Raw genomic sequence first — 72,089 nt, 5'->3', positions numbered from 1 at the left:
CCCAACTATAAATTTTGGAAATAAAAGAACACACAGTGGGATAATCCTCACAAAATTTTTCAGATATAGATACTTTATTTCAATCCACACCTCTTGAACTGACATAGTTGGAACACTTTTATTGTATTTGAATTTTTTTATTTTTTATCTTAATTTATATTAAAATTAATGTAATATTCTTATATTTAAATAAATAATTATGAGTAATTTTTATATATAAATTTTAATGATATGAGAAAAAGATAAGTAATTAATTATGAGTACTTTTTATATAATATATTAAATAAAATTAAAATTTATAATTAAATTTCTAAATTATAAATTATATTAAAATGAAAGGTATTATATGGATTGTTGTTAAATTAAAATGTAGGCATATTATACAATATAACATAAAATTGATGTTTAAATTTTTCAAAAGAAGCATATTTATAGATATAAACTTATAAGCAATTTAAAACATTGAAGAAGCATTTGTTTAATAATAATAATAATAATAATAATAATAATAGTAATAATAATAATAATTATTATTATAATAATAATAATAATATCAATAACAATAATAATAAAAATATTAATAATATTAACTTTACTAAAACTACAAATATTAATAATAATACTATTACTATGATTAATTGAAATAATATTCTAATACAAATAGTGCTAAGACTAATAATCTATAACAATATATAAAGGGGATTCTCCTTTTTGTGTCCACCTTTAAAAATACTAATTTTACCCTTTAAATATAATAATTTATTAAATTTTTAAAAATTGACTGTTATTTTTACAAATATTTTATAAAATCAGCTATTTCTGCTTCTTCTCCACTTCTTTATTTATTAATGGTTATTCTTTCATCTGTTTTGATATATTTCATTTTATTTTTAATAAATATAATTTTAGGTTATTTATTAACTTAATAATATTATAATATTATCACCTACTAATATAATTTCATATTTATTTACACAAACACAGTAACGTTGTGTTTACGCTGGTTAAAAGAGAATTACGTTATGTTATTTTAATAAGTAATATATTTATGGCTGTTTTATTTTTATGAAAAACACTAATCTGTATAGTTAATAAAATATTATAATAAAATTTAACAAAATATTATATTATCACGCTTTATCTATTAAATGCATAATTTATAATATCTTACATAGTATATATCCAGTACCAGATTCTGTTGTATGATTCCATTTATTAGAAGCCAAAAGTACATATTTTAATAATTAATTATAAAATTTAAAATATCTCAAAGTTGGACAATAAAAATATAAATATAAAACGTAGTACATTTAAATCATAAAACTGTTTTACTAAACTTTAATACGAAATATTTGAAAAAAAAGATTTGTTGAAGATTCTTACACTCCATCAAATACTTGATAATGCAATAAGTTGCACCACGTCTTTATCTATGGACATCTCTATCTTCAAAATAAGTTTTTCTACCAATGTTTATCTGTAACTGTAGAAGACTTTTCCTAACACTTAATGGAAAATTCAACTTCACATAATAAGGATAACATGCAGTTGAATTAAATATTCTTATGCGGATAAAATCTCAATAACTAATTTTAATTGTGGTCATTTAAATATTAAATAGTGACATCAAAATAAATATAAAATAATAAATTATTATATATATATATATATATATATATTATTAATATTGAAATAAAAATAAACTATTATCTAAAATAAAAAAGAAAACGGTAACAACAACAAATACTCCTATCTAAAATATGGCTTCTAGTAAGATAGATGTGAGTATGGTATTCAACTTTGGAACCTCCTCCTCAGCAACATGTACTTCTATCTTTTCTCATGGGATTGCATCAGCAAATTGCAAAACAATGTCATCTACAATAATAACAGGTATGCAACTAAATATCATAGCCTCTACCAATCTTAGGCTCCAACGGGTCCATCCAAGTGGGTATACGCAAAACACAACTACTGCATGTCCTTAAAGTACGTGGTTGGATGCTTAGTGGAGACATCAAATAGAGGATTGTCCTTAAAAGTTCTCCCACACTGCTACTCTTGCACCTCTGCAAGATTACACAACATGGCCCGTTTATAGTTAGTCCAAATTACAATAGTTATATGAATCAAAGTCCCTAGTCATTGCATCTTTTATAAGAAAATGTAAATCAGATTTCTTATGCAGCTATGATATAGAAGAAATAAAAGGCTACACACTCGGACATTCTTGTTTAAACTTGTAATAAGGCCTACCTTGCATAATAACCACCTTCAGAGTCATTGCCAACATCATAAAAGTCATCGAAAATACACAAAAATGACCTAGGAGTCTTATTAGGAATTAGGTGGGTGTGGATTTTCTTGGTGAAAAGTATGGAGAAATGGTATTTGAGCCCTCTTTCGGGCATATGTGATTCCTCTGTCCAAAGGTTTGAACCAATGTAGCACGCTTTAGCAGTTAAAGAATCCCCTCTTTCAATTGCCTTCTCTTCCATATACAAATTAATATAAATATATAATAAAAGTGGTATAAATAATGAATGTTGAAAATAATGCACAAAATTTGTACCTCGTAATGAAAACATGCCCCAAAATTTTGAGGAACCACAAAGAAGTGATGTGCCCCCTATGTGAGCCTTCAATAAGGTCAGTTGGAAGAAATAAGCTTTATGGCACTTCTTATCATTTGTGGTCATTGTATACAGGGGTATAAAACCTCTTCTAGATTAAAGTTTCAACTGGGCCAGATAAGAGAAGCCGGTGATTAAAGATTTTAGTTGCAAACATATGGTTGAGGCATCTTGGATCTTTTTGCAGAATTTTCTTATTATACTCACTTGGAAGTTCATATACAAAAACCTTCAATCTCACCACGGGATTATCTTCCAATACATCATCAGCACTACCTGCAGTTGGTTTGACCACAACATGCTTATAACCTCACAAATTTAAAAAGTGTATTAGATTTCAATATATCTCTAGAAATATAATTGTTTAATATAATTAATTGAGAAAGTACAAATAAAACTCTGACCGTGTATAATTGCATATATGAAGCAGCATAAATCTAGATACTGAATAAGAGCTTAGTTTATAAGTTTCATTAAACCATGTGGTTTCAAACTATTTTAATCCAATACACATAAAACATGAGAAAATATGACCAAATCAATTGAAAAGCCTCACATTCAACTACCACATATTTCCAGCTTATTTATTCAAAGAAAATAGTTTGTTGCATTTTATGGCCAACCCTTTTATTTTAATCCCATTTCTGGATGAAATCCACTATGGTTTACCATGCTAAATTCTCTCTCCCTATAGCAATTATCTAAGATTTAAATAGACATCGTTAACCTGCTTCACATTTTATTTATTTCTTATTATTGGTGTAGGATATTCATTAAATAGTAAATATTCACAGTTTTGAAATATTCTCATTTAAAACACAACACTTTTAGTTTCAAGTATACTGCATAATTGCCCATTGATATTTATTTATACCTCTCTTCTCTTATTTGATCTCCTTCCCAAACCCCAAACCCAAACAAATCCTTCCTTAAGAGTTACACATGCATTGAAATGAGGAAATGTTCTAGCCACGTAATCTAAAAAGTAAGCTTTTTGCCACAAATGCAGACAACAATATCCAAGAGGCCTTTCTACTTCAAGTGGTATTTTTTGATTCCAATGTATTTTATTGAAGTAAATATTAATAAAAATAAATGTTTAGCACAAATTTTGGCAGCAAGTAGAAGAAAGTTTTCCTGCTCTCTCCAAGCACGAAAAAAAAAATTGAAGCCTTGTCTACCAATTTTACAAAAAGTTTCCATACTACATTTCAAAAACTAAAAAAGTAAGGACCAGTGTTGTACCTCTGAAAAAAATTGTCAGCGAGAATTATTTCCTCTGTCTCCTTGAACTTCTTTCTAACATCCAAATTTAGGTCCTCGAGCTTTGAGCAGGGCTCAAACTCATTTGCAATATCCCTCACCGTACTAATGATAATAAAATAAGCAGTACATTATAAAGATACATAATGGATATTTTAAGTCATACATTACGAAGACAGAATTGATAATATAAATCATATGCAATATCCCTCATCTTCCTAAAAAATGTTTGTGCAAATATAATGACTATTTCACTCTTCACCGAATACAATACAATACCTTTTTCTCAGATGGTATAGCTACCCCATTTGTTGCATTAGATGACCCCGTCCTATAATGAGTACTTGAAATATCAGATCCATCAAACAGAAAGAAGAAAAGAAGAACAACCAAGAAGCAACTAAAAAGTTAATAAATTAAATAAATAGAAAGAAAAGTACATTCATCAAATGAAACAATAAATCGTAACATGTACCTTCTATGTGCTATTTTAACAACAAACACCATCTCCCCAGCATTTCAAACGGCTACAGAAAAAGAAGCACACAGATAAATGAAACGCCTTTTCTTGAAGAGACATAAAAAAAAGGTTTTCTGCAAAGATCAAACATTTGAAAGCAAAATACATAAAACCCAAACCAAGATATGATATAGTTGTAAAATTGTAAAATGGTAAAGACAGAATTGGGAGACATGAAGCATAGAGAACAACACCATCAAGAAAAACATGTACAAAAATCAAGACAGAAACATAGACATCTTCATTTCAGTCATACTTTTTCTTCAATCCACAACCATACACATTACAAAAAATCTTACCCTTTATTCAATCTACAACCATAGACATCGAAAAAGCAACTAAACACACAATAATGATATTAAAAACAAAAAATAGTAAATATACTTCATGAAAACAAAAGGTTTAGGTTTTTCTTCAAAACAATGAAAAAACAAAAGGTTTAGGCTTTTCTTCAAAACAATGAAAAAAGAAGAAGTAGAAAACAAAAGTAGAAGAAGACCATGAAGGACGAGAAAGAAAACTCAAGCTACTGACTTTAACCAACTATTAAAACGTACTAATCCAGAGGACACCATCTTCATCACAAAAAACCTAAAAAAAAAAATAAACCTTTCATGAAAAAAAGAAGAAGGAACACATAAGAATTAAAAGAAAAATAAATAACACCATAAAAAATAACAGAGAAATCTGAACATAGCTTTCAATAAATACTAACCCACTGCTACAACATATTTAACAGAAAAAAAATTACAGAAACATAACCTTTTATAAAGAAGAAGGACCACAAAAGAAGTAAAAAAATAGCACAATGAAGAACAACAAACAAATCTCAACAACAAACCACAAATAGACGAAAAAAAGACCACCAACAATAACATCATCATCCTCAGTCATTCTATTTGTTCAAAAATACTTTCTAAAAACGAAAACTTGAACCTTTTCTTCAACCCACAATAATAGATGTATCAAGTATAAAAAAAATAAATACAACAACACCATCAACAACAACAAAACATGTTCAAGATTTTGTTAAAAATACCTTCTAAAAATAAAAACATCAGTGTTTTCTTCAAAACGAAACACATTGCAAAAATTAAATCTTTCACGAAGTAAAAAAAAAAAACAGAACAACAACAACAACAAACACAACAACAAACAGAACAAAAAAAAAACTTAAGTTGGTATGAGGAAAAAGAAAGAAGAAGGATTGAAGAAGAAGGAATACGGAAGAAGAAAAAAAGAAATTACCTCGACGAAGTTGATTGCCTTGGAGAAGAAGATCCTACCGATTGCCTTGCAAAAATTAAATCTTTCACAAAGTAAAAAAAAATAACAGAGTAAGAAGAAGAAAGAAAAAAGATCCTTGAAGAAAAAAGAATAAATTAAGAAATAGAAAAAAAAATTACCTACACCAATCAAAACTTCTGTCAACCTTCAACAAAAATAAATAGAAAAAAAAACTTAAGTTGGTATGAGGAAGAAGGAAGAAGAAGGATTGAAGAAGAAGAAGAAGAAGAAGAAGGAAAATGAAAGAAGAAAAAAAAATTACCTCAACGAAGTTGATTGCTTGGGAGAAGAAAACCCTACCGTCAACATTCAACAACAACAAACTGGAAATTGAAAACAAAACGAAAACCTAACTTGATATGAAGAAGAAGAAAGAAGACGGATTGAAGAAGAAGAAAAAAAGCTAACCTCGAGTAAGCTGATTGTTTTGGAGAAGAATGATGCTGCTGCCTGACAACGTCAATCAATATTTAAAAAAGACGTTCGAACCGCGAAAACACAACAACATCAAAAAGACAAAAATACCCTCAATTTTAACCATGTGTCAATAAATTAAAATGTCTATTTCAGTAATTTACCTACACTAAGAATTTCTTAGATATATAGTAGATAATCCCTTTGCAAATTTGCAACAAGTTTCTTCTGAAATTTTGAGCAATTTTTTTGAAAAAAACATGATTTATTTAAATTGTAAATAGTAGAAAGTAGTAAAAAACAATTGAAAAATTGTTACCTAGAGATTGAATTTTTTAAATTTAGAAACAAATTGCATTTGAGTATCCACGAACCTGATTGTTATGAAATTTTGAGAACTTTTTGTACATAAAAGATCAATTATTTGAATTGTAAATAGTTAAAAATAGTAAAAAGAATTAAAAAAAGGGTTACCTGGAGATGGAATTTGTCAAATTTAAGAACACAAATCCTATCCTAGTATTAGCCAACTCGTTACTTGCGAAATCTTTAGCAATTTTTATATATAAAATATCAATTATTTAAATTGTAAAGAATTAAAATTAGTAAAAAATTAAAAAAGTGTCACGAAAAGAAGAAAATTTTCAAATTTCATAACATCAATAATCCCTTTGACAATTTGCAACAACTTTCTTCTGAAATTTTGAGCAATTTTTATGAAAAAAACATGACTTATTTAAATTGTAAATAGTAGAAAGTAGTAAAAAACAATTGAAAAATTGTTACCTAGAGATTGAATTTTTTAAATTTAGAAACAAATTGCATTTCAGTATCCACGAACCTGTTTGTTATGAAATTTTGAGAACTTTTTGTACATAAAAGATCAATTATTTGAATTGTAAATAGTTAAAAATAGTAAAGAGAATTAAAAAAGGGTTACCAGGAGATGAAATTTGCCAAATTTAAGAACACAAATCCTATCCTAGTATTGGCCAACTCGTTACTTGCGAAATTTTTAGCAATATTTATATATAAAATATCAATTATTTAAATTGTAAAGAGTTAAAATTAGTAAAAAATTAAAAAAGTGTCACAAAAAGAAGAAAATTTTCAAATTTCATAACACCAATAATCCCTTTGACAATTTGCAACAAGTTTCTTCTTAAATTTTGAGCAATTTTTATGAAAAAAACATGATTTATTTAAATTGTAAATAGTAGAAAGTAGTAAAAAGCAATTGAAAAATTGCTACCTAGAGATTGAATTTTTTAAATTTAGAAACAAATTGCATTTGAGTATCACGAACCTGTTTGTTATGAAATTTTGAGATCTTTTTGTACATAAAAGTTCAATTATTTGAATTGTAAATAATTAAACATAGTAAAAAGAATTAAAAAAGGGTTACCAGGAGATGGAATTTGTCAAATTTAAGAACACCAATCCTATCCTAGTAATGGCCAACTTGTTAGTTGTGAAATTTTTTACAATTTTAATATATAAAATATCAATTATTTAATTTCTATATAGTAAAAATTAGTAAAAAATTAAAGAAGTGTGAGAAAAAGAAGAAAATTTTCAAATTTCATAACACCAATAATCCTCTTTGACTATTTGCAACAAGTTTCTCATGAAATTTTGAGCAATATTTATGTAGAAAACATGAATTATTTAAATTGTAAATAGTAGAAAGTAGTAAAAAACCATTGAAAATTTGTTACCTAGAGATTGAATTTTATAAATTTCAGAAACTAATCCCATTTGAGTATCTGCCAACCTGTTTGTTATGAAATTTTGACATCTTTTTGTACATATAAGTTCATTTATTTGAATTGTAGATAGTTAAAAATAGTAAAAAGAATTAAAAAATTGCTACCAGGTGATGGAATTTGTCAAATTTAAGAACACAAATCCTATCCTAGTATTGGCCAACTCGTTACTTGCGAAATTTTTAGCAATATTTATATATAAAATATCAATTATTTAAATTGTAAAGAGTTAAAATTAGTAAAAAATTAAAAAAGTGTCACAAAAAGAAGAAAATTTTCAAATTTCATAACATCAATAATCCCTTTGACAATTTGCAACAACTTTCTTATGAAATTTTGAGCAATTTTTATGAAAAAACATGATTTACTTAAATTGTAAATAGTAGAAAGTAGTAAAAAACAATTGAAAAATTGTTACCTAGAGATTGAATTTTTTAAATTTAGAAACAAATTGCATTTTAGTATCCACGAACCTGTTTGTTATGAAATTTTGAGAACTTTCTGTACATAAAAGATCAATTATTTGAATTGTAAATAGTTAAAAATAGTAAAAAGAATTAAAAAAGGGTTACCAGGAGATGGAATTTGTGAAATTTAAGAACACAAATCCTATCCTAGTATTGGTTAACTTGTTTCTTATTAAACTTTTTGCAATTTTTTTATATAAAATATCAATTATTTAATTTGTATATAGTAAAAATTAGTAAAAACCTCTTAAAGAACTGTGACAAAAAGAAGAAAATTTTCAAATTGCACTAGTGTTATACCCGTGCGTACGCACGGGTGATGTGTTTTTTTTTTTCTTTTAATTTTGTTTTTGTAAAGTAAAAAATATTAATTATTTTTTGTAATTAATCATTTTTTTCATATATATCATTGTACAATATTATTGTTTATACAAATAATAATAATAATAAATATTGTAGTTAAATATTATTAGAATTAGTATAGATGAATATTATTTTAGCTTTTGTAGTTATATTTTTGAATGGAGTAATTCAAATTTGGTTACATACAAATTTAGATATTTTTTTAATATAAATAAATTTATATTATATTTTTTAGTGGATTGTTTTAAAATTGTTTAGAAATAATCATAAATATTTGATTAGTTGAATAAGAAAATATTATGTTTTTCGATTACTTACTAATAAATAAATTGGTTACAGTTATGATTATTTTGATTATGTTATTTATATATTAAAATGTTATATGATTATTGGTTATTATAATCTTTGGACGGATATATTAATTAAAAGTTTAAATATAGTTGCAAATGTGAGGAATTGTTTTTTTTTTAATATTTTGAGTGTAAAATTACAAATATTGAAAGTAATAGATGGAAAATGATGTTTAAAGAGGGAAAAAACTCTTGGGTAGATTTATTTGTATTCTAAGAGAAAGTTTCACCCTAGGAAAACAAAAAGAACTTCATGACTATATCAAGAAAATTGTGCACTAAAGAATACCAAAATTTGTAACCTTGTTTTAATCCTAAAAAAATAAGTTTTAATTATTCACATGTATCTTTTGCAACAAAATAATTAAAAATAATAATGTTATTTTATACTAAAATTTTAAATAAAAATAATACAAGTGTAATAAATATTTCTAATTTTCAATAAATATAAATTCAACTTCTAATTAATAATAAAATATTAACATTAATAAATCAATAAATAAAGAAATAGAATATAAAAATTGATTACATTTATAATAACAAATAGTAGTAAAAATAACACTAATAATCAAATAAAAGTATTAAAATAAAAGATAATTATTGAATAAAATTATAATATCAATGATAAATATATTACAAATTAGGGAAGACAATGTGAATTGAATTCTTGATTTTTTGATTTTTTATATATGCATGTCATTTTTAAAATCAAATATAGACATATTATATATTATATTATGTATTATGAATCCTTTACAAAATGAACAACACCAACAATAATAATAATAATAATAATAATAATAATAATAATAATAATAATAATAATAATAATAGAATCACAATAACATTAAAATAATATTAAATATTTGTTAATCCTAATAATATTAATAATATTACAAATAATAATAATAATAATAATAATAATTCGAAAAGATTAAATTATTAATCACTCGTATTTTTTTTGTTACGAATTAACTAAAAATAAAAAATATTATTTTACACTCATTCTGATTTGAATACCAATACTTATAATAATAACACTAATATATTGTGTTATACCATACTAATAATAATAATAATAATAATAATAATAATAATAATAATAATAATAATAATAATAATAGAACAGTATATGTATATTGTGGTTGACATCAATGTAATAGTGTAAACATATTGTGTAGTTTATGAATCCGTACAAAATAATAATAATATTATTATGAAATAATTAAATAATTAATCACATGTATTTTTTGTAATAAATTAAATAAAAAATAATAATAATATTTTACACTAATAATAATTTCAATACCAATCCTAATAATAATATTAATATTGATATATCGTGTGTTATACCAATACTGATAATAAAATAATAGTAATAATAATGTAAGGATATTGTGCATTATAGATCTCATAAAACATAAATACAAGACGATTGAAATTGAGCTTAAAATTTATCGATAGAAACACATAAAGTATATATCCATTGCTAAACTAAAATGTAAACATAATAATAACAACAATAATAATATAGTAATGATAATAGTGTAGAAATAATAATAATAATAATAATAATAATAATAATAATAATAATACAAAGTAATATCAATATTAATAATAATAGTGATAGTAGTAGTAGAATAATATCAATACTAATAACAATAATAAATATTCATTAATACTAATAATAGTAATATATTATTAGTTACGTGAAGAAAAAAATATTATTGTATGATTAAAATTTATAATTAAATTTTTGAGTTATACATTACATATGTTGTATTAAAATGAGATGCATATTCACTTTTGTTGTTAAAGTAAAATGTATATATTTTATATTATGGATCCCTAACAAAGTAAAGTCGAGGTTGATCTTAAAGTAACACTCGTAAATAAAAATAACTTTAAACAATATTTAAAAATAATTAGCCATATAAAATTATAAAAAATAAGTTAAATTTAAAATATTTTAAACAAAAGTGAGAGATCCATTCATAATTAGAAAACTAAAAGCAATTAATAAAATTAATTGGTCAAATATTAAAAAAATTAGAAAAAATCATATAATTATTGATTGTAAAAATAAGATGTAAACGTAGAATGTATTATGGATCCCGTACAAAACAATAATAATGATAATAATGAAATAATAGTAACATTATTCCTAATAATACTAATTTTTTATTAAATCAAATCATATTAATATTAATAGTAGTAATGTAACATTAGTTAAGTGAAGTAAAACAATATTCTTGTATAATTAAAACTTGAACCATATAAATGAAATGTCTACACACAGTCATTGTTAAGGTAAGATGTACGTAGGTTGTGGGTTACAAATATGTATAAAATAAATACAAACAGAAAACAAAGTTGAAGTTGAGCTTAAAATTTATCAATAGAAACACGCATAGATACAAACAACTTAAAACAATATTTAAAAAAATAGCCATATAAAATTACAAAAATAGTTAAACTTGAAATATGATAAACAAAAGTAACATATATTAAAAAAGTTAGAGTAATGTGAAATGCATATGTACATGTGATTTATAGAATGAATGCATTAGGAATGTGTACAAAACTATAATAATAAAATAATAATAATAATAATAAATATTTTATTTATTGATTCAAATAATAATAACAAAAATACTAATAATTACGATAGTATTAGTAATTACCAATTAAAACTCCATTTATAATTAAATAAATTTAAAACAATTAATGAAATCAATTAATTGATAATAAATCTTTTGAAACTAATCATATAATTATTAGTTACAAATGTATAAGTTTAACAGATTTCAAAATATATGGAATAAAAAAAAATCCATTCATAATTAAAACATTAAAAACAATGAATGAAATTAATTGGTCAACTAATGAAAAATTTTTAGAAACAAATCATATAATTCTTGATAGCATAAATCCATTCGAATTTGTACATACTATTTAAGTCATTACTAAATTAAATTTTTCATTTATTTAGGTGTGAATCATTACCTCTAAAGAAAGTTTCTTTATAAACCTCTTTATTAAAATATTATCTAAAGTAATATTATTTTATATATTTATCTATATTATTTTAAGAATAACTATGTTATTTTGTTGTGAGACATAGATCGTTAAATTATGGTAACATGAATCTTATTTAATAATATAAATGTAAACTTTAGATTTAATAGTTAAACATACAAATTTTAACCGATTATTATAATATAAACTTATGGTAGGTATGTTTTAGATTTGTTATATATATATATATATATATATATATATATATATATATATATATATATGTATATTAGTATAAGATATTTAGTTATTGTGCAAGAGAATTAAGTAGGTTGATTGTTCACTTTTTATAATTATTTGTTAAGTTGTTGAAAAATTAATCAGACGTTTGTAACATAATTGGTGTTAGAAAAATTAACAAATATAGAAAATTTAAAATGATAAATAATTATGTAAAGAGGAATTTAAAAAAATATAAAATAATTAATGAAATTAAAATAAAATATAATTATTGAATAAAAGTATAATATAAACAATAGTAGTGATTTATGATGCACCGATACTTCAACTTTGATCACGTATTCGTGTCGGACACGTATCGTATCTGATACTTTAGAATACTTTAACAATAATTATCAATGAAGTATTTAATTTATAAAATCGCATTACCCTACAATAAAACTTTTGAATAATGACCAATTTTAGTAACAAAAAATAATTAGTCATTATACAGTGACCAATTTGATAGCAAAAAATAATTCCAAAAAATTATAATTGGTTTCTAATTGATAATTAAAATAGTTTCAATTATGAATTGGTTTTTTAAATTTGTCACTAAAATAAGCTATCAGGATTTGGCTACCAAAATAATTGGTCTCTAATTAGGAAATTTGGATTTACACATTAACAATCGTATATTTATTATGTTTGTATGAATTATTGTGAAATTTTCAATATTCATATATTACGTATCTATCACGTATTGTATCCTATTATGTTATAAATAAACGTACCGACGTATCGAATACGTGTCGTATCCGATACAGGTATCTTATCTGTGCATCATAGGTACTGATAAATATATTACAAATTAAGGAAAGGATGTGAATTAATTATTGATTTTTTTTAAAATCAAATATAATCACTACGATTAAAACAATGTGTCTCCACTCTAATTAAAAAAATAAATTAATATTAAAATTGACTTTTGTAACGGAAAATAATAAAATGTAATAAATATTTTTAATAAATATTAATTCAAAACTTGTTGAATAATAAATGAAATAATAATTTAAAAATATATATTTATTGATTCAAATAATAATAACAAAATTAATAATAATTATAATAATATTATCGATTATCAATCCAAAACTTCATCCATAATTAAAAGAATTTAAAATAATTAATAAAATCATCTAATTAATAAAAAATTTCTAAAAATGAATCATATAATTATTAATTTTAAATGTATAAATTGAAAAGATTTCAAAATGTATGAAACAAAAAAACAATCCTTTCATAGTTAAAAAGTTAAAAACAATTAATGAGATTAATTAGTAATTAATAAAAAATATTTAAAGACAAATAATATCATCATTGATTGTATAAATCATTTTCGATTTGTGTACAAATCATTACTAAATTGAATCTTTTATTTATAACAACATTTTATTTTGTATATTTATCTTAAATTATTTTAAAAGAAACAATGATATTTTTTGTGAGATTAAAGATTTAATTTTAAGTTATATAAATTTGATTATTGTTTAAATAAATAATTGTGATACTATTACACTTATTTTTTTTCTTCAGTATGATTTAAATTGCTATAAAAAGCTATACATAGTTCCATATTCTCTTTTTGTACAGTAAAAATGCAATCAGAATATGTCATCCTCCTTAGTCCTCCTATTTTATCTTTCTCTCTTTTTGTTAAACCACATATGATTCCACTTATGTACACAAAATACATAAAGTTTTACAACATCACTATAATTCTTTTCCATATTGGAGAATAACTGAAATTATAATTGTGTGATCAGAAGTTTGAATATATCAAGTACCCAACAAAGGTTGAATAGCTTTGACTACAACACTCATGTTTGGTCTGTAATCAACTTCGTATTGAACACAAGTTGCAGCAACAACAACCATCTGAAACTAAGTATCATGTTATCCATGAATATTTTTCTTTTTTAAAATTGATCTTTTATTGTCCTAGTATATGTAGTTCCTTTTAATATTCTTAGGAAAAAATATAGGTACGATTCCTACACTAAAATTTGTCAAATTTTCTCAGCCTTAATTAATACCTTTATATGTACTGAAATTGAGATCATAAACAACATACAAATATTGTCTTCAAATTGCTAAACTAAAACTAATGAATACATCCAAAAGGTATACAACATTTTAGATTCAAATTTTGGTCTTTTGCATATCTAGAATTTACTACCTAAACAAAATATAGAATTATAATGCTACCTCTACTGAGTTACATTGCATAGTTTTCCAATTCATATACATATCGTTTCAAAGATATAAGCAATATAATATTTTCAAGGACATTTAGCAAGAAAAAGGAAAAATAAAGTAAATTGTGAAAGGTGGATATTCTCCTCCCAATCTTGTATGAACACACTGTCTGACTTTATCTTCCCTGAGTTTTGGTGAAGCCTGAAACAACATGTATGAATTGTTAGCATCTGTGTCATTATCTATAATAAAAGGAGTTACACTACTGGCTCCAAGTTCCTATCGCATTTAAACATGAATAAAAAAACAAAACCATAACACATTTAAGAGAACCATAAAAGAAGAGTTACATTACTTGCTCCATGTTATTATAGAAACCTTCAAAACAATTCCTTAACAACCAACACAATTCATCAAAGCCTCAGACTTAGATCCCTTGCTGTAAATACAAGTATCACAGTACAAAAAGTTTAATTCAAAGGAAATATAAAAATCATGAATCAAAGTCTAAGACAGAAAGCATTCAAAAGTTCAGGACCTGCAATTTTGACTACAACAATAACATTGGATAATATATGAGAAAAAATGGACAGTAGCACTTGATTGAGCATTCATTTCTTCTTGGATTCCGAATCGACAATCCATAATTCATAGAGCGCATTGGATAATCCTTCATAAACCAATATTAGCCACAAAATAAATATTTAACTAAACCACACAATCACGATGACAATAATTTAATAAAACAACAGTAGATATCAATAGATCCAACATTGATCCCAATCCACCCATTTAACAATTTGGAATGTAAAGCCATAACAACTTTTGAGAAATCACAAAATAAGAATTTCTCTTTAAAAACAAAAAAACAATTGACAAAGACAATGACAAACGATATGTAGAAATTGCCAAAAGAAACACTTCAAAATTAAAACCCGCAGAAGATAGTTGAATGAAAAAAATAAGAGAAATTGGCAAAGGAATAATTGAAAGTGGACAACTTTTCGAGGGAAACGGAAGGAAGAAGTAATAATAGGGATCTTTGGACAAAGGAAGTGATTGTACTTCCTATTTACCATCCCGATAACCTCTAACTTTCTCACAATATTGAACTGCAACTCCATAATCTTTCCACTGGGGTTCTCCAACTAAATTTCAAAAAATCAAACCAAAAACATAAAAGTTAGCAACTTGAAACCCCAAAAAATCACAAAAAAAAAAAAAAACTTAACCACGGTAAAACAAAAAAATATGAAAACAAAGGACATCAATTAAGTATTTAACACAGAAAACAAAAATTTAAATTCAAGTGCAGATTCAGAATGTCTTAAAGGCCATCCTACAGAACAAATTTTATCTAATATCCAAGTAATACATAATTAAAATTCAAACAAATGTGCACAAAGAGAAATTCCCATTTCATTTAACTAAAGTTTTCACCTTTAACATCAATTGATTTTGTAAGGCTGACCTTTACTGGGATGAGAAACTCTTCAGATCTACAGTGGTTGATCATAAGGGTTGAAACTTAGAGCAGAAATTGACATGTAGTACCACCACCCTCGATAAAACTTCACAGTCAAACACAAGCAAACAGATAGAACAATACTTAACATTTTATTTAATTTTCTCAATAAACTTATTAAATATTTTTGCTGTATTGTTAAAACAAAGTAGAAAAAACATTCAGAAATTAATCCGGGAACATATTGGAATAAAATTGGAGGTTCTTCTCGAAGCTGAGGTTGGACTTTGAATCAGACCTGTACATGTGAGAACAGTTATTAGAAACTGAAACTAAAAAAGAAATGGAAAGTGGAAGAAAGGTACGAAGAGGAAAGGCATTAACTTTTTCTTGCCCATTTGCTGCAAATCTGAAAAGGAACAGGAACAAATGAGTTGCAAGGCTGACCTTTATATATACATCACACTAACCCGAATCTACAAATAACCACAAAACTTACCCAACTCGTCAACCATAAGCATGAATAATCCAAAAGAAATGTTATTAGGAAGAAGATGAAGTGAGCAGGAAAGACGAAAATACTGCGAAACCATAAAAAAATGGGAAACATTGATCAAACCAAACGGCAAGTTGAATAAAGACAAAATGATAATAAGAATAATGAAAAAATTGAAACTTTAGAACCCATAAGACAAAAATGAAAACTCACTAATGCAACTTCCATGCAACTTCTATGCCAGCCACCACGTCCTATGCCAAAGAACTGATACACCAAAATAAATAAAAACTTCAAACAAAGATTGTAATTTGATGGAATCACATAAAGCAAATAAATTTATAAAATTTCGTAAGGGTTTGCTAGAGTAACAGAAAGCAAATAAAATTTAACAGAGATTTGTGAGGATTTGAAGAATTAATAGAAAGCAAAGAAATTTGATAAAGCATGGAAAATGAAGGAGAAAAATTGATATACGAAAGCAAAAGGTGTTTTGGTTTCCCGAATCAAAAAATGGTTTGCTAGGGTTTAAGGAAGTTCAGTGGGAGAGGAAGGAGGTAACGTTTCTGGTTTAATCTCAAATTTCAGAAAGCCATTTCAAAAATTTTAATCCGCCTGAGTCTTCGGTAAGAATCCTTCCCAATTTTCTGACTTCGAAAAGAAATCCAATCAAATCATGTACAATATTCGCGCTATTTAAAAAGCATTTCAAAAGTCTCGGTCAGATGCATTTAAAACTTTGCAAAATTACGAAATAACGAAACCCAAATACACTACGGAGCAGAAAACGGGGACAAAAATGTAATTACGTCTTCAGCTGCTTCAACCCTTCTTAAAGGGCACCAAAATGACGAAAAAACTTAATTATTGGACACGTGTCAGCTAATCAGATAGGGGTTTTAGGGTAATATCCCTAGTAGTTTGTTTTCTTAGTTTTTAAGTAGATAGATAACACCAACAATCCTCTTTGACTATTTGCAACAAGTTTCTCATGAAATTTTGAGCAATTTTTATGTAGCAAACATGAATTTTTTAAATTGTCAATACTAGAAAGTATTAAAAAACAATTGAAAAATTTGTTACCTAGATATTGAATTTTATAAATTTCAGAAACTAATCCCATTTGAGTATCTGCCAACCTGTTTGTTATGGAATTTTGAGATCTTTTTGTACATAAAAGTTCAATTATTTGAATTGTAAATAGTTAAAAATAGTAAAAGTAATTAAAAAATTGTTACCAGGAGATGGGATTTGTCAAATTTAAGAACAAAAATGTTATTTTTTGCAATTTTTTTTCCAACTCGTTACTCGTTATTTTTGTATTGGCCAATTAGTAAAAAATTACAAAAGTGTCACAAAAAGAAGAAAATTTTCAAATTTCATAACACCAATAATCCCTTTGACAATTTGCAGCAAGTTTCTTCTGAAATTTTGGGCAATTTTTATGAAAAAAACATGATTTATTTAAATTGTAAATAGTAGAAAGTAGTAAAAAATAATTGAAAAATTGTTACCTAGAGATTGAATTTCTTAAAGTGAGAAACAAATTGAATTTGAGTATCCACGAACCTGTTTGTTATGAAATTTTGAGATCTTTTTGTACATAAAACATCAATTATTTGAATTGTAAATAGTTAAAAATAGTAAAAAGAATTAAAAAAGGGTTACCAGGAGATGGAATTTGTCAAATTTAAGAACACAAATCCTATCCTAGTATTGGCCAACTCGTACTTGCGAAATTTTTAGCAATTTTTATATATAAAATATCAATTAATTAGATTGTAAAGAGGTAAAATTAGTAAAAAATTAAAAAAGTGTCACAAAAAGAAGAAAATTTTCAAATTTCATAACACCAATAATCCCTTTGACAATTTGCAACAAGTTTCTTCTTAAATTTTGAGCAATTTTTATGAAAAAAACATGATTTATTTAAATTGTAAATAGTAGAAAGTAGTAAAAAGGAATTGAAAAATTGTTACCTAGAGATTGAATTTTTCAAATTTAGAAACAAATTGCATTTGAGTATTACGAACCTGTTTGTTATGCAAAAAGTGTGACAAAAAGAAGAAAATTTTCAAATATCATAACACCAATAATCCTCTTTGACTATCTGCAACAAGTTTCTCATGAAATTTTGAGCAATTTTTATGTACAAAACATGAATTATTTAAATTGTAAATAGTAGAAAGTAGTATAAAACCATTGAAAATTTGTTACCTAGAGATTGAATTTTATAAATTTCAGAAACTAATCCCATTTGAGTATCTGCCAACCTGTTTGTTATGAAATTTTGAGATCTTTTTGTACATATAAGTTCAACTATTTGAATTGTAAATAGTTAACAATAGTAAAAAGAATTAAAAAATTTTACTGGGAGATGGAATTTGTCAAATTTAAGAACACAAAGCCTATCCTAGTATTGGCCAACTCGTTACTTGCAAAATTTTTAGCAATTTTTATATATAAAATATCAATTATTTAAATTGTAAAGAGTTAAAATTTGTAAAAAATTAAAAAAGTTTCACAAAAAGAAGAAAATTTTCAAATTTCATAACACCAATAATCCCTTTGACAATTTGCAACAAGTTTCTTCTGAAATTTTGAGCAATTTTAATGAAAAAAACATGATTTATTTAAATTGTAAATAGTACAAAGTAGTAAAAAACAATTGAAAGATTGTTACCTAGAGATTGAATTTTTTAAATTTAGAAACAAATTGCATTTGAGTATCCACGAACTTGTTTGTTATGAAATTTTGAGAACTTTTTGTACATAAAAGTTTAATTACTTGAATTGTAAATAGTTAAAAATAGTAAAAAGAATTAAAAAAAGGGTTACCAGGAGATGGAATTTGTCAAATTCAAGAACACAAATCCTATCCTAGTATTGGTTAATTTGTTTCTTGTTAAACTTTTTGCAATTTTTTTATATAAAATATCAATTATTTAATTTGTATATAGTAAAAATTAATAAAAAAATAAAGAAGTGTGACAAAAAGAAGAAAATTTTCAAATTTCATAACACCAATAATCCCTTTGACAATTTGCAACAAGTTTCTTCTGAAATTTTGAGCAAATTTAATGAAAAAAACATGATTTATTTAAATTGTAAATAGTACAAAGTAGTAAAAAACAATTGAAAGATTGTTATCTAGAGATTGAATTTTTTAAATTTAGAAACAAATTGCATTTGAGTATCCACGAACTTGTTTGTTATGAAATTTTGAGAACTTTTTGTACATAAAAGTTTAATTACTTGAATTGTAAATAGTTAAAAATAGTAAAAAGAATTAAAAAAAGGGTTACCAGGAGATGGAATTTGTCAAATTCAAGAACATAAATCCTATCCTAGCATTAGTTAATTTGTTTCTTGTTAAACTTTTTGCAATTTTTTTATATAAAATATCAATTATTTAATTTGTATATAGTAAAAATTAATAAAAAAATAAAGAAGTGTGACAAAAAGAAGAAAATTTTAAATTTTCATAACACCAATAATCCTCTTTGACTATTTGCAACAAGTTTCTCATGAAATTTTGAGCAATTTTTATGTGGAAAACATGAATTATTTAAATTGTAAATAGTAGAAAGTAGTAAAAAACAATTGAAAATTTGTTACCTAGAGATTGAATTTTATAAATTTCAGACACTAATCCCATTTGAGTATCTGCCAACATGTTTATTATGAAAATTTGAGATCTTTTTGTACATATAAGTTCAATTATTTGAATTGTAAATAGTTAAAAATAGTAAAAAGAATTAAAAAATTGTTACCAGGAGATGGAATTTGTCAAATTTAATAACAAAAATCCTATCCTAGTAATTGCCAACTTGTTACTTGTGAAATTTTTAGCAATTTTTATATATAAAATATCAGTTATTTAAATTGTAAAAGGTAAAAATTAGTAAAAAATTAAAAAGGTGTCACAAAAAGAAGAAAATTTTCAAATTTCATGACACCAATAATCCTTTTGACAATTTGCAACACGTTTCTTCTAAAATTTTGAGCAATTTTTATGAAGTAAACATGAATTATTTAAATTGTAAATAGTAGAAAGTAGTAAGAGGAATTAAAAAACTGTTACCTAGAGATTGAATTTTTTAAACTTAGAAACAAATTACAATTGAGTATCCGCGAACCTGTTTGTTCTGAAATTTTGAGATATTTTTGTACATAAAATTTTAATTACTCGAATTGTAAATAGTTAAAAATAGTAAAAAGAATTAAAAAAGTCTTACCAGGAGATGAAATCTGTCAACCTGTTTGTTATGAAATTTTGAGATCTTTTTGTACATATAAGTTCAACTATTTGAATTGTAAATAGTGAAAAATAGTAAAAAGAATTAAAATATTGTTACCAGGAGATGGAATTTGCCAAATTTAAGAACAAAAATGCTATTCTTGTATTCTCCAACTCGTTACTTGTGAATTTTTTTTCAATTTTTATATATAAAATATCAATTATTTAAATTGTAAAGAGTAAAATTAGTAAAAAATTACAAAAGTGTCACAAAAAGAAGAAAATTTTCAAATTTCATAACACCAATAATGCCTTTGACAATTTGCACCAAGTTTCTTCTGAAATTTTGAGCAATTTTTATGAAAAAAATATGATTTATTTAAATTGTAAATTGTAGAAAGTAGTAAAAATCAATTGAAAAATTGTTACCTAGAGTTTGAATTTTTTAAATTTAGAAACAAATTGCATTTGAGTATCCGCGAACCTGTTTGTTATGAAATTTTGAGATATTTTTGTACATAAAATTTGAATTACTTGAATTGTAAATAGATAAAAATAGTAAAAAGAATTAAAAAAGGGTTACCAGGAGATGAAATTTGTGAAATTCAAGAACACAAATCCTATCCTAGTATTGGTTAACTTGTTTCTTATTAAATTTTTTGCAATTTTTTTATATAAAATATCAATTATTTAATTTGTAAATAGTAAAAATTAGTAAAAAATTAAAGAAGTGTCACAAAAGGAAGAAAATATTCAAATTTCATTACACCATTAATCCTCGTTGACTATTTGGAACAAGTTTCTCATGAAATTTTGAGCAATTTTTATGTAGAAAACATGAATTATTTAAATCGTAAATAATAGAAAATAGTAAAAAACAATTGAAAATGGTTACCTAGAGATTGAATTTTTTAAATTTCAGAAACTAATCCCATTTGAGTATCCGCCAACATGTTTGTTACGAAATTTTGAGTTCTTTTTGTACATAAAATTGCAATTTTTTGAATTGTAAATAGTTAAATATAGTAAAAAGAATTAAAAAAAGTTTTACAGGAGGTGGAACTTGTCAAATTTAAGAACACAAATCTTATCCTGGTATTGGCCAACTTGTTTCTTGTTAAATTTTTGCAATTTTTATATATAAAATATCAATTATTTAAATTATAAATAGTAAAAATTAGTAAAAAGTTAAACAAGTGTCACAAAAACAAGAAAATTTTCAAATTTCGTAACACCATTAATCCCCTTTGACTATTTGCAACAAGTTTCTTATCAAACTTTGACCAATTTGTATGTAGAAAACATGAATTAATTAGATTGTAAATAGTAGAAAGTAGAAAAAGGAATTAAAAAACTGTTACCTAGAGATTGAATTTTTTAAACTTAGAAACAAATTACAATTGAGTATCCGCGAACCTGTTTGTTCTGAAATTTTGAGATATTTTTGTACATAAAATTTTAATTACTCGAATTGTAAATAGTTAAAAATAGTAAAAAGAATTAAAAAAGTCTTACCAGGAGATGAAATTTGTCAAATTTTAAGAACACAAATCCTGTCCTAGTATTGACCAAGTCGTTTCTCGTAAAATTTTTTGCAATTTTTATATATAAAATATCAATTATTTAATTTGTATATAGTAAAAATTAGTAAAAAATTAAAGAAGTGTGACAAAAAGAAGAAAATTTTAAATTTTCATAACACCAATAATCCTCTTTGACTATTTGCAACAAGTTTCTCATGAAATTTTGAGCAATTTTTATGTGGAAAACATGAATTATTTAAATTGTAAATAGTAGAAAGTAGTAAAAAACCATTGAAAATTTGTTACCTAGAGATTGAATTTTATAAATTTCAGAAACTAATCCCATTTGAGTATCTGTCAACCTATTTGTTATGAAATTTTGAGATCTTTTTGTACATATAAGTTCAACTATTTGAATTGTAAATAGTGAAAAATAGTAAAAAGAATTAAAATATTGTTACCAGGAGATGGAATTTGCCAAATTTAAGAACAAAAATGCTATTCTTGTATTCGCTAACTCGTTACTTGTGAATTTTTTTTCAATTTTTATATATAAAATATCAATTATTTAAATTGTAAAGAGTAAAATTAGTAAAAAATTACAAAAGTGTCACAAAAAGAAGAAAATTTTCAAATTTCATAACACCAATAATGCCTTTGACAATTTGCACCAAGTTTCTTCTGAAATTTTGAGCAATTTTTATGAAAAAAATATGATTTATTTAAATTGTAAATTGTAGAAAGTAGTAAAAATCAATTGAAAAATTGTTACCTAGAGTTTGAATTTTTTAAATTTAGAAACAAATTGCATTTGAGTATCCGCGAACCTGTTTGTTATGAAATTTTGAGATATTTTTGTACATAAAATTTGAATTACTTGAATTGTAAATAGATAAAAATAGTAAAAAGAATTAAAAAAGGGTTACCAGGAGATGAAATTTGTGAAATTCAAGAACACAAATCCTATCCTAGTATTGGTTAACTTGTTTCTTGTTAAATTTTTTGCAATTTTTTTATATAAAATATCAATTATTTAATTTGTAAATAGTAAAAATTAGTAAAAAATTAAAGAAGTGTCACAAAAGGAAGAAAATATTCAAATTTCATTACACCATTAATCCTAGTTGACTATTTGGAACAAGTTTCTCATGAAATTTTGAGCAATTTTTATGTAGAAAACATGAATTATTTAAATCGTAAATAATAGAAAATAGTAAAAAACAATTGAAAATGGTTACCTAGAGATTGAATTTTTTAAATTTCAGAAACTAATCCCATTTGAGTATCCGCCAACATGTTTGTTACGAAATTTTGAGTTCTTTTTGTACATAAAATTGCAATTTTTTGAATTGTAAATAGTTAAATATAGTAAAAAGAATTAAAAAAAAGTTTTACAGGAGGTGGAACTTGTCAAATTTAAGAACACAAATCTTATCCTGGTATTGGCCAACTTGTTTCTTGTTAAATTTTTGCAATTTTTATATATAAAATATCAATTATTTAAATTATAAATAGTAAAAATTAGTAAAAAGTTAAACAAGTGTCACAAAAACAAGAAAATTTTCAAATTTCGTAACACCATTAATCCCCTTTGACTATTTGCAACAAGTTTCTTATCAAACTTTGACCAATTTGTATGTAGAAAACATGAATTAATTAAATTGTAAATAGTAGAAAGTAGTAAAATAAATTGAAAAATTTTTACCTAGAAATTTATTTTTTAAATTTCAGAAACTAATCCCATTTGAGAATTCGCCAACCTGTTTGTTATGAAATATTGAGATTTTTTGGTACATTCAATTTCAATTATTTGAATTGCAAATAGTTAAAAATAGTAAAAAGAATGAAAAAAGTCTTACCAGGAGATGGAATTTGTCAAATTTAAGAACTCAAATTCTATCCTAGTATTGGCCAACTCGTTTCTCGTAAAATTTTTTGCAATTTTTATATATAAAATATAAATTATTTAAATTGTAAATAGTAAAAATTAGTAAAAAATTAAACAAGGGTCAGAAAAAGAAGAAGATTTTTAAATTTCGTAACACCATTAATCACCTTTGAGTATTTGCAACAAGTTTCTTATCAAACTTTGACCAATTTGTATGTAGAAAACATGAATTATTTAAATTGTAAATAGTAGAAAGTAGTAAAATAAATTGAATATTTTTTACCTAGAAATTTATTTTTTAAATTTCAGAAACTAATCCCATTTGAGAATTCGCCAACCTGTTTGTTATGAAATATTGAGATTTTTTGGTACATTCAATTTCAATTATTTGAATTGTAAATAGTTAAAAATAGTAAAAAGAATTAAAAAAGTCTTACCAGGAGATGGAATTTGTCAAATTTAAGAACACAAATCCTATCCTAGTAATGGCCAACTCGTTTTTTGTGAATTTTTTTTTTTCAATTTTTATATATAAAATATCAATTATTTAAATTGTAAATAGTAAAAATTAGTAAAAAATAAAAAAGTGTCACAAAAATAAGAAAATTTTTAAATTTCGTAACACCATTATGTTGGCAAAAGCAATACAAGTCTAAATGCTGAAGTAAGATTTTGATGATGATAAAGAAGCCTGAAAGCCATCCGGAAGTCAATATGAAGACCATATGTTGTTATGTTTAAAGCTATATTGTAAAATGTAATTAGATTAGTTAGAATTAGTATTGTACAAAGAAAATTATGGTATTTCTCGAAAAATCAAAGTGATAATCGATTATCACTTAGAATAATAGATTATCCTGAGCTGAACCAATTCATTTTCAAGAAAGCACTGGAATAATCGATTATCACCTCTGATAATGATTATCTGCTCAAAAAAATTGTTTTTCATAAACCCCACTTGAATAATCGATTATCATTAGTGATAATCGATTATCCTGGTCAGTTGGGCGTGACTGTTCAACTTTTTGACCTAATTTCTGGAACCCTGATTTAAAGGAACCTCAGAGTTACTTCTCACTTACCTTTTTTAGAAACTAGAGTACTAGTGCTGTGACATTAAGAGAGTTCTCTGAGTGTTCTCAATAGAAGCTTTGAAAAACCTAGTGTGGGTAGAGCGATAACTTTTCCTGAAAGGTGTTCTAGGAGATTGAGTGCTGCTGTTGTTGCTAGGAAAGCTAAGGTTAAGGTTCTTTGTGTGATTCAGAGAAAGGTGTTCATCTCTTGTGTGATTCAAGAGAGGTGTTTTCTTTCCTTACACTCTTAATATCTGATTGTAAATCTGTTACTTGTTAGTGATTTAGTTAATCTCGTTTTTGAGAGATTAACAACTGGACGTAGGGTCTTTTGATCCCAACCAGTATAAATACTTGTGTTCAATCTTCTTCTCTATCTCTTTATTTCATCTATTATTGTGTTTAAAGAAATTAATTATTGATTTAATTGATAAATTTTGGAAAAATTTTAAAGTATTAATTTTATTACTTAAAAACCAATTCACCCCCTTCTTGGTTTTGTCCGCACGCTCAAACATTCCGCTGCACGATACCAACAATTGGTATCAGAGCTTGCTTTGATAGTTATTCAAAATTTTCGAAAATGGTTGGACAAAATCAAAGCATTGCTGAGGATGCGTCTATCAACAGACGTCCTCTATTTACTGGTGAAAATTATCCTTTCTGGAAAGTTAGAATGCAAATTTTTCTGGAATCTGTTGATAGAGGTATTTGGGATGCTGTTTTAAATGGTCCATTTGTTCCTGTTAATATTGTAAATGATGTGCAGGAACCAAAGCCATTTTGGCAATGGACAGCAGACGAAAATAGACGAGCCCAATATGATGTAAAAGCTAAAATATAATTTCATCTGCTTTAACCCTAGATGAGTTTTACAGGATCTCAATATGCACCAGTGCACAAGAAATGTGGGAAATATTGCGTGTAAACCATGAAGGAACAGACGATGTGAAAAGAGCATGCAAGAACTCCTTGATCCAAGAATACGAAATGTTTCGGGTGTAGCAAGGAGAAACTATATACGATGTGCAGAAACGATTCACACATATCGTCAATCATCTCACAAGTCTAGGTAAAACTTTTGACACTAATGAATTAAATATAAAAGTTCTTAAATCCTTGAACAGGACTTGGCAGCCGAAGGTGCCATCACGGAGTCACAAAACCTTGCGACAATGCCAATGGCGGCTCTGTTTGGAAAGCTGAGAGAACATGAGCTTGAACTAGGCAGATTAAATGATGAAGAAGATATTGGAAGAAAGAAGAACATAGCCTTTAAAACCGAGGTGATTAAAGGCAAAAGGCAAAAAGAAGAAGAAGATTCGGATGACGATGAAAATCTTAGTCTTATGATTAAGAAATTTACAAAATTCATGAAGGCCAAAGGTAAAAATTAATTCAAGAGCAACAAGAAGGATAATCAAGGATCATCCTCAAATTTCAAATGCTACGGATGTGGAGATTCTGGACACATCAAAGCTGACTGCCCAAATTCAAAGAAAAGTGAAGAAAAGAAGGGTAGAAAATTCTTCAAAAAGAAAGCATACATAGCTTGGGAAGACAATGCCTCAAGCTCATCAAATTCTAGTGATTCTGAAACTGAAGAAGCAAATCTACGTTTGATGGCTAATCATGATGATTCTAACAGTGAGGTAAATTCTACTTACTATGAAAATGACTATGATGATTTGTATGATGCTTTTCAATAATTACTTATTAAATCTAGTAAATTGGATACTGCTCATAAAAAGTTAAAATCTGATTTTAAAGATTTACAAAGTAAATTCGAAAAATCTCTTGAAGAAGAAGAATTTTTGAAAAACAAAATTTCAAATTTAGAAAATAAAGAAACTGATGAATGTGCTTCATGTAAAAGTTACATGTTTGATATATGTATTTTGGAAAAACATCTTGAAGATGCTTTAGAAAATAAAAACTGTGAAAAGTTTAAAATCAAGAAAAACCCAAATAAGACCAAGCATGCTCATAATCATAGTTTTAAAAGGTATGAGACACAATAATATTTACTTGATTGATCTTGATAATGCATCATCTAGTGATATAACTTGTTTGGTTGTTAAAGAAGAAAATCCCTGGTTATGGCATAAACGAGCTACTCATATTAACATGCAACAATTAAACAAACTGATTTCTAAAGAATTAGTAATTGGATTGCCTAAAATAAAGTTTGAAAAAGATAAACTATGTGATGCATGTCAAAAAGGAAAACAAGTAAAATCTTCATTTCATTCAAAAAATGTGATTTCTACATCAAAACCTTTAGAACTTTTGCATATGGATTTGTTTGGTCCTTCAAGGACAAAAAGCTTTGGAGGAAATTATTATGCTTTTGTTATTGTTGATGATTACTCACGATATACATGGACTTTCTTTCTCACACTAAAAAGTGAGGCATTTAAAGCTTTTAAAAAGTTTGCAAAAGCAGTTCAAAATGAAAAAGATTTGAAAATTAAAGTTTTAAGAAGTGATCATGGTGGAGAATCTCAAAATGAATTATTTGAAAACTTTTGTGAAGAAAACGGAATTATGCATAATTTTTCTGCACCTAGAACTCCTCAACAAAATGGAGTTGTAGAAAGGAAAAATAGATCTTTAGAAGAATTAGCTCGCACAATGTTGAACGAATATGATGTGCCTAAATATTTTTGGGCTAATGTTGTGAGCACAGCTTGTTATGTATTAAATAGAATGCTCATTAGACCAATTTTAAAAGTTACCCCCTATGAATTGTTTAAAGGAAGAAAGCCTAATGTAGCACATTTAAAAATATTTGGATGCAAATGCTTTGTTCTAAATAACGAAAAAGAAAATTTCGGTAAATTTGATTCTAAAGCTGATGAAGCTATTTTCTTAGGATATTCATTAACTAGTAAAGCCTACAGGATTTTTAATAGAAGAACCTTGAATATGGAAGAATCTGTGCATGTTGTTTTTGATGAAATTGTGGACCTTGAGGAGAACCCTCTTGAGTCAAATAAAACAAATGCAGGTGATGAAGAATATTTCAAAGAAGCCCTTGATGAGATATATCTAAATGAAAATCCACTGACTGAACCTGAAGATCTTGCCAAAAGCTGGAAATCACCTAGAGGATTATCTCTAGAAAATGTCATTGGAGATATATCAAAGGGAGTAGTTACTAGAAATATGTCAAATTTTTGTATGACTGTTGCCTTTGTTTCACAGATAGAACCCAAAAGTGTAGACAAAGCTCTTCAAGATGATCAATGGTGCATAGCAATGCAAGAAGAGCTGAATCAATTTGAAAGGAATGAAGTTTGGGAACTCATTCCTAGGGATGATTCACACCAAGTCATAGGAACAAAATAGGTGTTCAGAAACAAGCTGGATGAGGATGGAAACATCACTAAAAACAAAGCCAGACTTGTAGCAAAGGGATACAGACAAGAAGAAGGTATAGACTATGATGAGACTTATGCTCCAGTTGTCGGGTTAGAAGCTATACGTTTACTTCTTGCCTATGCTTCTCTCATGAAATTTAAATTATATCAGATGGATGTCAAAAGTGCTTTTTTAAATGGATTTATAAAAGAAAATGTGTATGTTGAACAACCACCTGGCTTTGAAGACTATAAGTTTCCTAATCACATTTATAAATTAAAAAAAGCATTGTATGGATTAAAACAAGCACCTAGATCTTGGTATGAACGATTAAGTACATTTTTGCTAGAAAATGATTTTGAAAGAGGTAAAATTGATTTAACTCTGTTTATTAGTAAATGAGCATATTTTGCTAGTTCAGATTTATGTAGATGACATAATATTTGGGTCTACTGATAGTTCACTATGTAAAGGCTTTGCAAGCATAATGCAGGGAGAGTTTGAAATGTCAATGATGGGAGAATTGACATTCTTTTTGGGTCTTCAAATTAAGCAAATGGAAAATGGAACTTTCATTTCTCAATCTAAGTACTGTAAAGAAGTACTTAAGAAATTTGGAATGGATACTGCTAAGGAAGCAAGTACTCCTATGGGAACCTCCTGCTACTTAGACAAAGATGAATCAGGAATAGAGGTAAATCAAACTATGTTTAGAGGCATGATAGGTTCTTTGTTGTATCTTACTGCAAGTAGGCCTGATATTATGCATTTTGTATGTGTGTGTGCTCGATTTCAAGCCAATCCAAAAGAATCACATCTTACTGCAGTAAAAAGAATTTTAAAATACTTTAAAGGAACTGCATGTTTTGGACTTTGGTATCCTTCAGGAGCATCTCCTAATTTGATAGGCTATTCAGATGCTGATTATGGTGGCGGTAAAATAGATAGAAAAAGTACCAGTGGTACCTATCACCTCCTAGGTAGTTCATCAGTCTCTTGGCACTCGAAGAAACAAGCTTGTATGGCTTTGTCAACTACAGAGGCTGAATACATAGCAGCTGGAAACTGTTGTGCTCAAATTCTTTGGATGAAACAATAACTAGAAGATTATAATATCTTTCTAAATCACATACCTCTGAAATGTGATAATACCAGTGCTATTAATTTAACCAAAAATCCCATAATGCACTCTAGGACAAAGAACATTTAAATAAGGCATCATTTCCTAAGAGATCACATTAATAAAGGAAATTGTGAGATAAAATACGTAGATACAAAGCATCAATTAGCTGATATCTTTACCAAACCTTTAGCTAAAGATAGATTTTATGAACTAAGAAGAGACTTAGGCATATTAGAGATCTCTTAAATTGTCAAAAACTCAAAATCCTTAAAAAATCTGAAAAATAGCGTCAATAATCGATTATAAGTGTCAATAATCGATTATCAGACACTCTTAAAAATTCCCAAAACATTCTGGAATAATCGATTATCTGGAGACATAATCGATTATCCTTAAACTTCTCAGCCTTAAAATTCAAAAATGTTCTGTAATAATCGATTATTTGGGGCAATAATCGATTATCCTTAATTTTGAGCCAAAAATCAAAAACTCACTGGAATAATCGATTATCACTTAGGATAATCGATTATCAGCTCGTCAGGATTCATATTTTGCCCAGAACATGAACCAATAATCGATTATCATCTTAGGATAATCGATTATTACACGTTGTTGGACCAAATAATTTTAAAAACTAGCCGTTGCAACGGCTAGATTTGCATCAAAACGCGTGTATATGGCCGTTGGTGACTCTTCTCTATAAATATGAGCCATTTTTCTCACCAGAACACTCTTTTCTCTCCATCAACACTCAAAGTTTTCTCATTTTCTCATTTTCTCATTTTCTCAAAAACTCACAAAAACTTCCCTCTCCTTTACCTCAACCATGGTTGAATCCTCTCGTAGAAAGATTCCTACACGCAGAAGGACTGCATCTCGTGCCTCTCAACCCTCAACTGCACCTCGAACAGCTTCCATTGAAGGATGGATTTCGGATGAAGAAAGAAGATCTGAATTCATCACATTGTGGAAAGACAAACCCCTCATCACTGCAAAATTCATCCAGTCTCAATGGTTTGTAAATCGCCATTTCACAATTCAAAATTTTCTGGGTGAACAAGGTGTGAAATTCTTCACAGAGATGCAAGGCATCTACTACCCTGATTTGGTACGAGCCTTCTACTTCAATTAAAAATTTAGAGATGGAGTTGGGTTCACAAAGGTGAAAGGTGTCAACATTATTCTAGATGATGATATTTGGGAAAATGTTGCACAATTTCCCATTCATGATGGCACATCCCCAATCCTCACAGCTGGCATCGAAGGGTTCAACAAAATTTTTGCATATAGATCCTTTATGCGATGCCCAGATCAAGAAATAGGCCGTCAATTGCTAGCCGGACCTCTCAAAATCGATGAGCGTCTACTTCACTATCTCATTATTTGGATTCTATGGCCACGTGGTACAAACCACGCACAGTGCAGTGAAGCAGATCTTATGATCATCTATGCCATGCTCAACCACATTCCTATCTATTGGCCAAGCATCATTCTTGACACCATGCTCAAAGCCAAGAGATTGCCTCAATATCCTCTCCCGTATTCGTTGCTCATCTCTCGTATTTGTGAGTATAAAGGGGTAAATGTCTCTGATGAACAGTCTCATAAGACAACTACAGCCAACAAAATTGCGGAAAACTCCTTGAAGCAGATGAAGTTTATTCCTTTTGGGAATACCTACATTCACAAGGATGATATGCCTTCCTCGGACAATGAAGAAGAAGAAAATCCTCCCACTGCTCCTATTCATCCTGTTGACACAAATATTGGATCATCCAGTGGTGTTGGTGGCTCATCTTCTTCTTTAGAGGATCACATTTTAAATGTCAACCAGAGACTTAAAGAATTCTTTCTTCTCTCCACTCATAGACATGAAGAAGTCACTGGCTTAATTAGAGGATTAGATTCTAGGATCTCTAACTTAGAACATAAATTTGATAAATATGAGGAAGATGATGACATGAGTCAAGACTTTTAAAAGTCTACATCATAGTCTATTTTTTTGCAATTGTAATATGTTTTCCAGTTTTATTATTTTTTTTCAATAAAAGTATATTTGTCTTGTTATTCTTTACCATTGCCTAATTGAGGGGGAACTTCCTCATTAAAACTTTTTTCATATGATCAAAACAGGGGGAGAAAAAGTTTAAACGTTTAAACCAAATAGTGCTACTAACAAATCTACTTGTAAGATATTTTGATTGCAGATACTTTAAACATATTGTTTTGATCATCATCAAAAAAGGGGAGATTGTTGGCAAAAGCAATACAAGTCTAAATGCTGAAGCAAGATTTTGATGATGATAAAAGAAGACTGAAAGCCATCCGGTAGTCAATATGAAGACCATGTGTTGTTATGTTTAAAGCTATCTTGTAAAATGTAATTAGATTAGTTAGAATCAGTATTGTACAAAGAAAATTCTAGTATTTCTCGAAAAATCAAAGTGATAATCGATTATCACTTAGAATAATCGATTATCCTGAGCTGAACCAATTCCTTTTCAAGCAAGCATTGGAATAATCGATTATCACCTCTGATAATCGATTATCTGCTCAAAAAATTTGTTTTTCATAAACCACACTGGAATAATCGATTGTCACTAGTGATAACTGGTCAGTTGGGTGCGACTGTTCAACTTTTTGACCTAATTTCTGGAACCCCTATTTAAAGGAACCTCAGAGTTACTTCTCACTTAGCTTTTTGAGAAGCTAGAGTACTAGTGTTGTGACTGCAAGAGACTTCTCTGAGTGTTATCAATAGAAGCTTTGAAAAACCTAGTGTGGGTATAACGATAACTTTTACTGAGAGGTGTTCTAGGAGATTGAGTGCTGCTGCTGTTGCTAGGAAAGCTAAGGTCAAGGTTCTCTGTGTGATTCAGAGAAAGGTGTTCATCTCTTGTGTGATTCAAGAGAGGTGTTTTCTTTCCTTACACTCTTAATATCTGATTGTAAATCTGTTACTTGTTAGGGATTTAGTTAATCTCGTTTTTGAGAGATTAATAACTAGACGTAGGGTCTTTTTATCCGAACCAGTATAAATACTTGTGTTCAATCTTCTTCTCTATCTCTTTATTTCATCTATTATTGTGTTTAAAGAAATTAATTATTGATTTAATTGATAAATTTTGGAAAATTTTAAAGTATTAATTTTATTACTTAAAAACCAATTCACCCCCCTCTTGGGTTTGTCAGCACGCTCAAACATTCCGCTGCGCGATACCAACACATTAATCCCCTTTGACTAGTTGCAATAAGTTTCTTCTGAAATTTTGAGTAATTTTTATGAAAAAAACATGATTTATTTAAATTGTAAATAGTAGAAAGTAGTAAAAAACAATTGAAAAATTTTTACCTACAAATTGAATTTTTTAAATTTAGAAACAAATTGAATTTGAGTATCCACGAACCTGTTTGTTATGAAATTTTGAGATCTTTTTGTACATAAAATTTTAATTACTTGAATTGTAAATAGTTAAAAATAGTAAAAAGAATTAAAAAAGGGTTACTAGGAGATGGAATTTGTCAAATTCAAGAACACAAATCCTATCCTAGTATTGGTTAACTTGTTTCTTGTTAAACTTTTCGCAATTTTTTTATATAAAATATCAATTATTTAATTTGTATATAGTAAAAATCAGTAAAAAAATTAAAGAAGTGTGCCAAAAAGAAGAAAATTTTCAAATTTCATAACACCAATAATTCTCTTTGACTTTTTGCAACAAGTTTCTCATGAAATTTTGAGCAATTTTTATGTGAAAACATAAATTATTTAAATTGTAAATAGTAGAAAGTAGTAAAAAACCATTGAAAATTTGTTACCTAGAGATTGAATTTTATAAATTTCAGAAACTAATCCCATTTGAGTATCTACCAACCTGTTTGTTATGAAATTTTGAGATCTTTTTGTACATATAAGTTCAATTATTCGAATTGTAAATAGTTAAAAATAGTAAAAAGAATTAAAAAATTGTTACCAGGAGATGGAATTTGTAAATTTAGGAACACAAATCCTGTCCTAGTATAGGCCAACTCGTTACTTGTGAAATTTTTTGCAATTTTTATATATAAAATATCAATTATTTAAATTGGAAAGACTAAAAATTAGTAAAAAATTAAAAAAGTGTCACAACAAGAAGAAAACGTTCAAATTTCATAACACCAATAATCCTCTTTGACTATTTGCAACAAGTTTCTCATGAAATTTTGAGCAATTTTTATGTAGAAAACATAAATTATTTAAATTGTAAATAGTAGAAAGTAGTAAAAAACCATTGAAAATTTGTTACCTAGAGTTTGAACTTTATAAATTTTAGAAACTAATCCCATTTGAGTATCTGTCAACCTGTTTGTTATGAAATTTTGAGATCTTTTTGTACATATAAGTTCAATTATTCGAATTGTAAATAGTTAAAAATAGTAAAAAGAATTAAAAAATTGTTACCAGGAGATGGAATTTGTAAAATTTAGGAACACAAATCCTGTCCTAGTATAGGCCAACTCGTTACTTGTGAAATTTTTTGCAATTTTTATATATAAAATATCAATTATTTAAATTGGAAAGACTAAAAATTAGTAAAAAATTAAAAAAGTGTTACAAGAAGAAGAAAACTTTCAAATTTCATAACACCAATAATCCTCTTTGACTATTTGCAACAAGTTTCTCATGAAATTTTGAGCAATTTTTATGTAGAAAACATAAATTATTTAAATTGTAAATAGTAGAAAGTAGTAAAAAACCATTGAAAATTTGTTACCTAGAGTTTGAATTTTATAAATTTTAGAAACTAATCCCATTTGAGTATCTGCCAACCTGTTTGTTATGAAATTTTGAGATCTTTTTGTACATATCAGTTCAATTATTTGAATTGCAAATAGTTAAAAATAGTAAAAAGAATTAAAAAATTGATACCAAGAGATGAAATTTGTCAAATTTAAGAGCACAAATCCTATGCTAGTATTGGCCAACTCGTTACTTGTAAAATTTTTTGCAATTTTTATATATAAAATATCAATTATTTAAATTGTAAAGAGTAAGAATTAGTAAAACATTAAAAAAGTGTCACAAAAAGAAGAAAATTTTCAAATTTCATAACACGAATAATCCCTTTGACAATTTGCAACAAGTTTCTTCTGAAATTTTGAGCAATTTTTGTGAAAAAAACATGATTTATTAAAATTGTAAATAGTTGAAAGTAGTAAAAAACAATTGAAAAATTGTTACCTAGAGATTGAATTTTTTAAATTTAGAAACAAATTGCATTTGAGTATCTGCGAGCCTGTTTGTTATGAAATTTTGAGATTTTTTTGTACATAAAATTTTAATTACTTAAAATGTAAATAGTTAAAAATAGTAAAAAGAATTAAAAAAGGGTTACCAGGAGATGGAATTTGTCAAATTCAAGAACACAAATCCTATCCTAGTATTGGTTAACTTGTTTCGTGTTAAACTTCTTGTAATTTTTTTATATAAAATATCAATTATTTAATTTGTATATAGTAAGAATTAGTAAAAAATTAAAGAAGTGTGACAAAAAGAAGAAAATTTTCAAATTTCATAACACCAATAATCCTCTTTGACTATTTCCAACAAGTTTCTCATGAAATTTTGAGCAATTTTTATGTAGAAAACATGAATTATTTAAATTTTAAATAGTAGAGAGTAGTAAAAAACCATTGAAAATTTGTTACCTAGAGATTGAATTTTTTAAATTTAGAAACAAATTGCATTTGAGTATCTGCGAGCCTGTTTGTTATGAAATTTTGAGATTTTTTTGTACATAAAATTTTAATTACTTGAATTGTAAATAGTTAAAAATAGTAAAAAGAATTAAAAAAGGGTTACCAGGAGATGGAATTTGTCAAATTCAAGAACACAAATCCTATCCTAGTATTGGTTAACTTGTTTCTTGTTAAACTTTTTGCAATTTTTTATATAAAATATCAATTATTTAATTTGTATATAGTAGAAATTAGTAAAAAATTAAAGAACTGTGACAAAAAGAAGAAACTTTTCAAATTTCATAACACCAATAATCCTCTTTGACTATTTGCAACAAGTTTCTCATGAAATTTTGAGCAATTTTTATGTAGAAAACATGAATTATTTGAATTGTAAATGGTAGAAAGTAGTAAAAAACCATTGAAAATTTGTTACCTAGAGATTGAATTTTATAAATTTCAAAAACTAATCCCATTTGAGTATCTGCCAACCTGTTTGTTATGAAATTTTTAGATCTTTTTGTACATAGAAGTTCAATTATTTGAATTGTAAATAGTTAAAAATAGTAAAAATAATTAAAAAATTGTTACCAGGAGATGGAATTTGTGAAATTTAAGAACAAAAATCCTATCCTAGTATTAGCCAACTCGTTACTTGTCAATTTTTTTGCATTTTTTATATATAAAATATCAATTATTTAAATTGTAAAGAGTAAAAATTAGTAAAAAATTAAATAAGTGTCACAAAAAGAAGAAAATTTTCAAATTTCATAACACCAATAATTCCTTTGACAATTTGCACAAGTTTCTTCTGAAATTTTGAGCAATGTTTATGAAAAAAACATGATTTATTTAAATTGTAAATAGTAGAAAGTAGTAAAAAACAATTGAAAAATTGTTACCTAGAGATTGAATTTTTTAAATTTAGAAACAAATTGCATTTGAGTATCCGCAAACCTGTTTGTCATGAAATTTTGAAATATTTTTGTACATAAAATTTTAATTACTTGAATTGTAAATAGTTAAAAATAGTAAAAAGAATTAAAAAAGGTTTACCAGGAGAAGGAATTTGCCAAACTTAAGAACACAAATCCTATCCTAGTATTGGTTAACTTGTTTCTTGTTAAACTTTTTGCAATTTTTTTATATAAAATATCAATTAATTAATTTGTATATAGTAAAAATTAGTAAAAAATTAAAGAAGTGTGACAAAAACAAGAAAATTTTCAAATTTCATAACACCAATAATCCTTTTTGACTATCTGCAACAAGTTTCTCATGAAATTTTGAGCAATTTTTATGTAGAAAACCTGAATTATTTAAATTGTGAATAGTAGAAAGTAGTAAAAAACCATTGAAAATTTGTTACCTAGAGATTGAATTTTATAAATTTCAAAAACTAATCCCATTTGAGTATCTGTCAACCTGTTTGTTATGAAATTTTTAGATCTTTTTGTACATATAAGTTCAATTATTTGAATTGTAAATAGTTAAAAATAGTAAAAATAATTAAAAAATTGTTACCAGGAGATGGAATTTGTGAAATTTAAGAACAAAAATCCTATCCTAGTATTGGCCAACTCGTTACTTGTGAAATTTTTTGCAATTTTTATATATAAAATATAAATTATTTAAATTGTAAAGAGTAAAAATCAGTAAAAAATTAAAAAAGTGTGACAAAAAGAAGACAATTTTCAAATTTCAAAACACCAATAATCCTCTTTGACTATTTGCAAGAAGTTTCTCATGAAATTTTGAGCAATTTTAATGTAGAAAACCTGAATTATTTAAATTGTAAAGAGTAGAAAGTAGTAAAAACAATAGAAAATTTGTTACCTAGAGATTCAATTTTTTAAATTTAGAAACAAATTGCATTTGAGTATCCGTCAACCTGTTTGTTATGAAATTTTGAGATCTTTTTGTACATTAAAGTTCAATTATTTGAATTGCAAATAGTTAAAAATAGTAAAAAGAATTAAAAAATTGTTACCAGGAGATGGAATTTGTCAAATTTAAGAACACAAATCCTATCCTAGTATTTGCCAACTCGTTACTTGTGAATTTTTATTCAATTTTTATATATAAAATATCAATTATTTAAATTGTAAAGAGTAAAAATTAATAAAGAATTAAAAAAGTTTCACAAAAAGAAGAACATTTTCAAATTTCATATCACCAATAGTCCATTTGACAATTTGCAACAAGTTTCTTCTGAAATTTTGAGCAATTTTTTATGAAAAAAACATGATTTATTTAAATTGTAAATAGTAGAAAGTAATAAAAAACAATTGAAAAATTATTCCAGAGAGATTGAAATTTTTAAATTTAGAAAGAAATTGCATTTGGGTTTCCGCGAACCTGTCTGTTATGAAATTTTGAGATATTTTTGTACATAAAATTTTAATTACTTGAATTGTAAATAATTAAAAATAGTAAAAAAAATTAAATAAAGGGTTACTAGGAGATGGAATTTGTCAAATTCAAGAACACAAATCCTATCCTAGTATTGGTTAACTTGTTTCTTGTTAAACTTTTTGCAATTTTTTTATATAAAATATCAATTATTTAATTTGTATATTGTAAAAATTAGTAAAAAATTAATGAAGTGTGACAAAAAAAAAAGAAAATTTTCAAATTTCATAACACCAATAATCCTCTTTGACAATTTGCAACAAGTTTCTTATGAAATTTTGAGCAATTTTTATGAAAAAAACATGATTTATTTAAATTGTAAATAGTAGAAATTTGTAAAAAACAATTGAAAAATTGGTACCTAGAGATTGAATTTTTTAAATTTAGAAACAAATTGCATTTGAGTATCCGCGAACCTGTTTGTTATGAAATTTTGAGATATTTTTGTACATAAAATTTTAATTACTTGAATTGCAAATAGTTAAAAATAGTAAAAAGAATTAAAAAATTGTTACCAGAAGGTGAAATTTGTCAAATTTAAGAACACAAATCCTATCCTAGTAATGGCCAACTCGTTACTTGTGAAATTTTTTTCAATTTTTATATATAAAATATCAATTATTAAAAATTGTAAAGAGTAAAAATTACTAAAAAATTAAAAAAAGAGTCACAAAAAGAAGAAAATTTTCAAATTTCAGAACACCAATAATCCCTTTGATAATTTGCAACAAGTTTCTTCTCAAATTTTGAGCAATTTTTATCAAAAAAACATGATTGATTGAAATTGTAAATAGTAGAAAGTAGTAAAAAACAATTGAAAAATTGTTACCTAGAGATTGAATTTTTTAAATTTAGAAACAAATTGCATTTGAGTATCCGCGAACCTGTTTGTTATGATATTTTGAGATATTTTTGTACATAAAATTTTAATTACTTGAATTGTAAATAGTTAAAAATGGTAAAAAGAATTAAGAAAGGGTTATCAGGAGATGGAATTTGTCAAATTCAAGAACAGAAATCCTATCCTAGTTTTTTGTTAACTTGTTTCTTGTTAAACTTTTTGCAATTTTTTTGTATAAAATATCAATTATTTAATTTGTATATAGTAAAAATTAGTAAAAAATTGTAGAAGTGGGACAAAAAAAAGAAAATTTTCAAATTTCATAACACCAATAATCTTCTTTTACTATTTGCAAGAAGTTTATCATGAAATTTTGGGCAATTTTTATATAGAAAACATGAATTATTTAAATTGTAAATAGTAGAAAGTAGTCAAAAACCATTGAAAATTTGTTACCTAGAGATTGAATTTTATAAATTTCAGAAACTAATCCCATTTAAGTATCTGCCAACCTGTTTGTTATGAAATTTTAAGATCTTTTTGTACATATAAGTTCAATTATTTGAATTGTAAATAGTTAAAAATAGTAAAAAGAATTAAAAAATTGTTACCAGGAGATGAAATTTGTCAAATTTAAGAACCCAAATCCTATCCTAGTGTTGGCCAACTCGTTACTTGTGAAATTTTTTCAAATTTATATATATAAAATATCAGTTATTTAAATTGTAAAGAGTAAGAATTAGTAAAAAATAAAAAAAGTGTCACAAAAAGAAGAAAATTTTCAAATTTCATAACACCAATAATACCTTTGACAATTTGCAACAAGTTTCTTATGAAATTTTGAGCATTTTTTATAAAAAAAAACATGATTTATTTAAATTGTAAATAGTAGAAAGTTGTGAAAAACAATTGAAAAATTGTTACCTAGAGATTGAATTTTTTAAATTTAGAAACAAATTCCATTTGAGTATCCGCGAACCTGTTTGTTATGAAATTTTGAGATATTTTTGTACATAAAATTTTCATTACTTGAATTGTAAATAATTAAAAATAGTAAAAAGAATTAAAAAAAGGCTTACCAGGAGATGGAATTTGTCAAATTCAAGAATACAAATCCTTTCCTAGTATTGGTTAACTTGTTTCTTGTTAAACTTTTTGCAATTTTTTTATATAAAATATGAATTATTTAATTTGTATATAGTAAAAATTAGTAAAAAATTAAAGAAGTGTCACAAAAAGAAGAAAATTTTCAAATTTCATAACATGAACTATTTAAATTGTAAATAGTAGAAAGTAGTAAAAAACCATTGAAAATTTGTTACCTAGAGATTGAATTTTATAAATTTCAGACACTAATCCCATTTGAGTATCTGCCAACATGTTTGTTATGAAAATTTGAGATCTTTTTGTACATATAAGTTCAATTATTTGAATTGTAAATAGTTAAAAATAGTAAAAAGAATTAAAAAATTGTTACCGGGAGATGGAATTTGTCAAATTTAATAACAAAAATCCTATCCTAGTTATTGCCAACTCGTTACTTGTGAAATTTTTAGCAATTTTTATATATAAAATATCAGTTATTTAAATTGTAAAGAGTAAAAATTAGTAAAAAATTAAAAAAGTGTCACAAAAAGAAGAAAATTTTCAAATTTCATAACACCAATAATCCTCTTTGACTATTTGCAACAAGTTTCTCATGAAATTTTGAGCAATTTTTATGAAGAAAACATGAACTATTTAAATTGTAAATAGTAGAAAGTAGTAAAAAACCATTGAAAATTTGTTACCTAGAGATTGAATTTTATAAATTTCAGACACTAATCCCATTTGAGTATCTGCCAACATGTTTGTTATGAAAATTTGAGATCTTTTTGTACATATAAGTTCAATTATTTGAATTGTAAATAGTTAAAAATAGTAAAAAGAATTAAAAAATTGTTACCAGGAGATGGAATTTGTCAAATTTAATAACAAAAATCCTATCCTAGTAATTGGCAACTCGTTACTTGTGAAATTTTTAGCAATTTTTATATATAAAATATCAGTTATTTAAATTGTAAAGAGTAAAAATTAGTAAAAAATAAAAAAAGTGTCACAAAAAGAAGAAAATTTTCAAATTTCATAACACCAATAATCCCTTTGACAATTTGCAACAAGTTTCGTATGAAATTTTGAGCAATTTTTATGAAGAAAACATGAACAATTTAAATTGTAAATAGTAGAAAGTAGTAAAAAAGAATTGGAAAATTGTTATATAGATATTGAATTTTTTAAATTTCATACACTGATTTCATTTGAGTATTCGCGAACCTGTTTGTTATGAAATTTTAAGATATTTTTGAAAATAAAATTTTAATTATTTGAATTGTAAATAGTTAAATATAGTAAAAAGAATTAAAAAGGTTTTACGAGGAGATGGAATTGGTTACGTTCAAGAACACAAATCCTATCCTGGTATTGGTTGACTTGTTTCTTGTTAAACTTTTTGCAATTTTTTTATATAAAATATCAATTATTTAATTTGTAAATAGTAAAAATTAGTAAAAGATTAAAAAAGTGTCACAAAAAGAAGAAAATTTTCTAATTTCATAACACCAATAATCCCTTTGACAATTTGCAACAAGCTTCGTATGAAATTTTGAGCAATTTTTATGAAGAAAACATGAACTATTTAAATTGTAAATAGTAGAAAGTAGTAAAAAACAATTGAAAAATTGTTACCTAGAGATTGAATTTTTTAAATTTAGAAACAAATTTCATTTGAGTATTCGCGAACGTGTTTGTTATGAAATGTTGATATATTTTTGAAAATAAAATTTTAATTATTTGAATTGTAAATAGTTAAAAATAGTAAAAAGAATTCAAAAAGTGTTACGAGGAGATGGAATTGGTTACATTCAAGAACACAAATCCTATCCTGGTATTGGTTGACTTGTTTCTTGTTAAACTTTTTGTAATTTTTTTATATAAAATATCAATTATTTAATTTGTATATAGTAAAAATTAGTAAAAAATTAAAGAAGTGTGACAAAAAGAAGAAAATTTTCAAATTTTATAACACCAATAATCCTCTTTGACTATTTGCAACAAGTTTCTCATGAAATTTTGAGCAATTTTTATGTAGAAAACATGAATTATTTAAATTGTAAATAGTAGAAAGTAGTAAAAAACAATTGAATTTTTTTTTACCTAGAGATGGAATTTTATAAATTTCAGAAACTAATCCCATTAGAGTATCTGCCAACCAGTTTGTTATGGAATGTTGAGATCTTTTTGTACATATAAGTTCAATTATTTGAATTGTAAATATTAGAGAATAGTAAAAAGATTTAAAAAATTGTTACCAGGAGATGAAATTTGTCAAATTTAAGAACACAAATTCTATCCTAGTATTGGCCAACTCTTTACTTGTGAAATTTTTTGCATTTTTTATATATAAAATATAGATTATTTAATTTGTATATAGTAAAAATTAGTAAAAACCTCTTAAAGAAGTACAACAAAAAGAAGAAAATTTTCAAATTTCGTAACACCAATAATCCTCTTTTACTATTTACAACAAATTTCTCATGAGATTTTGAGAAATTTTTATGTAGAAAACATGAATTATTTAAATTGTAAATAGTAGAAAGTAGTAAAAAACCATTGAAAATTTGTTACCTAGAGATTGAATTTTATAAATTTCAAAAACTAATCCCATTTGAGTATCTGTCAACCTGTTTGTTATGAAATTTTGATATCTTTTTGTACATATAAGTTCAACTATTTGAATTGTAAATAGTGAAAAATAGTAAAAAGAATTAAAAAATTGTTACCAGGGGATGGAATTTGTCAAATTTAAGAACAAAAATGCTATTCTTGTATTCGCCAACTCGTTACTTGTGAATTTTTTTTCAATTTTTATATATAAAATATCAATTATTTAAATTGTAAAAAGTAAAAATTAGTAAAAAATTACAAAAGTGTCACAAAAAGAAGAAAATTTTCAAATTTCATAACACCAATAATGCCTTTGACAATTTGCACCAAGTTTCGTCTGAAATTTTGAGCAATTATTATGAAAAAAATATGATTTATTCAAATTGTAAATTGTAGAAAGTAGTAAAAATCAATTGAAAAATTGTTACGTAGAGATTGAATTTTTTAAATTTAGAAACAAATTGTGTTTGAGTATCCGCGAACCTGTTTGTTATGAAATTTTGACATATTTTTGTACATACAATTTGAATTACTTGAATTGTAAATAGATAAAAATAGTAAAAAGAATTAAAAAAGCGTTACCAGGAGATTGTATTTGTCAAATTCAAGAACACAAATCCTATCCTAGTATTGGTTAACTTGTTTCTTGTTAAATTTTTTGCAATTTTTTTTATATAAAATATCAATTATTTAATTTGTAAATAGTAAATATTAGTAAAAAATTAAAGAAGTGTCACAAAAGGAAGAAAATATTCAAATTTCTTTACACCAATAATCCTCGTTGACTATTTGGAACAAGTTTCTCATGAAATTTTGAGCAATTTTTATGTAGAAAACATGAATTATTTAAATCGTAAATAATAGAAAATAGTAAAAAACAATTGAAAATGGTTACCTAGAGATTGAATTTTTTAAATTTCAGAAACTAATCCCATTTGAGTATCCGCCAACATGTTTGTTACGAAATTTTGAGTTCTTTTTGTACATAAAATTGTAATTATTTGAAGTGTAAATAGTTAAATATAGTAAAAAGAATTAAAAAAAGTTTTACAGGAGGTGGAACTTGTCAAATTTAAGAACACAAATCTTATCCTCGTATTAGCCAACTTGTTTCTTGTTAAATTTTTGCAATTTTTATATATAAAATATCAATTATTTAAATTATAAATAGTAAAAATTAGTCAAAAATTAAACAAGTGTCACAAAAACAAGAAAATTTTCAAATTTCGTAACACCATTAATCCCCTTTGACTATTTGCAACAAGTTTCTTATCAAACTTTGACCAATTTGTATGTAGAAAACATGAATTATTTAAATTGTAAATAGTAGAAAGTAGTAAAATAAATTGAAAAATTTTTACCTAGAAATTTATTTTTTAAATTTCAGAAACTAATCCCATTGGAGAATTCGCCAACCTGTTTGTTATGAAATATTGAGATTTTTTGGTACATTCAATTTCAATTATTTGAATTGCAAATAGTTAAAAATAGTAAAAAGAATGAAAACAGTCTTACCAGCAGATGGAATTTGTCAAATTTAAGAACACAAATTCTATCCTAGTATTGGCCAACTCGTTTCTCGTAAAATTTTTTGCAATTTTTATATATAAAATATAAATTATTTAAATTGTAAATAGTAAAAATTAGTAAACAATTAAACAAGGGTCAGAAAAAGAAGAAAATTTTTAAATTTCGTAACACCATTAATCCCCTTTGAGTATTTGCAACAAGTTTCTTATCAAACTTTGACCAATTTGTATGTAGAAAACATGAATTATTTAAATTGTAAATAGTAGAAAGTAGTAAAATAAATTGAATATTTTTTACCTAGAAATTTATTTTTTAAATTTCAGAAACTAATCCCATTTGAGAATTCGCCAACCTGTTTGTTATGAAATATTGAGATTTTTTGGTACATTCAATTTCAATTATTTGAATTGTAAATAGTTAAAAATAGTAAAAAGAATTAAAAAAGTCTTACCAGGAGATGGAATTTGTCAAATTTAAGAACACAAATCCTATCCTAGTAATGACCAACTCGTTTCTTGTGAATTTTTTTTTCAATTTTTATGTATAAAATATCAATTATTTAAATTGTAAATAGTAAAAATTAGTAAATTTTCAAAATTTCATAACACCAATAATTCTCTTTGACTTTTTGCAACAAGTTTCTCATGAAATTTTGAGCAATTTTTATGTGAAAACATAAATTATTTAAATTGTAAATAGTAGAAAGTAGTAAAAAACCATTGAAAATTTGTTACCTAGAGATTGAATTTTATAAATTTCAGAAACTAATCCCATTTGAGTATCTGCCAACCTGTTTTTTATGAAATTTTGAGATCTTTTTGTACATATAAGTTCAATTATTCGAATTGTAAATAGTTAAAAATAGTAAAAAGAATTAAAAAATTGTTTCTAGGAGATGGAATTGGTCAAATTTAAGAACATAAATCCTATCCTAGTATTGGCCAACTCGGTACTTATGAAATTTTTTGCAATTTTTATATATAAAATATCAATTATTTAAATTGGAAAGAGTAAAAATTAATAAAAAATTAAAAAAGTGTCAGAAGAAGAAGAAAATTTTCAAATTTCATAGCACCAATAATCCTTTTGACAATTTGCAATAAGTTTCTTCTGAAATGTTGAGCAATTTTTATGAAAAAAACATGATTTATTTAAATTGTAAATAGTAGAAAGTAGTAAAAAATAATTGAAAAATTGTTACCTGGAAAAAGAATTTTTTAAATTTAGAAAAAAATTGCATTTGAGTATCCGCGAACCTGTTTGTTATGAAATTTTGAGATATTTTTGTATATAAAATTTTAATTACTTGAATTCTAAATAGTTAAAAATAGTAAAAAGAATTAAAAAAGGGTTACCAGGAGATGGAATTTGTCAAATTCAAGAACAGAAATCCTATCCTAGTATTGGTTAACTTGTTTCTTGTTAAACTTTTTGCAATTTTTTTTTATATGAAAAATCAATTATTTAATTTGTATATAGTAAAAGTTAGTAAAAAATTAAAGAAGTGTGACAAAAAGAAGAAAATTTTCAAATTTCATAACACCAATAATCCTCTTTGACTATTTGCAACAAGTTTCTCATGAAATTTTGAGCAATTAGTATGTAGAAAACATGAATTATTTAAATTGTAAACAGTAGAAAGTACTAAAAAACCATTGAAAATTTGTTACCTAGAGATCGAATTTTATAAATTTCAGAAACTAATCCCATTTGAGTATTTGCCAACCTATTTGTTATGAAATTTTGAGATCTTTTTGTACATATAAGTTCAATTATTTGAATTGTAAATAGTTAAAAATAGTAAAAAGAATTAAAAAAATTTTACTAGGAGATGGAATTTGTCAAATTTAAGAACACAAATCCTATCCTCGTATTGGCCAACTCGTTACTTGTGAATTTTTTTTTCAATCTTTATATATAAAATATCAATTATTTAAATTGTAAAGAGTAAAAATTAGTAAAAAATTAAAAAAGTGTGACAAAAAGAAGAATATTTTCAAATTTCATAACACCAATAATCCCTTTGACAATTTGCAACAAGTTTCTTCTGAAATTTTAAGCAATTTTTATGAAAAAAAGAACATTTATTTAAATGGTAAATAGTAGAAAGTAGTAAAAAACCATTGAAAATTTTTACCTAGAGATTGAATTTTATAAATTTCAGAAACTAATCCCATTTGAGTATCTGCCAACCTGTTTGTTATGAAATTTTTAGATCTTTTTGTACATATCAGTTGAATTATTTGAATTGCAAATAGTTAAAAATAGTAAAAAGAATTAAAAATTGTTACCAAGGGATGGAATTTGTCAAATTTAAGAGCACAAATCCTATGCTAGTATTGGCCAACTCGTTACTTGTGAAATTTTTTACATTTTTTATATATAAAATATCAATTATTTAATTTGTAAAGAGTAAAAATTAGTAAAAAATTAAAAAAGTGTCACAAAAAGAAGAAAATTTTCAAATTTCATAATACCAATAATCCCTTTGAAAATTTGAACAATTTTCTTCTGAAATTTTGAGCAATTTTTATGAAAAAAACATGATTTATTTAAATTGTAAATAATAGAAAGTAGTAAAAAACAATTGAAAAATATGTTACCTATAGATTGAATTTTATAAATTTCAGAAACTAATCCCATTTGAGTATCTGCCAACCTGTTTGTTATGAAATTTTTAAATCTTTTTGTACATATCAGTTGAATTATTTGAATTGCAAATAGTTAAAAATAGTAAAAAGAATTAAAAATTGTTACCAAGGGATGGAATTTGTCAAATTTAAGAGCACAAATCCTATGCTAGTATTGGCCAACTCGTTACTTGTGAAATTTTTTGCAATTTTTATATATAAAATATCAATTATTTAAATTGTAAAGAGTAAAAATTAGTAAAACATTAAAAAAGTGTCACAAAAAGAAGAAAATTTTGAAATTTCATAACACCAATAATCCCTTGGGCAATTTGCGACAAGTTTCTTCTGAAATTTTAAGCAATTTTTATGAAAAAAACATGAATTATGTAAATGGAAAATAGTAGAAAGTAGAAAAAAACAATTGAAAATTTGTTACCTAGAGAGAGAATTTTTTGAATTTAGAAAAAAATTGCATTTGAGTATCCGCGAACCTGTTTGTTATGAAATTTTGAGATATTTTTGTATATAAAATTTTAATTACTTGAATTGTAAATAGTTAAAAATAGTAAAAAGAACTAAAAAAGGGTGACCAAGATATGGAATTTGTCAAATTCAAGAACACAAATCCTATCCTAGTATTGGTTAACTTGTTTTTTGTTAAACTTTTTGCAATTTTTTTATATAAAATATCAATTATTTAATTTGTATATAGTAAGAATTAGTAAAAAATTAAAGAAGTGTGACAAAAAAAAGAAAATTTTCAAATTTCATAACACCAATAATCCTCTTTGACTATTTGCAACAAGTTTCTCATGAAATTTTGAGCAATTTTTAAGTAGAAAACATGAATTATTTAAATTGTAAACAGTAGAAAGTAGTAAAAAACCATTGAAAATTTGTTACCTAGAGATCGAATTTTATAAATTTCAGAAACTAATCCCATTTGAGTATCTGCCAACCTGTTTGTTATGAAATTTTGAGATCTTTTTGTACATATAACTTCAATTATTTGAATTGTAAATAGTTAAAAATAGTAAATAGAATTAAAAAATTGTTACTAGGAGATGAAATTTGTCAAATTTAAGAACACAAATCCTATCCTAGTATTGGCCAACTCGTTACTTGTGAAATCTTTTGCAATTTTTCTATATAAAATATCAATTATTTAAATTGTAAAGAGTAAAAATTAGTAAAAAATTAAAAAAATTTCACAAAAAGAAGAAAATTTTCAAATTTCATAACACCAATAATCCCTTTGACAATTTGCAACAAGTTTCTTCTGACATTTTGAGCAATTTTTTATAAAAAAACATGATTTATTTAAATTATAAATAGTAGAAAGTAGTAAAAAACAATTAAAAAATTGTTACCTAAAGATTGAATTTTTTAAATTTAGAAACAAATTGCATTTGAGTATCCGCGAACCTGTTTTTTATGAAATTTTGAGATATTTTTGTACATAAAATTTTAATTACTTGAATTGTAAATAGTTAAAAATAGTAAAAGGAATTAAAAAAGGGTTATCAGGAGATGGAATTTGTCAAATTCAAATACACAAATCCTATCCTAGTATTGGTCAACTTGTTTCTTGTTAAACTTTTTGCAATTTGTTTATGTAAAATATCAATTATTTAATTTGTATATAGCAAAAATTAGTAAAAAATTAAAGAAGTGTGAGAAAAAGAAGAAAATTTTCAAATTTCATAACACCAATAATCCTCTTTGACTATTTGCAACAAGTTTCTCATGAAATTTTGAGCAATTTTTAAGTAGAAAACATGAATTATTTAAATTGTAAACAGTAGAAAGTAGTAAAAAACAATTGAAAATTTGTTACCTAGAGATCGAATTTTATAAATTTCAGAAACTAATCCCATTTGAGTATCTACCAACCTGTTTGTTATGAAATTTTGAGATCTTTTTGTACATATAACTTCAATTATTTCAATTGTAAATAGTTAAAAATAGTAAATAGAATTAAAAAATTGTTACTAGGAGATGAAATTTGTCAAATTTAAGAACACAAATCCTATCCTAGTATTGGCCAACTTGTTACTTGTGAAATCTTTTGCAATTTTTATATATAAAATATCAATTATTTAAATTGTAAAGAGTAAAAATTAGTAAAAAAATTAAAAAAATTTCACAAAAAGAAGAAAATTTTCAAATTTCATAACACCAATAATCCCTTTGACAATTTGCAACAAGTTTCTTCTGACATTTTGAGCAATTTTTTATAAAAAAACATGATTTATTTAAATTATAAATAGTAGAAAGTAGTAAAAAACAATTAAAAAATTGTTACCTAGAGATTGAATTTTTTAAATTTAGAAACAAATTGCATTTGAGTATCCGCGAACCTGTTTTTTATGAAATTTTGAGATATTTTTGTACATAAAATTTTAATTACTTGAATTGTAAATAGTTAAAAATAGTAAAAGGAATTAAAAAAGGGTTATCAGGAGATGGAATTTGTCAAATTAAAATACACAAATCCTATCCTAGTATTGGTCAACTTGTTTCTTGTTAAACTTTTTGCATTTTGTTTATGTAAAATATCAATTATTTAATTTGTATATAGCAAAAATTAGTAAAAAATTAAAGAAGTGTGAGAAAAAGACGAAAATTTTCAAATTTCATAACACCAATAATCCTCTTTGACTATTTGCAACAAGTTTCTCATGAAATTTTGAGCAATTTTTAAGTAGAAAACATGAATTATTTAAATTGTAAACAGTAGAAATTAGTAAAAAACCATTGAAAATTTGTTACCTAGAGATCGAATTTTATAAATTTCAGAAACTAATCCCATTTGAGTATCTGCCAACCTGTTTGTTATGAAATTTTGAGATCTTTTTGTACATATAACTTCAATTATTTCAATTGTAAATAGTTAAAAATAGTAAATAGAATTAAAAAATTGTTACTAGGAGATGAAATTTGTCAAATTTAAGAACACAAATCCTATCCTAGTATTGGCCAACTCGTTACTTGTGAAATCTTTTGCAATTTTTATATATAAAATATCAATTATTTAAATTGTAAAGAGTAAAAATTAGTAAAAAATTAAAAAAATTTCACAAAAAGAAGAATATTTTCAAATTTCATAACACCAATAATCCCTTTGACAATTTGCAACAAGTTTCTTCTGACATTTTGAGCAATTTTTTATAAAAAAACATGATTTATTTAAATTGTAAATAGTAGAAAGTAGTAAAAAACAATTAAAAAATTGTTACCTAGTGATTGAATTTTTTAAATTTAGAAACAAATTGCATTTGAGTATCCGCGAACCTGTTTTTTATGAAATTTTGAGATATTTTTGTACATAAAATTTTAATTACTTGAATTGTAAATAGTTAAAAATAGTAAAAGGAATTAAAAAAGGGTTATCAGGAGATGGAATTTGTCAAATTCAAATACACAAATCCTATCCTAGTATTGGTCAACTTGTTTCTTGTTAAACTTTTTGCAATTTGTTTATGTAAAATATCAATTATTTAATTTGTATATAGCAAAAATTAGTAAAAAATTAAAGAAGTGTGAGAAAAAGAAGAAAATTTTCAAATTTCATAACACCAATAATCCTCTTTGACTATTTGCAACAAGTTTCTCATGAAATTTTGAGCAATTTTTAAGTAGAAAACATGAATTATTTAAATTGTAAAGTAGAAAGTTGTAAAAAACCATTGAAAATTTGTTACCTAGAGATCGAATTTTATAAATTTCAGAAACTAATCCCATTTGAGTATCTGCCAACCTGTTTGTTATGAAATTTTGAGATCTTTTTGTACATATAAGTTCAATTATTTGAATTGTAAATAGTTAAAAATAGTAAAAAGAATTAAAAAATTGTTACTAGGAGATGAAATTTGTCAAATTTAAGAACACAAATCCTATCCTAGTATTGGCCAACTCGTTACTTGTGAAATCTTTTGCAATTTTTATTTATAAAATATCAATTATTTAAATTGTAAAGAGTAAAAATTAGTAAAAAATTAAAAAAGTGTAACAAAAAGAAGAATATTTTCAAATTTCATAACACCAATAATCCCTTTGACAATTTGCAACAAGTTTCTTCTGAAATTGAGCAATTTTTATGAAAAAAACAAGATTTATTTAAATGGTAATTAGTAGAAAGTAGTAAAAAATAATTGAAAATTTGTTACCTATAGATTGAATTTTATAAATTTCAGAAACTAATCCCATTTTAGTATCTGCCAACCTGTTTGTTATGAAATTTTTAGATCTTTTTGTACATATCAGTTCAATTATTTGAATTGCAAATAGTTGAAAATAGTAAAAAGAATTAAAAAATTGTTACCAAGGGATGGAATTTGTCAAATTTAAGAGCACAAATCCTATGCTAGTATTGGCCAACTTGTTACTTGTGAAATGTTTTGCAATTTTTATATATAAATTATCAATTATTTAATTTGTAAAGAGTAAAAATTAGTAAAAAATTTAAAAAGTGTCACAAAAAGAAGAAAATTTTCAAATTTCATAATATCAATAATCCCTTTGTAAATTTGAACAATTTTCTTTTGAAATTTTGAGCAATTTTTATGAAAAAGACAAGATTTATTTATATCGTAAATAGTAGAAAGTAGTAAAAAACAATTGAAAAATTGTTACCTTGAGATTGAATTTTTTAAATTTAGAAACAAATTGTTTGAGTATCCGCGAACCTGTTTTTTATGAAATTTTGAGATATTTTTGTACATAAAATTTTAATTACTTGAATTGTCACTAGTGCAGGGAAGGGAAATGACAGCGGTTATTTTCAGCTTTTGGCTTCGGGTCCGCAACCGCTGCATATACTACCGAGGTAAAAAGCCAGTAGTTTATGCCTCGGTTACAACCCGAGGCATATAAAATATTTACTGCCTCGGTTTCCGCCCAACCGAGGCCTAATGCGTACCAGAAATTCAAAAAATAAAAAAATTTAATATACTTTCTGCCTCGGGTCTGTTTTGACCGCAACAGAAAGTGAACTTTACTGCCTCGGTTCTGGTCTAACCGAGGCATATGGCCATTTAAAAAAAAAAATTAAAAATTCGAATGATCTTCTGCCTCGGTTTTGGTTACAACCGAGGCATAAAGCTATTTTTTTTTTAAATTCTAGTCCTATTTCATTCAAATCTAGCACAATTAACCTGCAAATTTTGAACCAGAAATACAAACCCAGCCAGAAACAATATCATATTATAATTGATGGACTCATTACAATACTTAAATACTATTCATATTGTAGCACTCATTACAATATCATGTGCTTCCATAAACAAATATACTAAGTACTATTGTACATTTGAATAATATACTTTGCCAAAGCTATCCTTAAATATTTGATGGACTTGACGGGGATTGATGTACTGGTACCAAATCTCTGCACACAAGAGAATAATTTAAATTAGTATATAAACTAAGCCAAAATTGCATATAAGTATTTCATATAGTGAAACAATTACCGTTTCCCAACCACTTGTGATACGAGCACGTACAATGGTTGATATCCATTGCATTACATAGTAACCGCACTCATATGAGCCGGTTTGTAAATTACACTACAATGAATGCACATATATAAGTAATTGATGAAGAAAAGAAATTGAATAATTATAATACTATAGACCAAAATAGCAAACCTTGAGGCTCAACCATGCTAGCCTTTTTGTCATAGCAGTTGATTTCCCTAACAACATGCTATGTCCAGCGATTGAACTATGAAAAAGGTAAGGTGTTAAGATACAATTATATAAGAAAGAAAGTTCATAAAATTAAGGTTCTTACCAATCTATAACTTGTCTCAGATGGTTAGGAGGGCCTGTGCAAGGAACAAAGCCACACAACAATGTTGTCCTTCATGGAAATTACAACTAGTTGCCAATGACGCCTGCAATAAAAAAAAATTCGTTGTTGTACCTTAAAATAATATATTATAATTAGAAGTCAACAAACTACACTTACCCAGAAATATAAGGGACAAAATATATTTTCTTCCCTTGTCCAAAGCATTCAGTGACGTATGCTTGAATGTCATCAAATTTATTGCCTACATGAGTGAGTTGGGGGTCTATGAACCCATATACATCACTCAACCCCATATTGTTACTGACACTAAAAATATACCTGGACAAAAACATTTATTTAATATAAGTTACTATATAAATTAATTAAACATAATGAATAGTTTAGATGCTTACATCATCCATAACTGAATAAGGGTAATATTCAGTTCTTCTGTACCCGACGCAAGCTCTAAGACATCTTGCTTATGCAGGTACATTGGGATGTCACTATCTCTCCCAAATACATCAGAATCCCATGGAACTACCATCGGCTTATCACTAATGATGTCAGCAAGCTGGTGTAATGCACCAAGAGGATCGTCCAAAGATATTGGAATCTTCATAGGTTCAGGACTTTCCACTTCATGCGACTATTAGTACATGGAAAAAATAATTTGATTGTGAACATAAATAACATGTAAACTTAAAATGCAAAGTACTATAAGGTGAGTTTGGGGATCCATACCGAAGGGTCAGAAATAGAACCAACTAAATCTTTAGGCCAGGCGAGAAAAGACTGAAATGCCTGTGCCACAGTATATACCTCATCTGTTGGCACAGGAACTAAAGCATCTGGTATAATAACTTCCTCTACAGTAACCTTAACCTCATCATCCGCCAGCTCCATACCATGAAAAATAGTGGCTGCCTCAAATTTTGTTCCACGAGCAACTAGTGTCTTCCCTGTACCATGCAGAACATATAGTTCACATCGATGAGTGTTGTCTGCATCATCCCCTGGTACAGCTGGACCCGAGCAACTCCCCTTTTTGCTTCTACCTGTTGGGGGCACAAAAGGTTCTGCTTGGGGAATTAGTTGCGGAGGGTTGCCATGACCACCAAAATGTTGCTCGAATTGACGCATAACCCTTTCAGTGATTTGTTCTGTCAACCGTTGAGTCAGTTTTTCTTCATACTCAGCACTATGTGTCCATGAAGATTGACTAGAGGAGCCACCAAAAAATTGACGAATGCCGACTCCTGATCCAGCAGCACGCACACGTCCGGGGTGCTCAGGTTGTCCAATTGCAGTAGCAAGAATATCATGACGACCTTCTGGAATGAAAGTACCTTGGGAGCTCTGCTCAACCAAGGAGTCCTACAATATAACACAAGAAAATTAAGAGAAACTCGGTATAAAATGATATTAATGTTTTAGTAAAGTTAACTCTTACAATTTTTTCAGAGATTTCTCGTGCAGTTTCGGAAGTGTAGGTGCCCGATGATCGTAGGCGGGCTAACTTCCACTTTTGATGACGAGATGGTGGTGAAGGAGGCGCAAGACAATCATCTTCAGAAGGTGGGGGCCTAGATTTTTCTTTTTCCTTCAATATCTTTTCTTCAAGCTTTCTATACCCACCACGAGACAATATGTGTGGGTTTTTATTTTTTTTACTTATTGCTTGGGCTTTTGTCCTTATTTCCTGTAACATATAATTGATTTTATGAATTAGTTCAACTTGTAGACAATTTCAACAAATTTTTGAATTCAAGTAAACTAACCTTCCATCGCTCAGATGTACGAGACTCAACAAACTGACGCCAAGTGTCTTCATCAATTGAAGTGTATAGCTCACGTGGATCTTCATTCTTTTTAGATCCATAGACATACCTAGACGTTAGTTTTGTCTTAAAACCACGAAAATCTTCGGCGACTGCTGCCAGACATCTATGTTTAAGTGTCGGCACATTTGGAATATCAAATGTCGTCTGCAATAAAGAAAATGAACATCAATAAGTGTTTTACCAATATAATAAAAATATAAATTAAAAAAATTACGTGACATAATTTACCGTTAGATCCTGCCATATCATGTTCCGTTGAACTTCAGACACATGATCGAAACTAGGAGTAAGGATGGATATTCTTTCACGTGCCAGTACTCCTAAATAGCTTCTAAAGAGGTCTCCATTACGACCTGAAGCTTGACCAGTGATGACAATAATGACATGAGTCTTCTTACCTTTAGCTTTTCTCAACATGAGCTTCCTCAATCTAGTGGCTCCTCTGGTGGTTCTCTTTTTAGGCAATTCATCCTCCGATGATGATGATGAAGTCTGATGGTCAGCCATATATCTGTTGTTAAAACAAAAAAATACAAAAGATTAATAACAAATAACATATTATTTCACAAAACACGTAAATTTATATAAACAATTCAGATTCATACATAAAGTTATGGATTGGTCATATGTATATTCCCTCATCGTGATCTTCCCGAATTGCTTGTACATCGTCAAGTACTGGGGCCTCATCAAAATTTATCGCTGTTTTAAATGGATGAGTGTCAGCAATATGAAGGTTACTCAAATTCTCTTCATTAACATCAATTTGTTTCTTGCCATGAAGAGCAACAAACCAATGTTCAGTTGCAGGATCTTTTACATAAAAAACTTGAGATGGTTGATGTGCCATGATAAAAGGCTCGTCTCGATAACCCACCTTTCGAAAATCAACTAGAGTCATACCCGATTCATCAATTTTGACACCACTCTTATTATCAATCCACTTACATTTGAAGAGTGGAATAGTGAACACAGTATAGTCAACCTCCCATATCTCTTCTATTACACCATAGTACGTCATTGACCCAATTACTGGATTTTGATCTTTGGATGTGGAAAATTGCAGCGACTCAGCTTCAAGACTCACTCCACTATTTTGTACTGCGCTTTTATCATCCAAAGACTTTGTGTAGAATGTGCAATTATTAATTTCATAACCTGTAGAAGTTACGACATCAAATTTCAATCCATTTGCTAGCCACATCAAAGTCTCAGAAGATTGTGAATCTTTCAAAACCTCAGATTTAAACCAAGGCATGAACGTTTTGTTATGCTCCATCAACTGCCATTTCTCTGATTGTCTTGGATGTTGTTTCTTTACAATGGCTTTGTGTGCAGATAAGTAAAGGATCACCTCATCAGTGTTGTTCAATATGTATAGATGTGCTTGCAATAGTTCTGCGCGAGATTTGGTTACCACATTCACACCTCGGATGTTGTTACTTATAGAACACCTGTTCAACCATGATCTAGGAGGAACTCCTATCGGATTTGCTTTTGTCATGTAATCTAAACAAAACTCAATACTTTCTTCTGCTATATACCTTTCAATCATTGAAGCTTCTGGACGATATTGATTTTTCACGTACCCTTTCAAAATCTTCATATAGCGTTCAATAGGATACATCCATCTTAAGTATACTGGCCCACAGAACTTGATTTCTCTTACCAAATGAACAAGCAAATGTACCATAACATCAAAAAAGGATGGAGGGAAAAACATCTCCAGCTGACACAAGATGATAACAATCTCACTTTGAAGGTCATCTAACTTCAAAGGATCGATGACTTTACTACAAATTGAAGAGAAAAATGAACACAAACGAGTTATAGCTTGTCGAACATTTTTTGGCAAAATTCCACGAATAGCCACCGGTAATAATTGTTGCATTAAGACGTGACAATCATGAGACTTCAGGCCAACAAGCTTCAAATCCTGCATTGACACTAAACTCTTAATATTTGAAGAGTATCCTTGTGGTACCTTGACACTTTTAAGACAAAGGCAAAAACTTATCTTTTCTTGTCTAGACATGGTGTAACATGTGGGAGGCAAATAAGTACGCTTACCAGCCTCCCTTGGTGCCAAGTCTTTGCGAATATTCATTTCAAGCATATCCAACCGAGCATTTACTCCATCTTTTGTCTTTCCTTGAATGTTAAGTAGTGTACCAATCAAGCTATCACACACATTCTTCTCCACATGCATTACATCTATGCAGTGTCTAACCTCTAACTTCGACCAATATGGAAGATCAAAAAATATTGATTTTTTCTTCCAAGGGCTCGTTGTAGATGATTTCTTAGAGGTTTTCCCAAATACATGATGTATTTTATTAACTTTTTCATGAATTTGAAAGCCATTCAATGGAATTGGTGCATCATCATTCTCTTGATGTCCATTAAATGATTTTTTTAACCTTCGATAAGGATGATTCGATTGCAAAAATCTTCGATGGCGCATATATACTGTTTTCCTTTCGTATTTCAATTGATGAGCTGCAGTGTTTTCTTCACATATAGGACATGCTTTATGACCCTTGACACTATATCCTGACAAATTACCGTAAGCTGGAAAATCATTAATTGTGCAAAATAACATTGCACGCATCATGAAAGTCTTAGAAGTAAAAGCATCAAATGTTTCAACCCCATCCTCCCACAACATCTTCAAGTCTTCAACTAGTGGACTGAGATAAACATCTATGTCATTTCCAGGCTGTCTTGGACCGGATATCATCATAGACAACATCATGTACTTTCTCTTCATGCAAAGTCCAGGAGACAAGTTGTAAATAAATAATATAACGGGCCAGCAGCTGTGGTTGGTACTTAAATTACCAAATGGATTCATTCCATCAGTAGCTAAACCAAAGCGAATATTTCTACATTCTTCACCAAATTGGGGGAACTCGTGATCAATATTTTTCCATTGCATTGAATCAGCTGGATGACGAAGCAGGCCGTCACATCTTCTCTCATCTGCATGCCATCGAAGGTTTTTAGCGTCTTTTGGATTCGCAAACAAACGCTTAAGTCTAGGTACGATTGGAAGGTACCAGACTACTTTCAAAGCGGGTCCATCCTTTTCTAACTCACCTTTATCTTCATTGTTGATTTTCTCCTTGTACCGTGATAAGCCACACTTCGGACACTTTTTCAATCCTTCAAATTCTTTCCTATAGAGTATGCAATCATTAGGACATGCATGTATCCGTTTATACTCCATACCCATCGGACAAAGAATTTTTTTGGCATCATAGTTGCGAGTGGGTAGTGTATTTCCATCTGGAAGCATTTCATTCAACAACACTAATAATTCTGTGAAACTCTTATCGGTCCACCCATTAGTCGCCTTCAAATTCATCAATCTTAACACCGCTGACAACCTTGTAAACTTAGTTGAACCAACATACAACGGAGTCTCTGAATCAGTAGAGATTGTCTCATACACGTGCGCTTGGGCAAAATCTTCAGCGCCAACATCACGAATCATGTCCTCTAATTTGTCTTCTTCATGTTGATCTTCCACGATGGAATCCACAAAATTTTCAGTTCGGGAGACAGTTGGAAAGTCTATTAATTCGCCATGCCATGTCCATATTGTATAACTTGGAAGGAAACCATCGCAAATAAGATGTTCCCTAATTGCAGTTGCATTCAACTTTCTCGCATTCAAACAATTCACACAAGGACATCTAAACTTCACTTCATCATCACTTCTACCTCCATAACGTTGCGCAAATTGTATAAATTCTTCTACTCCTTTCTCATACTCAACACTGATGCGTGGCAAGTAAATCCAGTCTCGATCCATACGTTTATATACTGAAATTGTGTGAACAATTTCAGTAATCTTTAAATGAATGATCACCTCGCTTTTGTATTTAAGGTGTGACCCTATCCCATTCAAGAAGATTCACTTCTTCTAGTTTATTGGTACATATTAATTTTAAAACACATATCTTAAATTTCACGAAATTTCGCCAGCATTTCGCATTGGTCTTCAGGTTACACGAAATGAAAGTGATTATTAACCACAGTCAAATATGCACCCAAAGATCAATACAAAACACAATTGACAAATATTCATGAATATTGAGATATGTATATTAAAATAGACATGCACTAATAAACTATTAAGAAGTGATTAATCTTCTTAAACTGTCCAACCGGACAATTCAAGATTGAATACATTTAAATTATTAGTATTGTCTCCTTTTAAAAAAAATACACATTCTTTAAAAAAAATACTTGGAGACAAGTAAATAATTTTCGTATTCAATCTCAAACGGGAAACTATGGCTAACTCCATGCAACGACAATTTGAGATCAAACAAAATAAATTGATTTACTTTAAAATATAAATAAAAAACATACAAAATAAACAATATACTAAACAATTATAAGCTCATAATAAAATTAAGAACCTAGAGTGTGAGACGTGAGTAGCAACGGAGGAGAATCAATTGTACCCACAGTCGGACAACAGGGATACTACGTCAACACTGTCAAAAGTTTAAAATAAATTCTCATGAAATTGATACATACTAACTCCTAGAATCCAAATTATCTTCTAGTACAAACAATCCAAAATTTCTTCCATATTTTTAATAATCTCAAATTCAAGATTGAAAATATAAAAACATACAAGCAATCCAAAAAAATTAAATCCAGCGGATCCAAAAATAATCCAAATCGTAAAAATAAACATACCAAGGAGCGGTGGATTGAATGGAGGCAATGGCAACGGCACCGGAAGAACCTCCTCGAGCTGCGTGCAGTGGCGGTGGAGGCAGACTGAACAGAATTGCAGTAGCCGTTGGTGATGGTTGCTCGAAGAACAAACACGCTGCGGCTCCGGTGGCAGTGCACGACTCCTCAAAGGTGCAGCGACGGTGGTGGTTGGTCGAAGAAGAAGAAGAAGCCGCGGCGGTGCGGTGCTGCGACCAAACGATGCCCTGGAACGTCGGAGGTGTGCGGGATGGTGGGAGCTCTACGTCGGATGTGTGTGGGACGGTAGCGCAGCTCTGAGAAGGGCGGAGCAGTGCGGTGGTGGTTGGTCGAAGAAGAAGAAGCCGCGGCGCTGGAGCGTCGGGACGGTGGCGCAGAGCTGCGCTGGTGCATCGGAGGTGCGCCGGACGATGGGAGCTGTGCGTGACAGTGGTGCTGGTCGTCGGAGAACTGAAGGTTGGCCGGAGAAAACGAACTCGCAGAACAACGGAGAAGATGAAATCGCAGAACAACGAAGGAATTGGGGTTTTTTAACCCTACGAAGGGATACTGCCTCGGTTATTCGAAACCGAGGCATATTATACACTTACTGCCTCGGGTAGGCTCTGAACCGAGGCATATACTACCACTACTGCCTCGGTTATTACAGAACCGAGGCATATTCCTTCAGTAAAAAAAAATAAAAAATTCAAATTAGGGGTCAACGCAGTGGTCAAAATAATTAGGTGTCTCTACTGCCTCGGTTAAGAGAGAACCGAGGCATATTGCATCAGTGAAAAAATAAATAAATTAAATTAGTGGTCAACGCGCTGAGTCAAATTTTTTTAGCTCTATATGCCTCGGTTATTATGACAACCGAGGCATAAAAGTTCAATTTAATTACAAAACTGCCACCGCGTGCTTTTATGCAGCGGGTCCGCATGAACCGAGGCATATACAGCGTTGTAAAAGCTCTAAAATACACAAGTGTGTAAATAGTTAGAAATAGTAAAAAGAATTAAAAAAGGGTTACCAGGTGGTGATGGAATTTGTCAAATTCAAGAACACAAATCCTATCCTAGTATTGGTTAACTTGTTTCTTGTTAAACTTTTTGCAATTTTTTTATATAAAATATGAATTATTTAATTTGTATGTAGTAAGAATTAGTAAAAAATTAAAGAAGTGTGACAAAAAGAAGAAAATTTTCAAATTTCATCACACCAATAATCCCTTTGAAAATTTGAACAATTTTCTTCTGAAATTTTGAGCAATTTTTATGAAAAAAACATGATTTATTTAAATTCTAAATAATAGAAAGTAGTAAAAAACAATTGAAAAATTTGTTACCTATAGATTGAATTTTATAAATTTCAGAAACTAATCCCATTTGAGTATCTGCCAACCTGTTTGTTATGAAATTTTTAAATCTTTTTGTACATATCAGTTCAATTATTTGAATTGCAAATAGTTAAAAATAGTAAAAAGAATTAAAAAATTGATACCAAGAGATGGAATTTGTCAAATTTAAGAGCACAAATCCTATGCTAGTATTGGCCAACCCGTTACTTGTGAAATTTTTTGCAATTTTTATATATAAAATATCAATTATTTAAATTGTAAAGAGTAAAAATTAGTAAAAAATTAAAAAAGTGTCACAAAAAGAAGAAAATTTTCAAATTTCATAGCACCAATAATCCCTTTGCAATTTGCAACAAGTTTCTTCTGAAATTTTGAGCAATTTTTATGAAAAAAGACATGATTTATTTATATCGTAAATAGTAGAAAGTAGTAAACAACAATTGAAAAATTGTTACCTTGAGATTGAGTTTTTTAAATTTAGAAACAAATTGTTTGAGTATCCGCGAACCTGTTTTTTATGAAATTTTGAGATATTTTTGTACATAAAATTTTAATTACTTGAATTGTAAATAGTTAGAAATAGTAAAAAGAATTAAAAAAGGGTTACCAAGTGATGGAATTTGTCAAATTCAAGAACACAAATCCTATCCTAGTGTTGGTTAACTTGTTTCTTGTTAAACTTTTTGCAATTATTTATATAAAATATCAATTATTTAATTTGTATATAGTAAAAATTAGTAAAAAATTAAAGAAGTGTGACAAAAAGAAGAAAATTTTCAAATTTCATAACACCAATAATCCTCTTTGACTATTTGCAACAAGTTTCTCATGAAATTTTGAGCAAATTTTATGTAGAAAAAATGAATTATTTAAATTGTAAATATTAGCAAGTAGTAAAAAACCATTGAAAATTTGTTACCTAGAGATTGAATTTTATAAATTTCAGAAACTAATCCCATTTGAGTATCTGTCAATCTGTTTGTTATGAAATTTTTAAATCTTTTTGTACATATCAGTTCAATTATTTGAATTGCAAATAGTTAAAAATAGTAAAAAGAATTTAAAAATTGATACCAAGAGATGGAATTTGTCAAATTTAAGAGCACAAATCCTATGCTAGTATTGGCCAACTCGTTACTTGTGAAATTTTTTGCAATTTTTATATATAAAATATCAATTATTTAAATTGTAAAGAGTAAAAATTAGTAAAAAATTAAAAAAGTGTCACAAAAAGAAGAAAATTTTCAAATTTCATAGCACCAATAATCCCTTTGACAATTTGCAACAAGTTTCTTTTGAAATTTTGAGCAATTTTTATGAAAAAGACATGATTTATTTATATCGTAAATAGTAGAAAGTAGTAAAAAACAATTGAAAAATTGTTACCTTGAGATTGAATTTTTTAAATTTAGAAACAAATTTTTTGAGTATCCGCGAACCTGTTTTTTATGAAATTTTGAGCTATTTTTGTACATAAAATTTTAATTACTTGAATTGTAAATAGTTAGAAATAGTAAAAAGAATTAAAAAAGGGTTACCAGGTGATGGAATTTGTCAAATTCAAGAACACAAATCCTATCCTAGTATTGGTTAACTTGTTTCTTGTTAAACTTTTTGCAATTTTTTTATATAAAATATCAATTATTTAATTTGTATATAGTAAAAATTAGTAAAAAATTAAAGAAGTGTGACAAAAAGAAGAAAATTTTCAAATTTCATAACACCAATAATCCTCTTTGACTATTTGCAACAAGTTTCTCAAGAAATTTTGAGCAAATTTTATGTAGAAAACATGAATTATTTAAATTGTAAATATTAGCAAGTAGTAAAAAACCATTGAAAATTTGTTACCTAGAGATTGAATTTTATAAATTTCAGAAACTAATCCCATTTGAGTATCTGCCAACTTGTTTGTTATGAAATTTTGAGATCTTTTTGTACATAAAAGTTCAATTATTTGAATTGTAAATAGTTAAAAAAAGTAAAAAGAATTAAAAAATTGTTACTAGGAGATGGAATTTGTTAAATTTAAGAACACAAATCCTATCCTAGTATTGGCCAACTCGTTACTTGTGAAATCTTTTGCAATTTTTATATATAAAATATCAATTATTTAAATTGTAAAGAGTAAAAATTATTAAAAAGTTAAAAAAAAATGTCACAAAAAGAAGAAAATTTTCAAATTTCATAACACCAATAATGCCTTTGACAATTTGCAACAAGTTTCTTCTGACATTTTGAGCAATTTTTATGAAAAAAAACATGATTTATTTAAATGGTAAATAGTAGAAAGTTGTAAAAAACAATTGAAAAATTGTTACCTCGAGATTGAATTTTTTAAATTTAGAAACAAATTCCATTTGAGTATCCGCGAACCTGTTTGTTATGAAATTTTGAGATATTTTTGTACATAAAATTTTAATTACTTGAATTGTAAATAGTTAAAAATAGTAAAAAGAATTAAAAAAAGGGTTACCAGGTGATGGAATTTATCAAATTCAAGAACACAAATCCTTTCCTAGTATTGGTTGACTTGTTTCTTGTTAAACTTTTTGTAATTTTTTTATATAAAATATGAATTATTTAATTTGTATATAGTAAAAATTAGTAAAAAATCAAAGAAGTGTGACAAAAAGAAGAAAATTTTCAAATTTCATAACACCAATAATCCTCTTTGACTATTTGCAAATAGTTTCTCATGAAATTTTGAGCAATTTTTATGTGGAAAACATGAATTATTTAAATTGTAAATAGTAGAAAGTAGTAAAAAACAATTGAAAATTTGTTACCTAGAGATTGAATTTTATAAATTTCAGACACTAATCCCATTTGAGTATCTGCCAACATGTTTGTTATGAAAATTTGAGATCTTTTTGTACATATAAGTTCAATTATTTGAATTGTAAATAGTTAAAAATAGTAAAAAGAATTAAAAAGTTGTTACCAGGAGATGGAATTTGTCAAATTTAATAACAAAAATCCTATCCTAGTAATTGCCAACTCGTTACTTGTGAAATTTTTAGCAATTTTTATATATAAAAAATATCAGTTATTTAAATTGGAAAGAGTAAAAATTAGTAAAAAATGAAAAAAGTGTCACAAAAAGAAGAAAATTTTCAAATTTCATGACACCAATAATCCCTTTGACAATTTGCAACAAGTTTCGTATGAAATTTTGAGCAATTTTTATAAAGAAAACATGAACTATTTAAATTGTAAATAGCAGAAAATAGTAAAAAACAATTGAAAAATTGTTACCTAGAGATTGAATTTTTTAAATTTAGAAACAAATTTCATTTGAGTATTCGCGAACCAGTTTGTTATGAAATTTTGACATATTTTTGAAAATAAAATTTTAATTATTTGAATTGTAAATAGTTAAAAATAGTAAAAAGAATTAAAAAAGTGTTACGAGGAGATGGAATTTGTTAAATTTAAGAACACAAATCCTATCCTAGTATTGGCCAACTCGTTACTTGTGAAATCTTTTGCAATTTTTATATATAAAATATCAATTATTTAAATTGTAAAGAGTAAAAATTATTAAAAAGTTAAAAAAAAATGTCACAAAAAGAAGAAAATTTTCAAATTTCATAACACCAATAATGCCTTTGACAATTTGCAACAAGTTTCTTCTGACATTTTGAGCAATTTTTATGAAAAAAAACATGATTTATTTAAATGGTAAATAGTAGAAAGTTGTAAAAAACAATTGAAAAATTGTTACCTCGAGATTGAATTTTTTAAATTTAGAAACAAATTCCATTTGAGTATCCGCGAACCTGTTTGTTATGAAATTTTGAGATATTTTTGTACATAAAATTTTAATTACTTGAATTGTAAATAGTTAAAAATAGTAAAAAGAATTAAAAAAAGGGTTACCAGGTGATGGAATTTATCAAATTCAAGAACACAAATCCTTTCCTAGTATTGGTTGACTTGTTTCTTGTTAAACTTTTTGTAATTTTTTTATATAAAATATGAATTATTTAATTTGTATATAGTAAAAATTAGTAAAAAATCAAAGAAGTGTGACAAAAAGAAGAAAATTTTCAAATTTCATAACACCAATAATCCTCTTTGACTATTTGCAAATAGTTTCTCATGAAATTTTGAGCAATTTTTATGTGGAAAACATGAATTATTTAAATTGTAAATAGTAGAAAGTAGTAAAAAACAATTGAAAATTTGTTACCTAGAGATTGAATTTTATAAATTTCAGACACTAATCCCATTTGAGTATCTGCCAACATGTTTGTTATGAAAATTTGAGATCTTTTTGTACATATAAGTTCAATTATTTGAATTGTAAATAGTTAAAAATAGTAAAAAGAATTAAAAAGTTGTTACCAGGAGATGGAATTTGTCAAATTTAATAACAAAAATCCTATCCTAGTAATTGCCAACTCGTTACTTGTGAAATTTTTAGCAATTTTTATATATAAAAAATATCAGTTATTTAAATTGGAAAGAGTAAAAATTAGTAAAAAATGAAAAAAGTGTCACAAAAAGAAGAAAATTTTCAAATTTCATGACACCAATAATCCCTTTGACAATTTGCAACAAGTTTCGTATGAAATTTTGAGCAATTTTTATAAAGAAAACATGAACTATTTAAATTGTAAATAGCAGAAAATAGTAAAAAACAATTGAAAAATTGTTACCTAGAGATTGAATTTTTTAAATTTAGAAACAAATTTCATTTGAGTATTCGCGAACCAGTTTGTTATGAAATTTTGACATATTTTTGAAAATAAAATTTTAATTATTTGAATTGTAAATAGTTAAAAATAGTAAAAAGAATTAAAAAAGTGTTACGAGGAGATGGAATTGGTTACATTCAAGAACACAAATCCTATCCTGGTATTGGTTGACTTGTTTCTTGTTAAACTTTTTGCAATCTTTTTATATAAAATATCAATTATTTAATTTGTATATAGTAAAAATTAGTAAAAAATTAAAGAAGTGTGACAAAAAGAAGAAAATTTTCAAATTTCATAACACCAATAATCCTCTTTGACTATTTGCAACAAGTTTATCATGAAATTTTGAGCAAACTTTATGTAGAAAACATGAATTATTTAAATTATAAACAGTAGAATGTAGTAAAAAACAATTGAAAATTTGTTACCTAGAGATTGAATTTTATAAATTTCAGACACTAATCCCATTTAAGTATCTGCCAACCTATTTGTTATGAAATTTTGAGATCTTTTTGTACATATAAGTTCAATTATTTGAATTGTAAATAGTTAAAAATAGTAAAAAGAATTAAAAAATTGTTACCAGGAGATGGAATTTGTCAAATTTAATAACAAAAATCCTATCCTAGTAATTGCCAACTCGTTACTTGTGAAATTTTTAGCAATTTTTATATATAAAATATCAGTTATTTAAATTGGAAAGAGTAAAAATTAGTAAAAAATGAAAAAAGTGTCACAAAAAGAAGAAAATTTTCAAATTTCATAACACCAATTATCCTCTTTGACTATTTGCAACAAGTTTCTCATGAAATTTTGAGCAATTTTTATGTGGAAAACATAAATTATTTAAATTGTAAATAGTAGAAAGTAGTAAAAAACAATGGAAAATTTGTTACCTAGGGATTGAATTTTATAAATTTCAGACACTAATCCCATTTGAGTATCTGCCAACATGTTTGTTATGAAAATTTGAGATCTTTTTGTACATATAAGTTCAATTATTTGAATTGTAAATAGTTAAAAATAGTAAAAAGAATTAAAAAATTGTTACCAGGAGATGGAATTTGTCAAATTTAATAACACAAATCCTATCCTAGTATTGAGCAACTCGTGAAATTTTTAGCAATTTTTATATATAAAATATCAATTATTTAAATTTTAAAGAGTAAAAATTAGTAAAAAAATTAAAAAGTGTCACAAAAAGAAGAAAATTTTCAAATTTCATAACTCCAATAATCCCTTTGACAATTTGCAACAAGTTTCTTATGAAATTTTGAGCAATGTTTATGAAGAAAAAATGAATTATTTAAATTGTAAATAGTAGAAAGTAGTAAAAAACAATTGAAAAATAGTTACCTAGAGACTGGATTTTTTAAATTTACAAACAAATTTTATTTAAATATTCGCGAACGTGTTTGTTATGAAATTTTAAGATATTTTTGAAAATAAAATTTTAATTATTTGAATTGTAAATAGTGAAAAATAGTAAAAAGAATTAAAAAAGTGTTACGAGGAGATGGAATTGGTTACATTCAAGAACACAAATCCTATCCAAGTATTGGTTAACTTGTTTCTTGTTAAACTTTTTGCAATTTTTTTATATAAAATATCAATTATTTAATTTGTATATAGTAAAAACTAGTAAAAAATTAAAGAAGTGTGACAAAAAGAAGAAAATTTTCAAATTTCATAACACCAAAAATCCTCTTTGACTATTTGCGACAAGTTTCTCATGAAATTTTGAGCAATTTTTATGTGGAAAACATGAATTATTTAAATTGTAAATAGTAGAAAGTAGTAAAAAACAATTGAAAATTTGTTACCTAGAGATTGAATTTTACAAATTTCAGACACTAATCCCATTTAAGTATCTGCCAACATGTTTGTTATGAAAATTTGAGATCTTTTTGTACATATAAGTAAATTATTTGAATTGTAAATAGTTAAAAATAGTAAAAAGAATTAAAAAATTGTTACCAGGAAATGGAATTTGTCAAATTTATTAACACAAATCCTATTCTAGTATTGACCAACTCGTTACTTGAGAAATTTTTTGCAATTTTTATATATAAAATATCAATTATTTGAATTTTAAAGAGTAAAAATTAGTAAAAAATTAAAAAAGTGTCACAAAAAGAAGAAAATTTTCAAATTTCATAACACCCATAATCCCTTTGACAATTTGCAACAAGTTTCTTATGAAATTTCGAGCAATTTTTATGAAGAAAACATGAATTATTTAAATTGTAAATAGTAGAAAGTAGTAAAAAAAATTAAAAAATTGTTACCTAGAGATTGAATTTTTTAAATTTCGAAACAAATTGCAATTGAGTATCCGCGAACGTGTTTGTTCTGAAATTTTGAGATATTTTTGTTCATAAAATTTTAATTACTTGAATTGTAAATAGTTAAAAATAGTAAAAAGAATTTGAAAAAGGGTTACTAGGAGATGGAATTTGTGAAATTCAAGAACACAAATCCTATCCTAGTATTGGTTAACTTGTTTCTTGTTAAACTTTTTGCAATTATTTATATAAAATATCAATTATTTAATTTGTATATAGTAAAAATTAGTAAAAAATCAAAGAACTGTGACAAAAAGAAGAAAATTTTCAAATTTCATAACACCAATAATCCCTTTGACAATTTGCAACAAGTTTCGTATGAAATTTTGAGCAATTTTTATGTGGAAAACACGAATTATTTAAATTGTAAATAGTAGAAAGTAGTAAAAAACAATTGAAAATTTGTTACCTAGAGATTGAATTTTATAAATTTCAGACACTAATCTCATTTGAGTATCTGCCAACATGTTTGTTATGAAAATTTGAAATCTTTTTGTACATATAAGTTCAATTATTTGAATTGCAAATAGTTAAAAATAGTAAAAAGAATTAAAAAATTGTTACCAGGAGATGGAATTTGTCAAATTTAATAACAAAAATCTTGTCCTAGTAATTGCCAACTCGTTACTGGTGAAATTTTTAGCAATTTTTATATATAAAATATCAGTTATTTAAATTGTAAAGAGTAAAAATTAGTCAAAAATTAAAAAAATGTCACAAAAAGAAGAAAATTTTCAAATTTCATGACACCAATAATCCCTTTGACAATTTGCAACAAGTTTCGTATGAAATTTTGAGCAATTTTTTTTAAGAAAACATGAATTATTTAAATTGTAAATAGTAGAAAGTAGTAAAAAAAATTAAAAAATTGTTACCTAGAGATTGAATTTTGTAAATTTCGAAACAAATTGCGATTGAGTATCCGCGAACCTGTTTGTTCAGAAATTTTGAGATATTTTTGTACATAAAATTTTAATTACTTGAATTGTAAATAGTTAAAATTAGTAAAAAGAATTTGAAAAAGGGTTACCAGGAGATGGAATTTGTCAAATTCCAGAACACAAATCCTATCCTAGTATTGGTTAACTTGTTTCTTGTTAAACTTTTTGCAATTATTTATATAAAATATCAATTATTTAATTTGTATATAGTAAAAATTAGTAAAAAATCAAAGAAGTGTGACAAAAAGAAGAAAATTTTCAAATTTCATAACACCAAAAATCCTCTTTGCTATTTGCGACAAGTTTCTCATGAAATTTTGAGCAATTTTTATGTGGAAAACATGAATTATTTAAATTGTAAATAGTAAAAAGTAGTAAAAAACAATTGAAAATTTGTTACCTAGAGATTGAATTTTATAAATTTCAGACACTAATCCCATTTGAGTATCTGCCAACATGTTTGTTATGAAAATTTGAGATCTTTTTGTACATATAAGTAAATTATTTGAATTGTAAATAGTTAAAAATAGTAAAAAGAATTAAAAACTTGTTACCAAGAGATGGAATTTGTCAAATTTAAGAACACAAATCCTATCCTAGTATTGGCCAACTCGTTACTTGTGAAATTTTTAGCGATTTTTATTTATAAAATAACAATTATTTAAATTGTAAATACTAAAAATTAGTAAAAAATTTAAAAAGTGTGACAAAAAGAAGAAAATTTTCAAATTTCAAAACCCCAATAATCCTCTTTGACTATTTGCAACAAGTTTCTCATAAAATTTTGAGTAATTTTTATGTAGAAAACATGAATTGTTTAAATTGCAAATAGTAGAAAGTAATAAAAAACAATTGAAAATTTGTTACCTAGAGATTGAATTTTATAAATTTCAGAAACTAATCCCATTTGAGTATCTGCCAACCTGTTTGTTATGGAATTTTGAGATCTTTTTGTATATAAAAGTTCAATTATTTGGATTGTAAATAGTTAAAAACAGTAAAAAGAATTAAAAAAGTGTTACCAGGAGATGACTTTGTCAAATTTCAGAACACAAATCCTATCCTAGTATTGGCCAACTCGTTACTTGTGAAATTTTTTGCAATTTTTATATATAAAATATCAATTATTTAAATTGTAAAGAGTAAAACTTAGTAAAAGAATTAAAATAAACGGTAGAAAAACAGGAAATTTTTCAAATTTCATAACACCAGTAATCCCCTTTGAGTATTTGCGACAAGTTTCTTAAGAAACTTTGGGCAATATTTATGTAGAAAACATGAATTATTTAAATTGTAAATAGTAGAAAGTAGTAAAAAACAATTGAAAATTTGTTGCCTAGAGATTGAATTTTTTAAATTTCAGAAACTAATCCAATTTGAGTATCCGCCAACATGTTTGTTATGAAATTTTGAGATCTTTTTGTACATGAAAGTTCAATTATTTGAAATGTAAATAGTTACAAATAGTAAAGAGAATTGAAAAAGTGTTACAGGAGATGGAACTTGTCAAATTTAAGAGCACAAATCCCACCTTGGTATTGGCCAACTTGTTTCTTGTGTAAATTTTTTGAAATTTTTATATATAAAATATCAATTTTTCAAATTTCATAACACCAGTAATCCCCTTTGAGTATTTGCGACAAGTTTCTTAAGAAACTTTGAGCAATATTTATGTAGAAAACATGAATTATTTAAATTGTAAATAGTAGAAAGTAGTAAAAAACAATTGAAAATTTGTTGCCTAGAGATTGAATTTTTTAAATTTCAGAAACTAATCCAATTTGAGTATCCGCCAACATGTTTGTTATGAAATTTTGAGATCTTTTTGTACATGAAAGTTCAATTATTTGAAATGTAAATAGTTAAAAATAGTAAAAAGAATTGAAAAAGTGTTACAGGAGATGGAACTTGTCAAATTTAAGAACACAAATCCTATCCTAGTATTGGCGAACTTAATTCTCGTGATTTTTATCCCATTTTCATATATAAAATTTCGATTATTTAGATCTTAAATAGTAAAAATTAGTAAAAAATTAAGGAACTGTCACGAAAACAAGAAAAATTTCAAATTTCGTAACACCATTAATCCCCTTTGAGTATTTGCAACAAGTTTCTCATGAAAATTTGAGCAATTTGTATGTAGAAAACATGAATTATTTAAATTGTATATGGTAGAAAGTAGTAAACAAAATTGAAAAATTGTTACCTAGAGATTTAATTTTTTAAATTTCATAAACAAATCGCATATGAGTATCTGTCAACCTGTTTGTTATGAAATTTTGAGATATCTTTGTACATAAAATTTCAATTATTTCAATTGTAAATAGTTAAAACTAGTAAAAAGAATTAAAAAAGTGTTACCAGGAGATGGAACTTGTCTAATTTAAGAACACAAATCCCACCTTGGTATTGGCCAACTTGTTTCTTGTGTAAATTTTTTGAAATTTTTATATATAAAATATCAATTTTTCAAATTTCATAACACCAGTAATCCCCTTTGAGTATTTGCGACAAGTTTCTTAAGAAACTTTGAGCAATATTTATGTAGAAAACATGAATTATTTAAATTGTAAATAGTAGAAAGTAGTAAAAAACAATTGAAAATTTGTTGCCTAGAGATTGAATTTTTTAAATTTCAGAAACTAATCCAATTTGAGTATCCGCCAACATGTTTGTTAAGAAATTTTGAGATCTTTTTGTACATAAAAGTTCAATTATTTGAAATGTAAATAGTTAAAAATAGTAAAAAGAATTGAAAAAGTGTTACAGGAGATGGAACTTGTCAAATTTAAGAACACAAATTCTATCCTAGTATTGGCGAACTTAATTCTTGTGATTTTTTTCCCATTTTCATATATAAAATTTCGATTATTTAGATCTTAAATAGTAAAAATTAGTAAAAAATTAAGGAACTGTCACGAAAACAAGAAAAATTTCAAATTTCATAACACCATTAATCCCCTTTGAGTATTTGCTACAAGTTTCTCATGAAAATTTGAGCAATTTGTATGTAGAAAACATGAATTATTTAAATTGTATATGGTAGAAAGTAGTAAAAAAAATTTGAAAAATTGTTACCTAGAGATTTAATTTTTTAAATTTCAGAAACAAATCGCATATGAGTATCTGTCAACCTGTTTGTTATGAAATTTTGAGATATCTTTGTACATAAAATTTCAATTATTTCAATTGTAAATAGTTAAAACTAGTAAAAAGAATTAAAAAAGTGTTAGCAGGAGATGGAACTTGTCAAATTTTAGAACAGAAATCCCATCCTGGTATTGGCCAACTTGTTTCTTGTGTAAATCTTTTGAAATTTTTATATATAAAATATCAATTATTTAATTAGTAAATAGTAAAACTTCGTAAAAGAATTAAAATAAACGGTAGAAAAACAGGAAATTTTTCAAATTTCATAACACCCGTAATTCCCTTTGAGTATTTGTGACAAGTTTCTTAAGAAACTTTGAGCAATATTTATGTAGAAAACATGAATTATTTAAATTGTAAATAGTAGAAAGTAGTAAAAACCAATTGAAAATTTGTTGCCTAGAGATTGAATTTTTTAAATTTCAGAAACTAATCCAATTTGAGTATCCGCCAACATGTTTGTTATGAAATTTTGAGATCTTTTTGTACATAAAAGTTCAATTATTTCAAATGTAAATAGTTAAAAATAGTAAAAAGAATTGAAAAAGTGTTACAGGAGATGGAACTTGTCAAATTTAAGAACACAAATTCTATCCTAGTATTGGCGAACTTAATTCTTGTGGTTTTTTTCCCATTTTCATATATAAAATTTCGATTATTTAGATCTTAAATAG

The 72,089-nt window shown here is 26.4% G+C and overlaps 2 protein-coding genes and 1 pseudogene across 2 annotated transcripts; all 3 read right to left on the bottom strand.

Moving 5' to 3' along the window:
- Window positions 1–1,753: 1,753 nt before the first annotated feature.
- On the bottom strand, window positions 1,754–4,403 carry LOC114171288 (putative beta-1,4-xylosyltransferase IRX10L; annotated as a pseudogene).
- A 26,717-nt stretch (window positions 4,404–31,120) lies between these two features.
- On the bottom strand, window positions 31,121–54,710 carry LOC146882331 (uncharacterized). The gene is made up of 11 exons (XM_085667353.1): window positions 54,432–54,710; window positions 54,141–54,347; window positions 53,813–54,061; window positions 53,104–53,736; window positions 52,773–53,008; window positions 52,537–52,698; window positions 52,394–52,462; window positions 52,215–52,290; window positions 52,038–52,133; window positions 51,891–51,955; window positions 31,121–31,343 (listed from the first exon to the last, which is right to left on the bottom strand). The coding sequence occupies exons 1-11, from the start codon at window positions 54,708–54,710 to the stop codon at window positions 31,121–31,123; spliced, it is 2,295 nt and encodes a 764-aa protein (XP_085523479.1).
- A 115-nt stretch (window positions 54,711–54,825) lies between these two features.
- On the bottom strand, window positions 54,826–58,020 carry LOC146882330 (uncharacterized). Its single transcript, XM_085667731.1, has one exon. It carries the CDS (start codon window positions 58,018–58,020, stop codon window positions 54,826–54,828), a length of 3,195 nt encoding a protein of 1,064 aa, XP_085523857.1.
- Between the last annotated feature and the right edge of the window lie 14,069 nt (window positions 58,021–72,089).

The sequence above is a fragment of the Vigna unguiculata genome, chromosome 10 (genome assembly GCF_037176805.1).
Source record: "Vigna unguiculata cultivar grain cowpea cultivar isolate G323 ecotype 2 chromosome 10, ASM3717680v1, whole genome shotgun sequence".
NCBI lineage: Eukaryota > Viridiplantae > Streptophyta > Magnoliopsida > Fabales > Fabaceae > Vigna > Vigna unguiculata.
The sequence above is the reverse complement of the archived record's forward strand: the minus strand, read 5'-3'. Positions and strand labels throughout refer to the sequence as shown.

Bases quoted from the DNA above. Each gene is read 5' to 3' on its own strand.
- LOC146882331 (XM_085667353.1), bottom strand. From the start codon at position 54,710: ATGGCTGACCATCAGACTTCATCATCATCATCGGAGGATGAATTGCCT. The intron at 53,009-53,103 runs GTATGGATCCCC...ATGTACTAATAG, and splicing joins GTTCTATTTCTGACCCTTCG to TCGCATGAAGTGGAAAGTCC. The intron at 52,699-52,772 runs GTAAGCATCTAA...GTTTTTGTCCAG, and splicing joins CTTATTCAGTTATGGATGAT to GTATATTTTTAGTGTCAGTA.
- LOC146882330 (XM_085667731.1), bottom strand. From the start codon at position 58,020: ATGGATCGAGACTGGATTTACTTGCCACGCATCAGTGTTGAGTATGAG.